This window comes from Garra rufa, chromosome 12, assembly GCF_049309525.1.
Source record: "Garra rufa chromosome 12, GarRuf1.0, whole genome shotgun sequence".
In the NCBI taxonomy this organism is placed as follows: domain Eukaryota; kingdom Metazoa; phylum Chordata; class Actinopteri; order Cypriniformes; family Cyprinidae; genus Garra; species Garra rufa.
This window is the reverse complement of record NC_133372.1, coordinates 39,345,799-39,417,887: the sequence shown is the minus strand read 5'-3', so window position 1 is coordinate 39,417,887 and position 72,089 is coordinate 39,345,799. Positions and strand designations below refer to the sequence as shown.

Below are 72,089 nucleotides of genomic sequence, written 5' to 3'. Positions count from 1 at the left end.
TGTCCCGGCCTTAATACGCAGATTTGCTCCTCAAGAAACAAATTTAGTTTTATTATCAGTGTTGAAAATAGTTATGCAGCTCAATATTTTTGTGGAAACTGTGATAAGTTTTAGGACTTTTTGATGAAGAAAAAGAAAAAGAGAAAAAAAAAAAAAAAAAGAATAGCATGTTTTTTATTTTATTTTAAACAAACATTTTGTGACATATAATATAAATGATATATAATATAAATAAATATAAATGCCTTTTGATAATCCTAATGCATCCTTGCTAAATAAAAGTATTATTTACTTACTGGCAAAGCTTTTAAACAGTAGTGCATTTAGTTTCATTTATTCACCCCTATGTCACCCGAGATCTTCATGTCTTCGCTGAAGAGAAATTAAAGGGGTCCTATTATGCTCCTTTACAAAGTCTTTATTCTGTTTTTGGGGTGTACTTGAACATGCTCTCATGCTTAGTTGTTCAAAAAACGCATTATTTTTCACATAATTTACATTATTACAATAGCTTTCTCCCCAGGCTGGCACAAACGGCTCGATTAGTTCCGGGTTCCGCCGTCCGAAAAACTAAATGTATTGTGATTGGCCAGCAGTCCCACTGCGTTGTGATTGGCAAACAGCATAGACCGCGTTCAGCACTGCTGCGCCCCTTCCCAAAGCAGCAAACTAGATTAAAGTGACTCTTACGTTTTAAATATGGATATTTTGAGGAAAACATTCCAGGATTTTTCTCCATATAGTGGACTTCAATTAGGAGCCAACGGGTTGAAGGTCCAAAATGCAGCTTCAAAGGGCTCTACAAGATCCTAACCGAGGAATAAGCGTCCTATCTAGTAAAATGATTGGTCATTTTCTAAAAAAAAAAATATAATAATTACAATTTGTATACTTCTTGACCACAAATGCTCATCTACATGCATTACATAGTCATGTTGGAAAGATTACACACGATGTAGGTTGAAGTGTTTACACCTAGTGTTTACAAAGCAAATGTGCAAAGAAAGTCAAACGCCCTTTTCACAAAAAGAAAAAAACAATGATGTTTGATGATTTTGAAAATGACATTTGACCTTTTTGAACCGAAGTACACAGACAAAAAAAACTAGTCACGTGTGATCTTTCCAACCTGATGATGTAACGCATGAAGTCACGGACATGTATAGCGAGACGAGCATTTGTGGAATCGTGTAAAGCCCTTTGAAGCTGCATTGAAACTGCAATTTGGACCTTCAACCCGTTGGCTCCCATTGAATCCCACTATATGGAGAAAAATCCAGGAATGTTTTCCTCAAAAACCTAAATGTCTTTTGACTGAAAAAGGAAAGACATGAACATCTTGGATGACATGGGGAAATTTTTATTCTGGAAGTGAACTAATCCTTTTAAACGGGATTAAAAATTGACTCTAGCTAACCAATCAATTCCTGATCAAATCAAGTGCCATCTGACACAGTCTTGCATGTTTCTTGTTCTGACAATAAATCAGTGCTCAAACATCTCTAATCAGCTAATCAGAACGAGCTGAAAGATCAAATCACTGATATGGCTGTTCAAGTCATGTTTTTCTCTGTTAAAGCAAACAAAAAAGTAATACAATTTTAGAAAAACAAATAAATTTAATAATACTATAAATACGTTTGTAGCAATGTTATAAATCCTAAAGTCCAAGGATAACACTGATTAATTTGTTTACCCATAGCTTAATCTAGAGAAATGAATAACATATGGTATGACTTTATTGAAAGTTTTGAATGGCAAATTATTTGGTTTCCCCTTCATGGTGCAGCGGTTTCTCTTCAAACAGGAAGAGCAGATAAAATCTCTGACCGTCAAAGATTAGTCACCCTGCCAAGATTGTGTCTCATTCACAAAGATTTCTCTTTCTTCTAATGTTTTAAAGTCAACATTAAACAGTGTAATTTGCAACATTTTTAATTCTGTGATGTGATTTCAATGTAAAACAGGATTTTAATTTTCTCTTTACATTTGATGATTGATTACAAAGGTAAACAATGAGATTGTGCCCAACGTAACCTCAAATATGTTTTTAGAAAGTAAATCGGGTAATTTCTGAATTCACGTCTACTTCAGTCTCAAACGTCCCTCAACCGTTGTGATGCAGCAGCGCCACACATCAAGTATGCAACACCTCATCTGGGTTGATTCTATTAAACCAGTTAAATTATTGAGAGGCTGTGACACTTGAAACCCACAGTGAGCCTTATGTCGTTTGAGCCTTTATGTTGTGTGTTACAGAGGAAAAGATGCAGATGAACTAAGCGACTTAGGCCTTTAAAACCTTTACAATGAGAAAAATTGCACAAGGCCTAACAATAGACTGACTGTCCTGGCCAAAAGCCTTACGCTCCATGTATTTCTATTCATACAGACCAGTAAGAAGAAACTGATACAATTAGGGAATAATTAATTGCAAAGCATGAGTCATGCAGAAAGGCATCATTCTCTGTTTTATTAATGTCGCCGATCAATACTAACCGCCTAAAAGAAACAAAACACTAAATTTATGAAAAACAACCCTATATAGTAGGGATGGACATTTTGTTTAATTTGTATTTAAAGGAGTAGTTCACTTTCAGAACAAAAATATACAGATAATTTACTCACCCCCTTGTCATCCAGGATGTTCATGTCTCTGTGTCTTCAGTCGATAAGAAATTGAGGAAAACATTTCAGGATTTCTTTCCATATAATGGACTTCAATAATACCCCCGAGTTTGAACTTCCAAAATGCAGTTTAAATGCCGCTTGAAAGGGCTCTAAATGATTCCAGCAAACTCACTATTTATGTACTTTCTAACCTCAAATGCTTGTCTTGTCTATGTCTGCGTGAACTCTGTTTTTTTCCGGTTGAAGACAGTTAGAGTATGTCGAAAAACTCCCATCTCGCTTTCTTCAGCAACTTCAAAATCGTCCTACAGTAGACAGAAGTACCGACCTAGTGTTTACAAATTGAACAAGCAACAAACAAAAGGGTAAACAAAAAGGTAAAACAAAGATGTAGGACGCTTTGAAGTTGAAGAAGAAAATGAGATGGAAGTTTTTTGACATACCCTAACTGTATTGACCTGGATTACACAGACTACACTTGCGCATCGCAGCCGAGACAAGATGAGCATTTCAGGTTAAAAAGTATATAAATTTTCAATTTGTTTTGAAAATGACCGATCATTTCACTAGATAAGACCCTTCTTCCTCGGCTGGGATCGTTTAGCACCATTTGAAGCTGCACTTAAACTGCATTTTGGAAGTTCAAACTCAGGGACACCATAGATGTGCACAATATGGTGATAATTCCTGAGAGGTTTTCCTTAAGAAACATAACTTCTTTATGACTGCAGAAAGAAAGACAAACATCTTGGATCACAAAGCAGTGAGTAAATTATCTGTAAATTTTTGTCCTGGAAGTGAACTAATCCTTTAAATATTCATAATAGGGGTCAGTTTTTTCATTTTATTTGCAAATGTTACTACACAAGTAACAGATTAAAAGCTTAAAAAAAACATGTTATTGAGTAATGCACGTATATAAATACTACTCGTGTTGTCTCACTTAATGCATTCATGTTTTTTCTTAAAGGAGAACTTCACTTCCAGAGCAAAAATTACAGATGATTTACTCACCCCCTTGTCATCCAAGATGTTCATGTCTTTCTTTCTTCAGTCGTAAAGAAATTATGTTTTTTTTTTTGAGGAAAACATTTCAGGATTTCTCTTCATATAGTGGACTTCTATGGTGTCCCCGAGTTTGAACTTCCAAAATGCAGTTTAAATGCAGCTTCAAAGGGCTCTAAACGATCCCAGCCGAGAAGGAAGGGTCTTATTTAGTGAAACGATTGGTTATTTTCTAAAAAAAAAAAATAAAAAAATTTATACACTTTTTCACTTCAAATGCTTGTCTTGTCTAGCTCTGCGTGTACTCTCTGTATTCATGTTAAAGACAGTTATGGTAGGTCAAAAAACATAATTTTCTCCTCCAACTACAAAATCGGCCTACATTGCTGCAAAGTACCAGTGTTTAAAGTGAACATGCAAAAAAGGTCAAGCACTCTACAAAAAAGGTAAAAAAGCAATGTAATGAAAATGAGATGGGAGTTTTTCGACATACCATAACTGTCCTGCACAGAGCATGCATGCGCATCGCAGAGCATTTGAAGTTAAAAAGTATATATATAGTTTTTTTTTTTTTAAATAAATGATCATTTTGCTAGATAAGAGCCTTCTTCCTCGGCTGGGATTGTTTAGAGCCCTTTGAAGCTGCACTGAAACTGCATTTTGGAAGTTCAAACTTGGGGCACCACAGAACTCCACTATATGGAGAGAAATCCTGAAATGTTTTCCTCAAAAAACAATTTCTTTACGACTGAAGAAAGAAAGACATGAACATCTTGGATGACAAGGGGGTGAGTAAATTATCTGTACATTTTCTTCTCCTTTAAGACGACCCTCAGTTTGACCTCCAGAGCTTCAAGAAAGTTCTGGGATATCCTGCAGACACAAAACACGCTTCTTTGAGAACCTTACAAAAAAAAATTCATTGTACACATCATTTACTGCTAAAGAAGCTTTTCTGCCAAACAAGGTACAGAGGCAGAAAAGCCTAGAGCGATTATGCACTCTTTTCACATGGCTCGGAAATACTCAACACATCTGTCTGCAGCAATGCAGCGTGCATCTGCGAGGAGAGATACTTGGCATCCGCACGTGAATCGCCTTTCCAAGTCGGCATTTCAACATCTGCCTCTCATTTGCACCCTGCTTTATAGCCCTAAACATATTTATTACAGCACCGTTTCATGATCATTATAATAATTCAGTTATCCAAGGTCTAAATCAATGAGCACTTATGTAATTTCGCCACATATGTCAAGGTATTAGTGATTCTGAATGGGCAAAAAAGGTGCAGCCCTGCTAAATCACACAGACATCACCGTATTTTAACAGCTTTGCCCAATTACTACTACAATTGGGTCACCTTAAAATCTCTGAGGGATTAAACCAACTTTTATATTTCCCAAAATCACATATAATTACTGGCTAGGGCTATTTTCTGAACTCCACAGATTGAAAGCTTCAGATGTTTTAAATATAAAGTGGCATGCCTGGACTGTTGAGCTATTGTTACCTGAAGTTACCTGCTACTTGAGAGCATCACTGATTTTTCAATGAAGTGTATTATAGGGAGCAGAGTCTGAGGAGGGAGGTGTGGCCTAACTGTAATGCGAATGAGAGCTGAAGTTGCTTTGGCTCCTTTATGGAGTATGACCCATTCTAGCAACCCAATCTGGGGGAAAGTCATGTCCAGTGCCGAGAAATAAATGCATTGTACCTCATTTATAAAACATAAGCCTGCAACTGTGCTTTGGACCACAGCTAACAATTACATAGTGGATGTGAGATCACCACAGCTTTGTTAGAATGCCTTAACGTAAAGTTGGCTAAATGAACTCTAGATTACAAAAAGGCTAAATACTATCCTCAGTTGTGCAGCTTTGATGCAGAATTTGTTTAAATTATGGTTATGAATCTAATGCGTATCTTATGATTATTTAAAAAAATAATTAATTAAGTGAGGTTTAAGCTTAAGAAGAACAAAAGAAAAAAGTCCAAAAATGAATAAAATAAAAAAATAAAATATGTTTAAGCTTATTTAAGAAGAAAAGGGGGGAAAAAATTAAAAACCAAATAAAAATATTTTTATTTTTAATTGATCTGAAGTCTTTTTTTTTCAGATCAATAAAAAAAAATTAAGAGAGGTTTAAGCTTATTTAAGAAGAATAAAAGGTAAGATTTAAAACAATCAAAAATAATTTATTTATTTAATAAAAATTAAATAAATATTAAATTAAAATTTTAATTGATCTGAAGTCTTTTTTCAGTTCAATAAAAAAAAAAATAAGAAGAAGAAAATGAAAAAAAGTTTTAAAAAATGCCAAAAAATTTTTTAATTGATTGCTTAAGTAAAATATCAAACATAAAAAAATAAAATAAGCTTTTGAATAAGTGTATTAATCATTGATTAAGAAGTCATTATTATTATTAATCTTTTTTTTGGATACATTTTTTAAATATTAAATCAGGTATAAGCTTATTTAAGAAGAAGAAAAGGGGGAAAAGGGAAAAAAGTAAATAAAATAAAAAAGAATAAAAATAAAATAGTTTTCTAAAGTGGTCCGAAAAATAAGCTTGCTCTCTTTTGAATAAGTTTATTGACCTTAACCTGAAATATATATTTTTCTTAAGGCATACACCTCTCAAAATTGCATATGATTTTTCTAAACACAAGACTTCGTATCTGTGTTTTTTTGATTTTCAAAGTAAGTTTATCTTCTTTTATGGATACTAAAAGTCAAGACAAATATACTGAAATGATTTTGGCAGCACAGCCCATATAACCTTACTTGCTCTTAATTTTTAAAATATTTTTATTATTCTAGTGCATCACATTCACTGCATGAAGAGAACACAAACAAAAAAATATTAAACACAGCAGATCTAAAAAGCTGTCGAAGCAAAAGAGCTGGACAATAACAATTTCACTGTAACTCTACTGCACTATTCGAATCAGGGAATTTGAATAGTGCAATCAATTTTAGAGAAGCATTTTAAAACTGATCATGTTCCACAGTGGAACAAACTTAATCTCTTCTTCCTTAATTTTAGTGTATGATTAAAAGCCAAAATGAAACCTAGAAGCGAATGATACTATTCCAGGCCTACACTTGAATTATTCAACATAAATAAGCATTCGCACTAAATGAGTAACACTTGAAACTGCTTTGCACTCACTTTCTAACATATTAACATTAACCGATAGCCCTCATGGCCTAGCTGACATCAGTCGAAACAGTTCTTTCAGAAGAATCACACACAAGAACATTATTGCTCAACAAGCAATATCGCCAAAGAAAAAACCAAGCAATAAAAAGGTTTAAAAATTAGCCTTGATTATGAAAGGCCTGGCTATTGATAAGCATAAGCATAAGACCAGTTTTAGACAGGAACCACTACTTTAAACAGTTGGTGATAAGTATTTTGAGCACAAACTAAATGCACTGGGGAGAGCAAATGGCATTGAGAGTTATCTGGCATCGATATAGGAGTCCTGCAGCCAAGAGCATGTCTAATGTCACCTCACAGGCTTCTGGTGTGAACAAGCACTAGGAGAACTGCTCTCATTTTTGAAACGCCTAAACAATGAACCAAAGGCTATGACGTCACAAACAACAATAACATTTACAACATTAGGTTTACAAAATGTCACGGTTAACCCAAGACGATTTACAAGGTGTGTCCTGACTAATGACTAAAAAAGGAAGAATCTACAGAGGAGGAAAACAGGTTCGCTGACACTGGAAGTCGATTTGGCAAAACTTTAAATTTAGAGTGTTTTTAGCAAATCAGCCAGTATGATACTTAATTTGAAAATAAATAGCAAAATGAACTATTCATTTTTAGGTTCCATTCTTTTGGACAACCTTTTATAGTAAGAGAAATAGCCCAGGGATGAGAAAGTAATCAACAGTATAACAATAAAATGAGAATGTTTTGAAATATGAGATTAATTAGTTTGTAACATACTTAGCTTTAGCATATAAAGTTTCAGAGGGAGGAAAAGCCACTTTTGTCTATTCCCAGCAATGCATGAACTAATGAAATCTATAGATTAAATGCAATACCAGTCTCAGTATAAAAGCTTTAGTCAAATTTAAAGTTGAGCTCACTGTAGTTGCACTGAGCTTCTTGAAAGAACAGTCCACCCAAAAATGACGTAAATAATGTCATCATTTACTCCAAAACTGTATAAATGTCTTTCTTCTGTAGAACACAAAACAAGATATTTTGAAGAATGGTGGGAACAAAACAATATTGGAGCCCACGGACTTCCAGTGTATGGACAAAAGAAACACGGGGAAATTAAGTGAGGTTTAAGCTTATTTAGGAAGAAGAAAAGGAAAGAAAAAAGTGCAAAATAATAAAAAATAAATAAATAAAATGAAAATTTTTAGTATTTAATTGAAGTCTAAAAATTAAGTGAGGTTTAAGCTTTTTTAAGAAGATGAAAAGGAAAAATAAAAAAAAGTAAAAAAATAATATATATTTTTTAATTGATCTGAAGTCTTTTTTCAGATCAATTTTTAGAAATTAAGTGAGGTTTAAGTGTATTTAAGAAAAAGAAAAAAGGATTTTTTTTATAAAAAATTAAATATATATTTTAACTAATAAATAAAATATTTTTTTAACTTTATATATTTTTTTAATTAAGTGAGGTTTAAGCTCATTTAAGAAGAAGAAAAGGGAAAAAAAGAGAAAAAAGTTATAAATGATCAAAAATTTAATTTAAAAAATGTAATTAAACAGTTTTTATAAAGTGGTCCAAAAAATAAGCTTGTTCTCTTGTGAATAAGCTTATTGATCTTAACCGAAATAATTTTATTTTTACAAACCCATTTGTAGAGGAGGTGGTTCAAGCAGGTTCACTTCCGTGCCTGAAACCACTGTTACACCTCAAGTGTTTACAGGTGACTATTAATAATAATAGTTCTTAAAACATGCAATTATTAATTTTTGTAGGAAAAAAAGGATTAAAGCATGCACAATTATTCCTGTCTTTTGATTTTAAAGTCTTATTTAGGGGACATATCTGTAATGAATTACAGAAAAATGAAAAATGTAGGGTGGGGACTTGGTTCAGTCATTGAATGTTGATTGGACTTCAGATGTGGGCGTTAGTTTATTAAACAGTAGACCTATGCTATAAACATGCATATGTAACCCTGGACCACAAAACCAGTCTTAAGCGGCATGGATATATTTGTAGCAATAGCCAAAAATACGTTGTATGGGTCAAAATGATTAATTTTTCTTTTTTGCCAAAAAATATATTATAATATTAAGTAAAGATCATGTTCCATGAAGATATTTTGCACATTTCCTACCAAAAATATACTAAAACTTAATTTTTGATTAGTACTATGCACTGCTAAGAATTTTATTTGGACAACTTTAAAGGCGATTTTCTCAATATTTAGTTTTTTTTGCACCCTCAGATTCCAGATTTTCAGCCAAATATTGTCCTATCCTAACAAACCATACATCAACAAAAAGCTTATTTATTCAACTTTCAGATGATAAATCTAAATTTCAAAAAATTGACCCTTATATAGTTTTGTAGTCCAGGGTTACATATAGCATTGTTCTTTAGTCGATAGTAATTCCAATTTGAATGAAACATTACTCGTTTGCACAGAATTGCCAACATAAGTTCTTTTACCACTAAATTAGAATAATTATATCCATGTCAAGTACAACTATAAACCATGGCAGTAAAATAATAGCACAAGTGTCAAATCTTTTTCACTGGTGCCAGAGACTTCCTGACTGGAAGCGACTTCAAGGTAGGAACCAGTGTTGCCAGATTTTGCAAGAAAAAATATGCTACCACTTCTGACAAAATAAGCCAGAAATAATCAAGTTGCCTCAGCAAGGAAGCCAAAATTCGGGGCCTAGTAAATTGTGCTTATGATAGGAACCATTTCTCATTCTGATCATCTAAACATGAAGAGAAATGAAGCTCGACTTTGACAGCTCACACACAGCGGTCATTCAAACATTGAAATAATGAATGCTAGTGTAACGACATACACACTTTGTATATAAGCTAAACACTAACATACAAAACACTCTGGAAATAACCTACAAAAACAGCCCATTTTATAAACGACTAAAAATTAAAAATGCAAGAAAACGTTGCTAATAAGCGGACATGGCAACACCGGTTGCACCGCTTCATACTAACCGAATTAACCAGCCCACAAATAGAGCCTGTATGTCAAGGCCTAAAACAGGCTAGCCCGAGCTAACATGCTTGTCAGCCTTCTGCTAAACCTAGTGGGCTCTTGATTTACCCACACATGAAGGACATTTCATGTCATTCAAATGACAGTCTGAGGTGTAAAACGATTCACCATTACGGCGCTGCGCCATATTATTATTATAGCAAGGACTGAGGCCTGTCAGAAACGCCATCTCACCGCCTCTTTCTAACCTAAACCCCTTAAAAAGACACATCGGCTGACCCTCCCTCTTTGTGCTGGGCGTTATAGCCGCTAGTTCACGGCGGTGTCAGTCTCTCAGCTCACCTCGGAACCTCAGTTCGTGCACCGGTTCTAGAAGCAGGACCTGCTCTGGCCTGGCCATCTCCCACTGCGCTTCAAACGCGTCGACTGCTGCGCTGACGTCCGCTCGAACTGACGGTGACGGGCTTGACGGTTGAGGCTGCCGATGAGGACTTCTGTTACATTTATTGAAATAAAAACTCCACAAGGCAGTGGAAATAGCTCAGTGTTACCCGATCCACTAGCGACTGTTGTGATGCAGCAGGAAGGGACTGTAGGAGAAAGAGAGAGAGGCTGGCCGTGACGTCACTGCCCCTGCAGTATGCACTGAGTAGTGGCGACTGATGTGAGGAGAAGGGTGTAGAATGAGGGTGGGGGTGGTCTTTATGGGTCATCTGTCTTCAAACATGTTATTGAAATGTTACGGTAACTTTGCAGTGGCGTATTCACATATGTGACCCTGGACCACAAAACCAGTCATAAGGTTAAATTTTACAAAACTGAGATGTATACATCATATAAAAGCTCAATAAATAAGCTTTCTATTGATGTATGGTTTTTTAGGATAGGACAATATTTGGCCGAGATACATCTATTTGAAAATCTGGAATCTGAGGGTGCAAAAAAATCTAAATACTGAGAAAATCACCTTTAAAGTTCTCCACATTAAGTTCTTAACAATGCATATTACTAATCAAAAATTACATTTTGATATATTTATAGTAGGAGTTTTACAAAAAATCTTCATGGAACATGATCTTTACTTAATTTCCTAATGATTTTTGGCATAAAAGAAAAATCAATCATTTTGACCCATGCAATGTATTTTTGGCTATTGCTACAAATATACCCCAGCGACTTAAGACTGGTTTTGTGGTCCAGGGTCACATATGTGCATGTGCTATATTAACATACAATGACCGTTAGGAAAAATGTTCCTATTTTGCAGTTTTATAATTAGTTTTTGTTAATTGTTATTATATTATATTAATATGATATTAGGTTATATATTAAAAACATAAACAATTCTATAGAATTATAATATAAAATAATTAGTGCTGTCAAATTTATGAATCGTATCCAAAATAAAAATTTGTTTACATAATATATATGCATGTGCTGTGTGTATTTATACATAAATATTATTTATATATGATTTATATTATATATAAATATATTACATTTGTCTCCTAGGGCTGTCAAACAATTAATCACGATTAATCACATCCAAAATTAGTTTGTTTAGCCTACATACTATATGTGTGTACTGTGTACACTTATTATGTAAATATAAATACACAAACATTCATATGTATATATTGTATACAATTTATATTATACATAAATGTAAAAATACAGCCCTAAAATATATACATGTATGTGTATATCTAAATGTACACAGCACACACGTTATTTAAACATAAACTTTTATTTTTAATGTGGTTAATCGCAATTAATCGATTTGATTAAAAAAGTGACATTTTTTTCTATAATATATATTTGCATTATATAATTATATAATTATAATTATATAAATAAAATTAAAACATATGTATAGTTATAGTTATAATTGTATTAGTAAAATATTTAAAACACATTAATAATAATAATAGACATGGAATATTTCTAAAAAAAAATAAATAAAAAATAAGCATGCACATATGTAAATGCAAACATTTATTTTGGATGCAATTAATCATGATTAATAGTTTTGAAAGCACTAAAAAAAAAAAAAAATTAAAATACATAATACAATGAAGACATAAGAAGACATTTTTTCAATGCCATAAATAGGAGGCATATTACAAATTAAATAAATATAAGAATTAAAAATCAAATAGAACAAAATAAAAAATAAAATAAATAAATAAATAATAATAAAATATAATTTGTGCACTTTTGCATAATTACTTAACTTTGATTGACCTTATATTTAGGATACATAGAATATTTGTACATAAACAAATAGGAAATATTTTTTTATCATATTATATTACATTACAGAATTATAAATAAATTAATAAAATAAACATTTCTAATTATAATTATATTAATAATTTAATTAAAACACAGTATTTGTAAAAAAAATAAATAATAATAATTGGCACACACATATGTATGATTTTGTGAAATACCCCCCAAAAATGCTGTATTTATGTAGCTGCATATGCTCTGATACATAAGACATGGATTTGTATTTGTATGATTTGAGAATGTCTTTCAATTTTGCTTAATCAAAAAAAAAAAAAAAAGATATTGTACCGGCTCTATGCATAAAACACACAAATAATAAAGTTAGAGGAGAAAATCCAACTTTGTTCCTCAAAAGCAGTGAATTAATTCAACTAAATATCTGGGAATCTAAGAATTAACATGAATTACTTAATCCTCAGCCAAGTGTTTGGCTCACATTGTACTTGCATCTGGTTGAATTAGGCGAGTTAATTTATGCTCAGCTTGGCAGCTGAACACAAGCTCTTTGAGGGTCGTTTTACTATCCTCAGCACAATTAAAAGATCAGCAGGGACCCCCTGCCAAAGGAGACACATACCACAAGTGTCATATTTATATATATAGCCCGTCAGCCAGTTCAGGAGGAACTATCACAGCTCCAAACAGATTCTCAATCCCTCTAAACCACCTAAAACTAGATTAGTTAGGAATAACTTGTCCCAGATCAGATCCAAACCAATAAATCTCAATGTATGTTGATTACAAAACAAAAAAAGTGAAAATTGATTTTGCATACTTTTATTACTAATAAAGAGCTGGACATTTCCCTTTTGCACATTCACAAATGAACAAATAAAATGTTATTTTCAAGCCTTTGCATGACAAAATAATAAACGAGAAAAGCTAAAAGGCAAAAACACTTAATGATTAGGTTAAATTACTGTGGTATATACTGGATTACAATGGTAAGTAGTGGTGAAGACATTGCCTAAAAGACTACATATAACAATTAATTTACACAATTCATCCATGTGTGGTATATACAAGGACGTAACGTACATAAGCAGAATTTCACAACTTTCTCAGGGCCAGCCCAAGACCGTTGGCATTGTTCTTCAACCTAAACACCACTGCAAACCACACCAGACAGCATATTATGCCATCTGACTCAAGTGTAGCATGTAGTTCCCTTCAAAAGCATTAATGCAAAGTCAGTGCTCCAGCAAGAGGACAAGAAAGTCCTTTTCAGTTGGCTAAGAAGTCAACCGGACTGAATAAGACATTTGGTCTCGCTGTGGATCACAAGCTTTGTACAAGACAAAAAACATTTAGACATACATTGTAAAGGCTCTTCAGTGAGTTTAATAACACAAGACATTAGTTAAGCTGATGGAAAGAAGATAAAAAAGATTCTGGTTTGAGTGAAAGATACTTTTACTTAGCAGTAAGGTATATTACAGTCACTGGACGAATCGATTTGAATGTTTTCTCTGTGTAAACATCAACAGAAACTGCTTAGGACTGCAATTTTTTCAAGTTGTTTCAACTATAGGGCAAGAGACACACAGCAATTTTGAAAAAGTGCAATTCCCCCCAAGTATTGTTTCCAAGTTATCCCTTTTTTTCCATTTAACAAGCACTGTCTTAAAGGAAAATATTGTTGTGCTAAAATTCATGGATTAACTACAATTACTGTAATAAGTCTATAAATCTCTCTGCTATTATAACTGACAGCACACATTTTGGAGGGGAGATGTATTATTATTGCACTTGTGAATTCCTGAAAACATCACGGCGCATTGGCATCACTGCATATAAAAATCACAGGATAAAGGATGGCAAATGAAACGCAGGACTTTGACGAAGCCCATAATATTCTTTCTGATTCAATAAACACATTTTGTGACTTCTATAATGTGTCCAAAGCATATGCGATAATATTCGTTACAGGGTACCATCGTAAGACAAACTACAGAAGCCACGTACTAACTTCTAAAAAACAACAGAGATGGTGTCACGTGTTATACTTAAACACATTTTAACCACAATTATGCTTAAAACTTTGTCATTGTGGGTACGCAGTTAAGAAATCGTAACATAGTTATTCTATATTCACATATATGACAAAATCGTAAAAGATAATGTTTAATTTTGGTTGAATAAACCTCAATGTAAATACTACATGATGTATAGAGACACTCAACCACATTATTTTAATGGTTCTGAATGAATAGTGTGTATACACCGCAAAAACTGCTTTGCTGACTTAGATTTTTTGTCTTGTTTCCAGCCAAAATATCTAAAAATTCTTAAATCAAGAAGGATTTTGTAGACGTGTAAAAATTATTTGACTGTTTTCAGAAAAAAAAACAAGTCAAACTTAAGTGAGTTTTCGCTCAGAACAAGCTAAATAATCTGTTTCAAGTAAAAACACACTTCACTTTGACTTGTTTTTTCTGAAAACAAGACAATAATTTTCACTTGTCTAGACAATCCTTCCTGATTTAGGACTTCTAAAAAAATCTAAGTAGGAAAAGCATTTTTTGCAGTGTATTAATGCAAGCATTTTTAAAAGTTTCTCAGGTTGTCAAAAATAAGGTGTTTTAGGGCAATTCTTAAGATTTAAGACTGTATTTCTATAACTAAACTAACAGTAGAGTTTTTAAGAAAACTTTTAGGCTCAAAAATTGAGTGACAGGAGAAAAAAGAAAAGTGGTTCTTTCTGAACCGAGACTAGTTTCCAGATACGCTCCTTTTTTATCCCTGTCCAGAGAGTAAAAGCATGTTGGATGTGCAGGCCGTGTAAAAATTATTTTACTGTTTTCAGAAAAAACAAGACAAACTTAAGTGAGTTTTCGCTTAGAACAAGCTAAATAATCTGCAAATGGGGTTAGCAAAAACAAATCTCAAACAGAAAACAAGATTATTTTGCTTGTTTCAAGTAAAACACACTTCATTTTGACTTGTTTTTTTGAAAACAAGACAATAATTTTCACTTGTCTAGAAAATCCTTCCTGATTTAAGAATTTGTAGATATTTTGGCTAAAAAAAGACAAAAAATCTAAGTAGGAAAAGCATTTTTTGCAGTGTATTAATGCAAGTATTTTTAAAAGGTTCTCAGATTGTCACAAATAAGGTGTTTTAGGGCAATTCTTAGGACTGTATTTCTATAACTAAACTAACAGTAGAGTTTTTAAGAAAACATTTAGGCTCAAAAATTGAGTGACAGGAGAAAAAAGAAAAGTGGTTCTTTCTGAACCGAGACTAGTTTCCAGATAAGCTGCTTTTTTATCCCTGTCCAGATAGTAAAAGCATGTTGGATGTGCAGGCCAAAAGTTATTGAGTGAAAGAATGAGAAAGATGAAAAATGTTTATGAGACAATTAGGGCATTTGGCAAGCGCTCATAAAATCACTCAATCCAGTAAAAAAAATGTCATAAAATGGAACAGCAAGGGATCTTGCAAGGGACGACCAACTGCCAACTAACACGAATGGTTAAAATGCAATTTCAGAAAGTATTCGGATATAATGCACACTTCACAAAGTCTGGACACAAGCCTAAACTGCAAGATTCTGGCATTTGGCTCCTAACGTTAAATTTCTGATATGGAAAACATGTGAACAGTTGGAAAAGTTATCACATCTAACACTTTCAAACTGCTATTCTTGTCAGCATTCTAGAAGACTGGCCAAGTTTATCTTAAAGCGTGAGGGTTGAACTTTTCTAATGCCACGATTACGTACTGCAAGTGGTACCAACGGTCAGATATTTACCGGCCAACATAAAAGTCCATTCTAACTGCTTGTTAAGGCTGGATGTGTAGCTAAATATCTGGCAACCCAGAACGCAGCTAACTGGAGCACAGAATGTGTTACTACTGTTATCTCGACTGCAGAAGGTTTTGTTGAACTCACATAAGCTGACCTATTGATCTGCTACTGCAAGATTCCACTCCTACTAAGCCACAAAAAAGTTTTGGCACATTCTTCACATATAACTTCAAATGTAACTTCATAAATTCATCTCAAAATAGGGCTGCTGGCCAAGACTCAGACTCTTGCTAATGCTTGAGACTATTGACCAAAAAAATCCCAGAGGTATCTTTATCTATATTTTTAGTACTACCACTGATTTTAGATTTATTTATTCATATACAAAACACATGAAAGACAGAAGTGCACACAGCCTCATGTCTGGTCCTGCTCAACAAAAATACAAAAGGTATCTTGAAATTTGTGTTTGAGTAAATCTCACGAAAACATGTCCGTGTCATTTTCCCCTCAAAATCACAAGGATAAAAAATTGTGTCTACAGTTGAGGTCAAAAGTTTACATCCCCATTTCAGAATCTGCAAAATGTCAATTATGTTACCAAAGTAAGAGGTATCATACAAAATGCATGTTATTGTTTATTTAGTACTGACCTAAATAAGATTACAGTTAAACTGCCCGTGTTCTTCAGAAAAATCTTTCAGGTGCCACAAATTCTTTGGTTTTTCTGCATTTTTGTGTAATGGATCTCAAAATCATACATTGTTGGAAAGGGTTCAAATACACAAAAATGATGGAAAACCACTGGAAAAGCATTTTTCTGAAGAACAGCAGAAAGTTTAACTGTTAAGGACAAACAAGGGACTATCACTAAACAAAAAACACATTTGTGGATCATTCAGGTAACAACACAGTGTTAAGAATCAAGTGTATGCAAACTTTTGAACGGGGTCATTTTTATAAATTCATCTATTATTTTCTTGTGTGGATTAACATCTTTAAAGTGAAATATCTCATTCAGGTCAGTACTAAATAAACAATAACATGCATTTTGTATGTTCCCTCTTATTTTGCAGATTCTGAAAGGGGGTGTAAACTTTTGACCTCAACGGTACATTTAGGAGAATTCATATTTTTGCATTGTTACATTATTTTCGGGACAATTAAGCACTTTTGCATACTGTATATTTGTATTTATCATTAATGTATCATTAACACAGCTGTGTTTGTTACTGCTTTACAGTACAAATTCATTTTAAACTGTTACGCAATAAAAAACATCTTAATGGTCCTAAGAATGGACCTTCACTTTATGCAAAATATAATTTCTTTTTTTCTTTACCACTTGATTTCTGTGAAATATGACCTGTATATGACAGCTTTCTTGAGATTCACCCATTTATATTTTTTATCAATCTTTTTTTTATCATATACATCAAAAATGTGCAAAAATAGTGAGACAAGATCACTGTGCTGCTTGCATTTGCAATGCTGAAGCGCTTAAAATATACAGACGGACAGACAATAGCTTTACATGGAAACTTTGCAGAGGTTGTTGCACAGAGATTAGAATGAATGAGAAAGAGAGAGAGAGAGAGAGAGAGAGAGAGAGAGAGAGAGAGAGAGAGAGAGAGAGAGAGAGAGAGAGAGAGCAAGACAGGACAGTATCTGATCTGTTAAGCAGGTGTTTTCACTGCTGTCTGATTCTGGGCAGTGATCTAGAACAGAAATGGATCCCCGAAGACATTTGAACGGGGGCTGAAGAAGAGGCAAGATAACGTACAATGACTGTATGAGGGCATTTTCATCTTTTCTCAACGAAGTGCATCGGGATTCAGACTATATATCTCGTTCCGTTCTTAACTGAAATTCTTTTTTGGCTCCAAAAGGAAGTTTCACAACTTCCCCTATGACATCACATTCTTCATCTGCTATTATCCCCGTTTACTAATCGAAAATAAAACAAGAGGCTGGAGAGGATCTGGCCAAGTTGTTTACGTCTGCGTCAACAGCAAGAGCGTTCCCTGGTTGACTCTGACGGTTGGCGACGAAGCTTGAAGCCCTTGACTGCACAACTGCCATCCGTGTCTAAAACTGGGATCCTTTGACCTATACAGCAATAAAATGAACAATAAAAAACATACATGAGAAATAATAGCGCAAAAAAGATTTGCTGTTATAGTGCTTGCACAAACGTCACAAGCATGGAGTCATGCACCCGCCTGTTCCTCAATGGGGCAACTGCCAAGCTCCATGGTAAAAGATCTGTATCCACTGTAACCCATCCATTGCCCTGGGTCCAAGTGGCAAGAACAAGTATCCACCGAAGCACTATTCTCTCCACCATCAGGATCAATTATAGATCATGCATTCGTTATCAATTTAATAATAGATGGTGGTTGAAATAAACAGCATTTTTTTAAAGGAGAAGTTCACTTCCAAAACAAAAATTTACAGATAATGTAATTTTTCATGTCTTTCTTTCTTCAGTCGTAAAGAAATTATGTTTTGTTGAGGAAAACATTTCAGGATTTTTCTCTATATAGTGGAGCTCTATGGTGCCCCCGAGTTTGAACTTGCAAAATGCAGTTCAAATGCAACTTCAAAGGACTCTAAACGATCCCAGCCGAGGAAGAAGGATCTTATCTAGCGGAACGATCAGTTTTTTTTATTTTATTTTTTTTTATTACAATTTATATACTTTTTAACCTCAAACGCTCACCTTGGCTTGCTTTGCCTGAGCTCAGTTTTTTTCTGGTTAAAGACAGTTAGGGCATTTGTTAAGGGTGTTTCATCTTCAGGCAGAACAAGACAAGATGAGCATTTGAGGTTAAAAAGTATATAAATTGTAATTAAAAAAAAAAAAAAAAGATTGTTTCGCTAGATAAGACCCTTCTTCTGCTGGGATCATTTACAACCACATTTGGGATCGTTTGAAGCCACATTTAAACTGCATTTTGGAAGTTCAAACTCAGGGCACCATAGAAGTCCACTATATGGAAAAAATCTTTAAATGTTTTCCTCAAAAAACATCATTTCTTTACGACTGAAGAAAGAAAGACATGAACATCTCGGATGACAAGGGGGTGAGTACATTATCTGTAAATCTTTGTTCTGGAAGTGAACTTCTTTAAAACTAAACCTGCTTGATTAAGAAGCACAATCAAGGGAGTGATTCTGAATTTCTACAGTGTTGTTAAAGGAGTAGTTCACTTTCAGAACAAAAATTTACAGATAATGTACTCACTCCCTTGTCATTCAAGATGTTCATGTCTTTCTTTCTTCAGTCGTAAAGAAATGGTATTTTCTGAGGAAAACATTTCAGGATTTCTCTCCATATAGTGGACTTCTATGGTGCCCCCGAGTTTGGACTTCCAAAATGCAGTTTCAACGCAGCTTCAAAGGGCTCTGAATGATCCCAGCTGAGGAAAAAGGGTTTTATCTAACGAAACGATCGGCTGTGATCGTTTAGAGCCCTTTGAAGCTGCATTTTGGAAGTTCAAACTCAGGGGCACCATAGAAGTCCATTATATGGAGAGAAATCCTGAAATGTTTTACACAAAAAACACAATTTCCTTACGACTGAAGAAAGAAAGACATGAACATCTTGGATGACAAGGGGGTGAGTACATTATCTGTAAATTTTAGTTCTGAAAGTGAACTACTCCTTTAATGACAATGCACAACTGACTAGTTAAGAATTTTACTCACTTATCTGAATGAAGATCTCATTGATGTTAATGGCATTTTTGGCACTGGTTTCAACAAATATGGCATGAATGGAGTCAGCATAGTCCTTGGCGTCCTTCTCTGTCACCTCTCTGGAAAACAAAAAGCAGATGAAAATGGGTGAAATAAGAAGATGGAGTATAAACAATTGAGTACTGGCTAAGTAACACTAATAAGTAATCAGATTCATACATCAACAATTCTGACACATTCAAAACTCAAATAGAGTGGCATGTTAGTGCTGTTCTGGGTTATACAAGGATTTTAACTGACACCATGTGTGGGAGATTATCTGAGTGGGCTGAAGCTTGTAAAACTCGTGTATTTTTTTGTGACGGTGGTGTATGATTAGCACACGGCAGCATGCTGGAGGTAAACCATTGTGTGCTGGTTCTCTGTGCACCTGTCACCTGATCACAGGTGCTGATCGGATTGCACCCGTGCTACACGTATCAGGCCAGTCACACAACGGATCAATTTTCCATTGACGCTTCGTGCTCTCTTAGATCAAGCACCCAGTTGGTGATGTTTTCTTTAAACATTTCGATTAACTCGATTTTTGTTGGTTGTTTGTGTAAAAGTCGCTGCCACCTTCCTAGGGTGTCATGGGTGGTTGCCAGGGCAAGATTTTTGGGTAGTAGCTAGGATACTGCTATGAGGTTGCTAGGGTGTTCTGATTGGTTGTCTACACTTCTATTCATCAAAGAAACCTGAAAAAATTCTACTCAGCTGTTTTTAACATAATAATTATACAAAATGCTTTTGAGCAGAAAATCAGAATATTAGAATGATTTCTGAAATATGCTAAAAAATCAGCTCTGAAATCACAGAAATAAATTACATTTAAAAATATACTCAAATAGAAAACAGTCATTTTAAATAGTAAAAGTATTTCAACATTTGACTGTTTTTGAAGTCCTTTGGATCAATGCAGAATGCAGGCTTGGTAAGCAGAAGGGACCTCTTTAAAAAATCTAAATATTTGAGTCCTTTAAAGGAATAGTTCACCCAAAATTGAAAATTTTGTCATAATTAACTCACCCTCATGTCATTCCAAACCTGTATGAGTTTCTTTCTTATGACGAACATTAAAAAAAAGATATTTTGAAGAATGCTGGTAATCAAACAGTTGATGGTTCCCACTGACTTCCATAGTACTTCTTTCCGTTCTTCAAAATATTTTATTTTGTGTTAAACATAAGAAAGAAACTTAAACAGGTTTGGAACAACATGAGGGTGAGTAAATGATGACAAAATGTTAATTTTTGGGTGAACTATTCCTTTAATGCAAGTTTATGGGATTTGTGCCCACTTTCTCCACCAAGCAAAAATAAATAAATAAATCACACACCCAATAAAATACCTAACACTCAGTCTAAGCAAAAGTAATGTTTTTTAAATTTAAGCTTTATCTTTCAGTGTTTGATAACTTTATTAAATTAGGCTATATTTTCTTGCTGAAGGCCCAGTTAGCTATATGACATTTATTAATGGGTTTATGTGAAGATCGTTTTAAGTTCACTTAAATTTTAAGCCATTTTTTTAACAAATAAATGTTAAACTGATAGCTCTCAATTATACTGTAATGTTGAATTGTTATAGTCAGGTTAAACATTTGGAAAAAACATCAGTTGGTATCAGTGATACTTGCCTTTAGTCATAAAAAAAGAAAAACAAATATTAAAATATACTTCCTTTATGTTGTTTCTACATTAATTGAAGACTGAATGTGAAATTATTGCAATATAAAAGTATGTTAGGCAGGATTAATCACAATTAATTTTAGAAAAAATGTGGCATTATTTGGTTAATTATTTTTTATCGATTGGCAGCAGTAATAATTTTTAATAATATTAAGATTTATAAATATCATCAGTAGTGTTTGACATCCACAGGTTTTTTTTATATTTGGAGCAAACCTCTTAAACTTGGAGTACAAAAATGTAAAGAAATAATAAAATCAATGTTTAAAAGTGAAATAAATGACGGCTGTGGATCACTGAGAACAGGATCGGCCGTGCCAGAAAACGAAATATCTCAGCTTTATGTGCCAGACAGAACAATTGCAAGAATTTTCCCTGATATTTATTGCCTGAACGCTTGCGGTGCGATCGCTATTTCTCAGATTCGATGTCTCGGTCTTTATGGTTTTGAAAAGTAAAATACAACCGCACTGACAGCCGACTAACACTGCCAAAGAAAGCAATGGTGAACCAAGACATATCATTGGACCTGTGGGAAGAGTGAAGCAATTTAAAGTGGAAAGATAAATTACAGACCACTGAAGAGTGGATTTCTTTTTCATCACAAGTTATGCTTATGGTAACGGTACGTGTGCGAGCTTGTTTTCAATGAGTCGAGACAAGTTGACAGCAAATATGCGGCGGGTCTTTTCCCGATGCCGAATTGAGTTGACAGCCACTGCGGGTGCATCCCTTCAAAGCTGAATAGAGATGACAGGATGCAGACTCTTTTGTGGTGAGGAACGGTGGAATTCACCTGGCATCGGAGAGATCACATTTGTTGCCAGCGATAGCCACCACTATGTTGGGTGGTCCGTGCTGGCGAAGCTCCTTCACCCAGTTCTTCAACGTCTGGAATGATTCCTGAGTGAAAGATGACGAGATCTTTAAGACAAGCATAAGGTCATTATCTACCGACCATCATGTTGCACATTTCTTCCGTTGAACACTAAAGGAGTTACCCAGAAGAGTGCTCTTTTCTGTTAATTGAACATGAATGCTAACACCATAAAAGTAGTCCGTATGACTTATATCAAGCCATATGATAGCTTTGTGTGGGAAACAGGCTGACATTTAACCTGCTTTTCACTGAAAGTCTTACCTCAGCCCATAATTCCTTTAGTGTTCCACGGAAAAAAAAGATCTGGTGTAGTTCGAGCGACATGAAGTTGAGTAGACGATGACGGAACTCTCATTTTTGGTCGAACTATCCCTTTAATAGCTTTACCAGCAGAAAGATTTGTGTAGTAATAATGAAGAAATGTTTCAGTACCTCTTTAGTGATGTCATACACAATGATAGCTGCAGCAGATCCTCTGTAGTACATGGGAGCCAGGGCACGAAACTAAGATCGAAACAGATAACATGCAGATGTGAGAGAAAAATGATGGTCTGTATAAAAAAGTACTTAATCATCACTGATAACACTGGTGAGCTCAACCTGCGTATGCTTATTATCAGAGCTTTGAAAGAATTTGTTCGCTTTGGCGGAGGTCTCCTTCAAGTTTCATGCCGAATTAAACGGACAACTGAAACACAAACAAACGCGTGTTATTCCAACTTGTTCCGTTCAAACAGAACTCGAGGCGGCGGTTAGGGAAAACCACGGTGAAAATCTCTAGACGTGAGCCACCGTTAAAACCTAAAGGAGAATTGTGTTTCAGACAGTCATGCCAAGGGGGCTCGAGTTGAGGAGCTGCACGGAAAGGCGTATCAACACATGTGGGAGCCATCAGGAGAAAGATGAGCGCGACCTGTCAGAAGAAGTTAGCGTTTAATCATTATAAAACAGCATAGTTGGGTTGCTCGACCCGGGTCATCAAAAATAGACAAAAAAGGCTCTGATTAATAAAAACAAGCTGGATCCAGTATGCCATTTCACTGAAAAAAAGAGCTAAAAGAGGGGAAAAGTGCATTAGAAAGTGAATGATTAAGAGAGAGAGAGGGCAACGAAAGTAGACGTGGCAAGAAACCCTTTCAGGTTTGTTTTTTTTACATACTTTATTAAATGTAAGCGTAATGCTAGCCTGTGAAATAGTCTTAAAATCACAACAGTTTAGAAATGTATTTTCTTCGCCAAATTTACAATTTTGGCAAATTATTGAGATCTTACAAATCAACAGTAATGAGCTGCAAATTGGTGCACAGTTAAATATTTGTTCTCATTAACAGACTGTTTATGAACTGCTATGCATAATTGCACATTATTTATAAATAATATCCAAAAACACTTGGAACCTAAAGCCTGTAGTTATTAACTGATTTTGCTGATCAATGCATCAATGTTATTACTAGCTATTCTACAGATTCATTTGACACTGTACAAAGTTTATTATTTAATTTATGAAAACGCTGTATAAACCCAATATAAATGGATTTAAGTTAAGAAAACAGACCAGAGCTCTGCTTAATCCATCTTTTTTCTTTTTCTGATTAAGCATTATGCTAGCCTGTGAAATAGTCTTAAAATCAAACACACAGTTTAGAAATGTATTTTCTTAGCCAAAAGTAAAAATTTGGACACAATATTGAAATCTTACAAATTAACAGTAATGAGCTGCAAATTGGTGCACAGTAATATATTTGTGCTCATTAACAGGATGCTTTATGAACTGCTATGCATAATTGTACATAATTTATAAATAACATCCAAAAACACTTAGAACCTAAAGCATGCAGTTCTTAACTGGTTTTGCTGATCAATGCATCAGTATTATTACTAACTATTCTACAGATTCATTTGACACCGTACATATTATTTAATTTATGAAAACACTGTATAAATCCAGTATAAATTGGATTTAAGTTAAGAAATTCATAATTTAGAAATAATATCCAAAAACACTTGGAACCTAAAGCATGTAGTTCTCAACTGGTTTTGCTGATCAATGCATCAGTATTATTACTAACTATTCTACAGATTCATTTGACACCGTACATATTATTTAATTTATGAAAACACTGTATAAATCCAATATAAATTGGATTTAAGTTAAGAAAACAGGTCAGAGCTCCGCTTAATCTATCTTTTTCGCCAATAAAGTAAGTAAATCAAGTTTGACTGACATGGTTTCTCACATTTATAGCTGTTTTTGGCAAAGCTCGCTGCACAAGGAAAAGGAAATGCTTCAGTTTGGCTTTTGACTAAAATTGCAGGATGTCTCCTCAGACATATCCCAGGATTCCAGACTGTGTGGTCCCTCTCCAACTCTATTCCTGCATATTCTCTCATCCAACTTCCTTTAGTCATTACCTCTTCAAATTTCTCCTGCCATCAAGATGATTTGTAAGTTTTAACGATCTACTGAAATCGCTTTACTAGCGATACGCAATTTTTCTTTCTGCCTATTCTAAAGGAAATAAGTTTTTGAAAAATATTTTTAAAGAAGTCTCCTATGCTCACCAAGGGTGCATTTATTTGATCAAAATACAGTAAAAACAGAAATATTGTCACAACTAAACTTTTTTCTATTTGAATATTTTGTCAAATGTAATTCATTCTTGTGATGCATTATTTTTCCTGTCTTTAGTGTCACATGATTCTTCGGAAATCATTCTAATATGCTGATTTGCAGATTTATTGTTTTGTGCAAACTAATGTACTTTGTAACGTACATGTCTTGTAACAATGTAAACTCTTTTCTTTTGATCAATTTAATGCACCAACAAAACCACTAAAGCTAAAATCAAAGCGTCCAAAACAAGCGTTTCTAAAAAGCAATGTACCGGATAATTATCTAATCAAGAGCTTGACAGCCAGTGAAAAGCCTGATCACAGCTCCCACTGGAGTACAGGAATCTGTGGACAAAACTGTCTTCTTCACAAAATCACAATAGACCTTGAAGTACGAAAAGAAAAAAGAAAGACAGTAAGAGGGACGAAGGGAGAGCGAGAGAGAGATTCTGGCTTTGATTGCTTTTCTGAAACTGCTATCTCTGACACGGCCCAACATTTCATCCCATCAGGCACAAAGCAAAGCAGAAAAAACTTGACCTCTTTAACCACTCAAAGGCCATGATGAAGAACTTGCACCACATTTACCAGTGGGAATACATCAAAGCGCTAAACAGGTCCAGATGAGGGTAAAGAGGCTAGATATGTCAGATTTTTCCATAAGCTCATTCTTTCATATGGAGTGCGATCCAAACATTCAAGAACATTACTTCTGTTTTGCATTTTTCTAATCGAATACAATTTTTATAGATACACTACCAGTCAAAAGTTTTTGAACAGTAAGATTTTTGATGTTTTTGTTCTGCTCATCAAAGCTTGCATTTATTTGATCCAAAGTCAAATTTGAAATTATTTTTAATATTTAAAATAACTGCTTTCTATTTGAATATATTTTAAAATATAATTTATTTCTGTGATCAAAGCTAAATTTTCAGCATCATTACTCCAGTCTTCAGTGTCACGTGATTTTTCAGAAATCATTCTGATACGCTGATTTGCTGTTCAATAAGTTATGAATATTATCAATATTTAAAACAGTTGAGTATATTTTTTCAGGATTCTTTGATGAATAGACAGATTCAAAGATCAGCGTTTATCTGAAATAAAAGGCTTTTGTAACATTATACACTATACCATTAAAAATCCTGGAACCAGTATATTTTTTTTATAGAAATTAATACTTTTATTTAGCGAGGATGCTTTAAATCTATCAAAAGTGATGATAAAGATATTAATAATGTTACAAAAGATTTCTATTTCAGATAAATGCTGTTCTTCTGAACTTTTGAAGCTGTTTTAACATAATAATAATAATAATAAAAAATGTTTTTATTAGAGTATTAGAATAATTTGATGCAAGAAACAAGTTTCAAATCAGCTTTGAAATCACAGGAATAAATTACATTTTAAAATATATTTAAATAGAAAACAGTTATTTCAAATGTGACCCTGGACCACAAAACCAGTCTTAAGTCGCTGGGGTATATTTGTAGCAATAGCCAAAAATACATTGTATGGGTCAAAATTCTAGATTTTTCTTTTATGCCAAAAATCATTAGGATATTAAGTAAAGATCATGTTCCATGAAGATTTTTTGTAAAATTCCTACTGTAAATATATCAAAATGTAATTTTTGATTAGTAATATGCATTGTTAAGAACTTAATTTGGACAACTTTAAAGGTGATTTTCTCAGTATTTTGATTTTTTTGCACCCTTAGATTCCAGATTTTCAAATAGATGTATCTCGGCCAAATATTGTCCTATCCTAACAAACCATATATCAATAGAAAGCTTATTTATTGAGCTTTCATGTGTTGTATACATCTCAGTTTTGTAAAATTTAACCTTATGAATGGTTTTGTGGTCCAGGGTCACAAATTGTAAAAATATTTCCATTTTTACTGATTTTGCTGTACTTTGAATCAAATAAATGCAGGCCTGGTGAGCAGAAAAAAACTGTAAAAAAAAAAAAAAAACCATTAAAAATGCAACAGTCTGAGTGAATATTCTGAATACAAGTCCATGTCTATTTTTTAGACAAATGATTTAACATGTCAAACCCCACAAATTTATTATATTTGACCCAGAAAATATTGCAAAATATTTATTTTCTAGTCAAATTCTGAACTGCTTCTGTTTTAAATTCATCACAATCCAAAAACTTTTTCTTTTCCTGCTTTACATGTTAAAAAAAGTCCTAGATCGTCCATATAGTTGCATAAAACGAGAAAAGCAATTCCTTAACACTTAGTATGATACTATTTTTTTCTAGCAGCTTGTGTGGGCCGCTTGGCATTCCACATTTAGCATCACATAACATCACAGACAAACTCAAGAGGAGATCATATTCCAAACAGCCTCAAGACTGCCGTCAAATCATAAGCGGCGATCAAAGTGTCAAACTGTGCGATGTCACCCATGCGCTTCAGCTGTCTTGCCTTAAAGAAGAGCATAAAGATATAGAGCGTATAGAGATACATGAAAACGACCAGCCCCTTCTAATAACATGAACCCCTCTCTCCCTCAAATGCTTGCGTGCATGCAACAAAAGTGCATGCAATACTGCCCCCTGTCTGAATTATAACGACACTGCAAAAACAGAAGTGAAACAGCGTAAACATTGTATTTAATGGCTGTCAGCTTGTGTATGTCACTGCAGTGTGTGTAGCAATTGTTACTGTTTACCCTTTCTTGTCCTGCTGTGTCCCAGATGAGGAATTTGTGAAGCTCGTTGTGGTACTGCACGGTCTTTGTCATAAACGATGCTCTAAAAATAAAACAGGCACAATCAATAATCACAATAGGCATACAAATACAAATAGATCTGCATGGAATCTTGATTTTGAAATATTAGGCAATTTTTACAATGCAAGCTGCCAAGTCTCTCAGCTTTGTTTAATGCGTTTTACCATATTTAAACCAGATTGCCCCCCCCCCCTGCAATCTAAAAAGTAAATGAGGAAAATGTGTAGATGTCATGTGGACCTACTTATAGATGGTTTTACAAGTGTCTTGCCAGGTGCAAATACACACAAAACAAAAGCAAGACATGTAGAGCTCCATAAGGATTGCCTGTTTTTTGTTTCTGTCTTCTGTAGTTTACATTTGTTGTTTTGCCCCTGCAAGCTCAAAAACCAGGTTTTCTGTAATGTATTTAACGTTGTTGTGAATAACTGTGAGAATGAATTTGTCTTGCAAGATTCGAACCACATGCCACCATTTTTTTTCCTTGCAAAAGTGTGTTCATGTAGTCACAGTTGAATTGTAGATGCATAATTTACAGCTTTTATTGCAAATTGAAACCTGATGAATTAATAGTGATATTTCTAAATGAAAAATATAAAACATTCTTGTTTTATTTTAAATGATTTAAAATTGTAGTTATTTTAAAATGCATTACAAAAATAAAATAGCTATATTAACATCTTTGGTTGGTCAGCAGGGCACAAATCTGGGCACAAGCTCAAACGCCAAGTTTTCTGTAACGTATTTAATGTTGTTGTGAATTATTGTGAGAATTAATTCATCTTGCAGGACTCGAACCACATGCCACCATTTTTGTTCCTTGCAAAAGTGTGTTCATGGAGTCATAGTTGAATTGTAGATGCATAATTTACAGCTTTTATTGCAAATTAAAAACCTGATGAATTAATTCTGATATTTCTAAATGAAAAATATAAATCATACTTGTTTTAAATTATTTAAAATTGCAGTTATTTTAAAATGCATTACAAAAATAAAATAGCTATATTAACATCTTTTGTTGGTCAGCAGGGCACAAATCTGGGCACAAGCTCAAAAACCAAGTTTTCTGTAACGTATTTAATGTTGTTGTGAATTATTGTGAGAATTAATTTGTCTTGCAAGATTCGAACCACATGCCACCATTTTTGTCCTTGCAAAAGTGTGTTCAAGTAGTCATAGTTGAATTGGAGATGCATCATTAACAGCTTTTATTGCAAATTAAAAATCAGATGAATTAATAGTGATATTTCTAAATGAAAAATATAAAACATACTTGTTTTATATTAAATTATTTAAAATTGTAGTTATTTTAAATGCATTACACAAATAAAAAAGTTATATTATCATATTTTGTTGGTCAGCAGGGCACAAATCTGGCCACAAGCTCAAAAACTAAGTTTTCTCTAATTTTTTTAAATGTTGTTGTGAATTACTGTGAGAACGAATTCGTCTTGCAAGATTTAAACCACATGCCACCACTTTTTTTCCTTCCAAAGGTGTGTTCATAGAAGTCATAGTTAAATTGTAGATGCATTATTTACAGCTTTTATTGCAAATTAAAAATCTGATGAATTAATAGTGATATTTCTAAATGAAAATTATAAAACATTCTTGTTTTATTTAAAATTAATTAAAATTGTAGTTATTTTATAAAGCATTACAAAAATAAAATAGCTATATTATCATCTTTTGTTGGCCAGCAGGGCACACATCTGGGCACAAGCTTAAAAAACAAGTTTTCTGTAATGTATTTAACGTTGTTGTGAATTATTGTGAGAATGGATTCGTCTTGCAAGATAGAAAAGCACATGCCACCATTTTTTTCCCTTGCAAGTGTAGTTAAATTGTAGATGCATAATTTACAGCTTTTACTACAAATTAAAAACCTAATGGATAAATTCTGATATTTCTAAATGAAAAATATAAAACATACTTGTTTAATTTTAAATTATTTAAAATTGTAGTCATTTTAAAATGCATGTCAAAAATAAAATAGCTATATTATCAACTTTTGTTGGCCAGCAGGGCACTAATCTGAATGGATGGCTTGACTGGGAAAGCAGAAAAATCTTTACTGTTGAGCTCTGAAATGTGTGTCAATTGAATCCACACTTATGGAACTCAATTAAAAGGGGTCACAGTTTAAATCTTTAACACAATGTGACGCAACTTGTATTATATAATCAATGCTGTATATTAAATCACTTAAAGCAATGTGAATCTCTATGTTCAGACTTAACAGTGTAACTAGTGCCAGATGCTGATTTACAAAATGTGTTGTCTTAAGATACTGAATTTTTATTAGTATTATTTGTCAAAACTAATATTTCATCAAGTGTTTTTTTTTTTTTTTTGCAACAATGACTTCTGACAATAATCCTTTCGAAATTTCAACACACTAAGTATCAATTTTGTTTGCTTGAAACAGCTTCCATTTCAGTGCATGTCACCACTTGCTGTGTTTGCTATGTGCCAATCCTTTAAAACGTGCACGTAGAAATAAGAAGAACCTGCATCACAGTCTGTTTGACCTCACTGTGAGAGTGTTTTGCAGTAGACTTACCCAATTGTGGGATTAATGTTGGGATCAAAACTATCCTCCACAAACCTCCACACGATACTTGACTTTCCAACCCCTGTATCCTAGAACACAAGGCCAAAATCAGTAATATATATTTATGTGTGTGTGTGTGTGTGTGTGTGTGTGTGTGTGTGTGTGTGTGTGTGTGTGTGTGTGTGTGTATATATATATATATATATATATATATATAAATATAATATATATACAACCAGTCAAATGTTTTTGAACAGTAAGATTTTTTATGTTTTTCTGTTGAAGACGTTTCTTCTGCTGACCAAGCCTGCATTTATTTAATCCAAAGAAATATTTGTACTAAAAGAACTGTTTTCTATTTGAATATATTTTTAAAATGTTATTTATTCCTGTGATTTCAAAACTGAATTTTTTGCATCATTACTCCAATCTCATGATCCTTCAGAAATCATTCTAATATTCTGATTTGCTGCTCAAACAACATTTATTTTTATTATTATTATGAAAAAAGGTTGATAGAATTTGTTCAGGTTACAAATAGAAATTATTTAAATAGAAATATTTTGTAACATTATAAACATCTTTAACATCACTTTTGGTCAATTTAAAGCATCTTTGCTAAATAAAATTATTAATTGCTATAATTTTTTTTCCAAAAAAAATTAGAAAAATACTTATAATGACTCCAAACTTCCTGAAAAAAAAACAAGAATCCTGAAAAAAATGTATGCAACTGTTTCAAATATTGAATATATATATATATATATATATATATATATATATATATATATATATATATATATAATAATTTACATTTCAAAACATATTCAAATAGTTATTTTAAAAAGTAAAAATATGTCACAATATTTCTGTTTTTGCTGTATTTTGGATCAAATAAATGCAGGCCTGGTGAGCAGCAGAGATTTTAAAAAACATTAAACATCTTACTGTTCGAAAACTTTTAAATTATAGTGTAAGCAATATAGTTTGTGTCTTATTAAACACTTTCTTGATGTGTTTTTTCCAACTTCAGTGTTAGTTTAAAATATATATATATGTGTGTGTGTGTGTGTGTGTGTGTTTTCGTACAACATTTTGGAATATAAGATAATTCAGCTAGAATATAAGTATAATAAAACGATATAATTACAAAAAAAAGGTTTTAGATTAAGTATAAAAGTCATACTACAGGACCACATATCAACTACCCATTGACAGACTAGAAAGCTAAAAGCACATATCATCAACACATGAGTAAATACAGATAATAGTGAAAAATTGTGCCAACACTAATTAAAAACACTAACTGACCTATATAAACAAATCCAATGTATCTACACAACAAAATGTAACTTCTCAAACACTTTAGATATTTGTCATCCACTTCTGCATGGGTGGTTAAATACGTCATCAGCCCAGAAATATTACTGTAACACTTCATCAAAGCTTGCACAATATTTAAAACCACTGGCACACTTTATTGCAAGTTATAGCTTGCAATAAGACTTATGACAGAGCATAAACACAGAGATAAAAAATTAATAAGCACCAAAACTGTAATCCAGTTCAAGTCATTAAAAGAGAACAGAAATCTTACCCCAAGAAGGCATACTTTCAACTCTCTTAGCGACATGTTGACCTCCAAACTAATGGAAACTTCCCAATCATTCCAAACAGTTTCATAAAGCTGATCAGCAACTATTTCTATTTGACGTAAGCTAAAAAACAACAACACAGTTTTTCTCTACAGACTAATGTCGGATAGCCGCTGCTTTAGGACGGTATAAGAAGCTGATTTGAAATACTGACATAACGCGTATAGCTTATTACAGTATGAGGACTTAGATGTTATATTAATGATCGATTAGTTGCGATATTAGCAGCTCGCAGATCGCCATCTTGAACTCCGGAGGACGAGTCTAGTTATGGTAAGTCCATCCCGCGAATCGGTTCTTTCGAACGATTCATTTCATCGAACCGATTCAGCAAAGTAATTACGTCATCTCGTGGCTCATAACACATAACACGATAAAAATAAAGTTTTGTATTTTTTAATGTTGTATTTTTGTTGTTGTCTTTCAAGTAGCACTACTGTTGATATTTTGTATTTTGTACTGATTTGTATGTGCTTGTTTTTAGCAATAAAATAAATAAATAAATACATACATAAATAAATAAATAAAAATAAAGTATACATAAATGCAAGTACTGCGATTATAAACCATTTCTAATTTTGAAATCAGAAGTTAAGCATTACCTTTTTACAATCTGATAAACAAGAAAGCTGTTAAGTGCGTTTATGTATGTAAACATTTCCATTTCCATTTCCATTTATTTATTTAATTGTAATTTTACATCTTTTTTCCTTGTCTTCACCTCCTGGCTACTGTAAAATGTTAAATGTGAGTGATTCAATAAAAAAATAAAAATAAAGCCCTATTTGCCATACAAAGGCACATACAGGTTGTTTATGCACTTTTTAAATTATGTTTTGTTGTTATCAATAGTGTTTATTGTAATTTAAATGTATTTATTCCAGTTTATGATAATGGATGAGTTTCCAGGACACTTTATAAATAAAAATATGCCCATTATTGAGGCAGGGTGAATATGATACATATAGCAAAAATAATTAATTATATACATATACTACCAGTCAAACGTTTTTGAGCAGTAAGGTTTTTAATGTTTTTTAAAGAAGTCTCTTCTGCTCACCAAGCAGTAATATTGTGAAATATTTTTACTATTTAAAATAACTGCATTCTATTTGAATATATTTTAAAACGTAATTTATTCCTGTGATCAAAGCTACATTTTCAGCATTGTTACTATAGTCTTAATTGTTTAGAATTAATTCTAATGTGATTGCTGTTCAAGAAACATTTTTTATTATTATTATCTATATTTTAAACTTTTGAGTAATTTTTTCAGGATTCTCTGATGAATAGAAAGACCCAAAGATCAGCGTTTATCTGAAATAAAAAAGCTTATGTAACATTATACACAATACCATTCAAAAGCTTGGAGTCAATATATATATTAAGAAATTAATACTTTTATTTAGCAAGGATGCTTTAAATCGATCAAAAGTGATGATGAAGACATTTATAACATTACAAACGATTTCTATTGAAGATAAATGCTGTTCTTCTTAACTTTCTATTCATCAAAGAAACCTGAAAAAAATTCTACTCAGTTGTTTTTAATATAATAATAACAATATAAAATGTTTATAAGCAGCAAATCAGAATATTATAATAATTTCTGAAGGATCATGTGACTGGAGTAATGATGCTAAAAATTCAGCTTAGAAATCACAGGAATAAATTACATTTTAAAATACATTCAGATAGAAGACCACTATTTTAAATAATAAAAATATTTCAGATTTTTACTGTTTTTGCTGTACTTTGAATTAAATAAATGCAGGGTTGTGAGCAGAATAAACTTCTTTGAAATATTAAAAATCTTACAGTTCAAAAACTTTTGACTTTTGTGTATATATATAGTAGCCTAAGAATAATAAATAGCCTATTATGATTTTTTTAATGAAAAAAAAAACACACACAATCATGATTTAGCTCATAAAAGCAGTTCATAACCAACTATCAAAGAGAGGCTCGAGAACCGCCCGGATCTCAGTCCGAATCGCGAAAGAATGATTCAGTCTGGTTTTGTGAACCGGTTCAACTGATTCACTGAAAAGATTCGACTCTATATGAACAGTTCATTCACGAATCGGACGTCGCTAGACTAGTCACGTGATCGACATTGTCTTATTTTTTTTCTCATCGAGCGTTCGGTTGAGCGATACGAATATTTGCGCTATTTTCACGCGTAAAAGTGTTTTGTTTCGATGAGTTTATGTTTGTTTTTTAAGTACTTGATATTCATCTAGATGCCGGGATTGAAATAAGAGCAGGAAATCTTTTGAGGAAGTGGAGTGACAGCCCCGCTGTAAATCAAGATGGCAGGTAACGTGCTTTAGTACATTTATTTAAAGCTTTATGAGGCGGTTTAAAGAGAATCGTCTCCGTTATCGATGTTGACTTTAATGGTCCGTAATGGCTTTTACATTTTTCCGATGTATTTTGAAACAAAGGTCATGAGCCTGGTGAAATTTTAAGTGGATTAACACTAGTTGCGAGTTGTGTGAAGCTAGCAGGACAGACTGGGATATTATAAAAGTGCTGGGATAAAGAACTACTTCGGGCCAACAAGACAATTTATGTTGTATTAAATACTTTATGATGGAAATTACATGGTATATTTAAGTAAATAATAAAGATAACATAGCTGAGCTGACAGCAGCTTGACTGTCAGTTTGTTAGCCAACCTGACCGGGGTCGATTCCGGATAACACGTTTGGTTAACTAGTCACCTTTTGAAATGCATTTCTAATGTGTCATAACTTAAAAACTGTTGGTATGTTGTTGCACAATACGATAGAAAAGGTTTTTAACAGATATCGTCGCCTGGTAAGCGGGTTATTTGATGTAGTCAAACCTAAAATGACATTTTAGTGAGATAAAAGCTAACACTAGGATACATGCCAAGGCTGTATGTCAAAACCTAGTGAGCACTCTACCTAAGCAGCTCTTGCACTGAAAAGACCAAAAAGCTGTCTAGTGAGGTATCTTACTAGTAGGTTGTGAATCACAGCCTAACTTCATGACTTAATGTGTCACAACAGCGTGGCTTGAAACTGTCAGCTTGTCTACTATACACTTGTCAGTCTTTAATCTTAAGTTTATGGTTTGTGTTTCCCCAGGTCTGTCTTTGTATTTTGAAGATGGTCATGATGATTTGGATGACTGTGAGTATGCAGAACTCTTCAGCAACTTTACAAATCAATATCTCTCTGTCATTTCTGACTGGGTGAATCTTATAAAACCTCTCAAGAACCTGTTCAGGCTATGTTTCGTTCAAAAACCTTTATATATTAAGAATAATTTGAATTACAAAAACATTAATTGTTTAATTAAAAAATAGCTTAATTGTAGAGATAACGTCACAACCCAAAATATCTTTTAAATATTTTAAAATATCAAAATATCTCTATTAATATGGACCTGGCCATGCTTTTAAGATTTTTTTTTTAATCTGTATGTGTGATACCGTCTGAAAGCTGAATAAATAAGCTTTCTATTGATGTATGGATTAGGACAATTTTGGCCAAGATACACATATTTGAAAATCTGGAATCTGAGGGTGCAAAAAAAATCAAAATATTGAGAAAATCCCCTTAAAAGTTGTCCAAATGAAGTTCTTAGCCATGCATATTACTAATCAAAAATTTAGTTTTGATATATTTATGGTAGGAATTTTACAAAATATCTTAATGGAACATGATCTTTACTTAAAGGATTACTCCATATCCAAAATAAAAAATCCCTGATAATTTACTCACCCTTATGTCATCAAAGATGTTCATGGCTTTCTTTCTTCAGTCGCAAAGAAATTACGTTTTTTTTAAGGAAAACATTTCAGGATTTTTCTCCATATGGTGGACTTCAATAGAGCTCAATGGATTGAAGGTTAAAAATGCAGCTTCAAAGGGCACTACACAATCCCAGCCGAGGAATAAGGATCATATCGAGCGAAACGATTGGTTATTTTCTAAAAAAGAAAAAAAATTACAATTTATATACTTTTTAAACTCAAATGCTCATCTTGTCTAGCTCTGTGATGTGCATGCATAGTCTGTGCAGGCTGGCTCAATACAGTTAATGTATGTCGAAAAATCCCATCTTATTTTCTTGTCCAACTTCAAAACTGCCCTACATCGCTGCAGAAGTATGACCCAGTGTTTACAAAGTGCAAGGAGGGTCAAACACCCTTTACAAAAAAGGTAAAACAGCAATGTATGTTTTTTGAGGTTTAAAGTGGTTAAAAAGTGTATAAATATAATTTGTTTTAAGAAAACGACCGATCGTTTCACTAGATAAGACCCTTGTTCCTCGGCTGGGATCGTTTTGAGCCCTTTGAAGCTGCATTGAAACTACATTTTTGACCTTCAATTTGTTGAGCACCATTTAAGTCCACTATATGGAGAAAAATCCTGGAATGTTTTCTTCAAAAAAAATTATTTTTTTGCAACTTAAGAAAGAAAGACATTAATATCTTGGATGGCATGGGGGTGAGTAAATTATCAGGAAATTTTTATTTTGGAAGTGGAGTAATCCTGAAATATCCTAGGTATGTTTGGCGTAAAGAAAAAATTTATCATTTTAACCCATAAAATGTATTGTTTCCTATTGCTGCAAATATACCTATACTTCTTAAGACTGCTTTTGTGATCCAGAGTCACATATTTGAAGTCAGTGTTTTGCATGTAATGGAATCCCTTTAACTGTTCTTGCTGTAAAGTAAATAATTTTTCATTACACAAATTCCCTCTACTCTTGTCATTCTGAATTTCTCTTCATCTTTTAAAGACATTCCTAGTTTAAGTGTAAAAGATCTCACATTTGATACCACCAGGCTGTACTAACAAACTCGACATTAAATTATACTCAGTTATTAAATGTCCATATGAATCGATGTTGCAGTTGGATTCGATGACTATGGTTCAGAGTGCGATGGGATTCGGATAACAGCATTCCTGGATGCAGGCCAGGATAATCTCACCCCTCTGGGCCGGCTGGAGAAATATGCTTTCAGTGAAAACGTCTTCAACAGGTGAGATGTAAAGCGTGTGGTCTGCAGTATAAAACGAGTAACTATGAGACATGTTATGTGATATGTATTTTAGACATTTTTTTTCCTGTAATGCAATACTCAATGTTTTTTCTAATGTCCATCTTATAACTATCACTCCAATGTAAGTGAGATTTGATATAGAAAATATGAGGACTTTTTACGGCACAATGGTGGAACATAATTTTTAAGTTTTAAGAGCTTAAAGTGAACCTGATATGAAATTGGAGTAGAAATACTTGGACTAGTGAGGAGCCAAACTTGTCATCGTAGAAGAACTTGGCTTAGACTGAACATTTCTTGTGTTACTTCTAATATTTTGTCCTGGAGAAGGTATAAACATTACTCCAGATAAATTGTTAAAAAATTAAGTAGTTGCAACTTTAAAAAAAATAGTTTTGTGCTTATACATTGAAAATGCTTGTGTGGTCTGTTATGGTGTGCTTAATATGTTTGATGTTTATTTTCAGGCAAATTGTGGCTCGTGGATTGCTGGATGTGCTCCGGGAGTTTAGTGATAATGAAAATGACTTCATCAGCGTTATGGAAACAGTTGCCAGGATGTCTGAGGATGGAGGTTTGTATGACTTTTGCCTGTATTTACCTTGTTTAGAATGGTCAAACTCAATGTAATAATGTAAATGTAATATGATGTTACAGAACCGACAGTCCGAGCAGAGCTGATGGAACAGGTACCAAACATTGCCATGTTCCTCCATGAAAATCGACCCAATTTCCCAGAAGCCTTCTCACGGTATCTGGTACCCATTGTGGTCCGGTATCTCACAGACCCTAATAACCAGGTGAGCTTTACTGGAATCGTTCTTCTGAATAGGAGTAATGATGACAATATCATTGCTTTTGAGTAGGGATGGGTTAAAGATGTTCAACTTAGCCAATTAGTGAGCACCAGTGTTGGGTGTAACTAGTTGCTAAGTAATTAGTTACTCTAATTTAATGACTTTTTCCTTGAAAATGTAAAATAAGGGATTACTCTTTTTTTTCTGTCATTTAATTAGTTATTACTTATGTAATTGATCTTAATACTGTGTATAGTCTTTAGAACATTTTTGTACAATACAATAGTGGATTTAACATCAAAAGTCTAACCCTAAAATGAACACTTTTTTATGTACCTTTCTCACTGGAAATACTTTAAGTTAATAAGAATATTGATAACACTTCAGTGTCCAATTCTCATTAACTAGTTGCAAATTTGCATGAATATTACAGGGATATTAGCTATTTATTGTTCCTTAAAAAGTACATATCAATTTCTTATTCTGCAAGACCTTATTTTAAATGCTCAATCCTACCCAATTCTTAAACTGAACAACTACTTTAAGGATTAATAAGCAGTAATTATGAGTATATTGATGCAAAGTCATAGTTAATAGTTAGTAAATAGTGAGAATTGGACCCTAATCTAAAGTGTGACCAGAATAATTTATGTAGTTATCTATTATTTGAAAAAATAAAAGAACTGTTTCATGTCCATCCTTATATCATTAACTTGTCAAGGCTGATACAGGATTTAGAAAGTAATTAGTAATTAATTAAATACTTTTTGGAGAGAGTAATTTATACAGTTATCTAATTACACACACTGTTGAAGTTGTAATTAGTAACTAGTAATTATTACTTTTTTAGAGCAACTTACCCAACACTGGTGAGCACTAATAAAAGTATAACAAAATTTAAATTGACTTTTTTAATATTTATTTTTTTATATTTTAAATTATTACAAATATTTAACATTTTATTTTAATTATTTAATTTTTTTTTTTTAATAATAGAGAGTAAGAGAGAATAAGAGATCAAATATTTTTATTGTAACTGCTTGGGGGAAATTTCTTTTTAAATTTGCCATAGAAGGTTTTGGTTGCTGACTGCATTCTGTTCTTTAACTTTTAATTTCAGATGCATCTCTGAATTAATTACATGTTATGTTTCATTCTGTAATACAGTGCCACATAAAAAGCTCTTTTGTAATAGTCACAGTAAGTTTCACAAGTATCATTGCTTAATCGGTAATCGGTAGGCTTCCGTTTTTCAGTGAAAAATATGATCATTTTGTGTGCACTCTAAAAATTAAAAACATTCTTTTCTGGATTGAAACAATCTTTTCTATTTTGAAATCAAATTTGAAATCTATTTTATATAGGGCAAGACCAGTAAACAGTATGTAATTTTTTTATTCAATGTCAGGTCAGTCTTTTACAATCATAAAATCTTTAAAAACATTCAGTAAAGTCAAGAGCAGCCAATGGGAATCTGTGGGAAGAAACGTGTTATTTGCTTTGAGTGTGGATCCAATGAATGCTGTGTTTGTAAAGAGCTAGCATTCTAAGCAGACATAAGCTGGAAGAATGTGAGACTACATAGTCCTATTTTTACAGTAATAATTTGATAGGACTACAGTGTAATACAAACCTTAATTTCATTTAGGAAGTGTTCGGTCAGTCAGGTTATTTCTCAGAGCGTAACACCTCCGTTGACAAATGTAACCAGTTTTAACCAGTTTGGCACAGACTGCCCAACATTGGCTTACACTGAGCCAGCACTGGGTAGGTATGTTAGGGGTTCATCATTTGTATTTACAGTATAAAAGCACCTGGGTAAAATTTTTTTAAAAATAGTGATGCACCGAATGTTCAGCAACTGAAATTAACATTCATAAATGTTAGTATTGTAATTTTACTGTAATTGCTCTGTAAAATAAAAATAAAATTAAAAAGTAACACAAAAATAATCATAACAATCATTACAACAGCTCTATTAATACATGTATTATAACATTCTCCTTTGCGCAGCAAGGCTGCATTTATTTGTACATTAAAAACACATTCAAGAAGGGGGTCTTAAAAATGGCCAAAGAATATTATTTTACTAACTTATTAATTTTAAGTTAAATTGTGCTTTGTTGGTAGGCTATAATGTCTACTAGAATGTTTAAAATGTTCAGTTTTAAATAAATATTGTAAATTGTTGTATTGTAATTGACTTTTGTCTTTTTTTCAGTTTTGAAAAGCAATACAAAACTGTAAAAAGCAAATATTGGCTATTTAATTACACGTGGGGAAAATACATGTTCGGTAATCACCCTTCTGCCCAGTTTGTAATTTTGTTCAGCTTCAGCCAAGAATTTTCATTTTGCTGCATCCTTAATTAAAAAATTACACAAATAAAGTGACCCAACATCGGAGGCCAGCATCTGGGTTACAAAAACCCCCAGCTTTTTTTGAGTGTAGTATTTGTTATTTAGCCTGTTGCTTCCATTTTTGATGTTTGTATATCCTTAAAAAACATCTTGTAGCCATTAAAGAAAGCATTTAATTTCATGTTTGTCTATAAATATTACCCACTTAAACTTTAATTGAATCTACGTCATAGGAGGCGGGGAATGAATGGACCGCATTAGGTCGGGAGATAATTCATTAAGTTTGTTGTATAGAAAGCTTTCCTTTTAAGTGCATTTAATTTTGCATTAATTATATTTGGATTTCAATCAGTGTTTCATCAACTAACTGTTTGGATTCATGGAGCCATTCAAGTGTAGATTAAAGTGCATACCAAACAAACCCACAACCATGCTTCTGTGGCTAAAGAGACTGAAACACATCTGATCAGTATTATTATTTTCAAGGTTTCCTTAACACAAAATAATCGATTAGTCATTGAGACAACCCACTGAGTCAGTTTTGTCTGTGCTTTTTCCTGTAGGTGCGAAAGACGAGCCAGGCTGCTCTACTGGTGCTACTTGAACAGGGTCTGATGAGTAAGGCAGATATGGAGGGAAAGGTCTGCCCTGTGCTTCTGGAGCTCACTGAACCCAGCAGTGATGACGACTACAAGATCGAAGCAGTCGCGGTGAGTCTTTGTGTTTAAGAGAATGACTGCTGATTACTGGAAGTGGAAAATACTCGTCATAAAAATATGTAAACCATGAGCTTGCATAGGACTGAAAAGATAACAACTTGTTATATTTCCTGTCGTAACTTCATTCCATCTAAGATGGAATGCTAATGTGTTTAGTGTCTGCACTGATACTGTGTAAAATCTGTTTAGTGTCTGGATGATACCGTGTTAATTGTTTTGTGGGGTTGGGTTGAACTTTCATGTGTTGATCTTTGTGTTGATGGTGAATAATGTTTTGTCACAGATTATGTGCAAGCTGGTGACCATGTTGACTAAAGACACAGTCGAACACCTTTTATTGCTGCGCTTTTGTGAACTCTGCAGTGACGTCAGACTATTTCAAGTCCGCAAGGTAATGATACTCTTAAAATGTTTTATAACTTTGGGAAGAGCTTACACTGATTTATCCCCAGTCATCTATTTTTTTTTGCAGATGCCATTTGTTAATTTGTTCGACATTAAACCTTTAAGACCTTTAAAACCTTTTAAGTGACTCTGACCCTGCATAGACCACAAGGGTCCTTCCACATTCAAGGCCCAGAAAGGTACCAAGAACATCAACAAAATAGTCCATGTAACATCAGTGGTTCAATTACTAGGGGTGTGAACCTACAGTGGTTACGGTTCGGTTCGGTTACGATTATCATGTCATCGATTTGGTTCAATACAATATCTCGATGCATCACGATGCATTGACGATGCACTGCATACTCATTTTTTCAATTTTACTTCAAATATTTACAATTGTGTTAATAAATACAATCAGTCACATATATGAACTCAATCTTACCTTCTCAAAGAAAACACACTTCTTGAATGTACCAAACAAAACTAAAGTCTGGGCACAGAAGACAACAGCAACATTTAGAACAAATACACAAAAGTAAATGCCTGGGCTTTGGTTTCGTTGTAGAGTTCTGGCCTAATCTTTTTTTTTCAAAAGTGTATGCATGAGGGAAGCTTATATCGCGGCTGTATTTTTAACAGGTGGCGAAACCCGGGGTTTTTCACCACAGAAAAGGGCTGTATATCTTTTGCTATAAAAGCTGCCGCTATAGTCATTTGAAACGCAAAAAATTAAACCGAATACAATTTCAACCGAGAGGTACTGCTCAGATCTTATTTAATTGAAACGAGGGAACGAATAGAGTCCTGCACGAGCCCAGCCTGAGACTCTCTGACCCGAGCCCGTCCTTGTCTGACAACTTATCAGAACAGAGTTCCTGTTGCAGCCATTAAAATAGTTCAGTTTTGGATTCTAATGGCAAAGTTTAAGTTAATTTAGAAATATATTTGGAACATTTTATGTTTGTTGAATTCAAGCTTTTGTTTTTTAAAGTAATGACCTAACGACCAAGCGGCCAGCGGCAGTGAGTTGAGCATGTTTGATAAATTTAGCCTTCTCAAATCAACACGACTTGCATTAAATAAAATCTACAGACATAAAACACTTGATGCATTTCAGAATATTAATTTTAAACATTTAGCTTAGATAAATGTGCACGGTTAGAAGCATATCCAGTCGTTTGTGTGGAGAGTCAAAGTGAAAGTGAAAGCGAAAGCGAAAGCGGGCTTTGCGGCTGACATGGAAGTGCAAGCCCCATCACTTGCATTTTTTCTTAATAACAGTGGAAACCTAAAATACACCATTGTTGTTGATAAAGGTAAGAGTAATACATCATTCAAAACTGCAAAAGGTCTGCTATTATTATTTATGTGCACTCACAATATCAACAAAACGTTATATTTGCGTAAAATAGCTAAAGAAAACTGTGCTGAGCCAGATAGATGCGCTCAGTGCTTTTAGTCAGTCTTTTCAACCAAATAAAAATAATGTTTCAGTCTTTTAAATGAATTGCTAACAAAAAAAGACATTTGTTAAATACACACTGATGTTTGTTAGTTCGTTAAATGTACCGGTGTGTAAAGAAATTGGCAATAGTCCTTTCAGTTCAAATCTGAAGACTTATTTTATTCATATAAGAGTACTCCCCTCATTAGCCCAAACCCCTTCCCGGAAAATCATACAAGCCCCATGGGTTGCGTGTCCTGGCACTGGGACTGAGTCCGTTAGTATCGGTTATGGTCTATTACTGAACCGATACCGAATCATCCTTGTCTGCATCGTGATGCATCGTAAAAACGATTAATTTTGACACCCCTATCAATTACGATTGAACCACTGATGTTACATGGACTATTTTGTCGATGTTCTTGGTACCTTTCTGGGCCTTAAATGTGAAAAAGGACCCTTGCTGTCTATGGAGGGTCAGAGAGCTCTCAGATTTATCAAAAATATTTTAATTTGTGGTCTGAAGATGAACAAAGTTCTTATGGGTTTGGAATATCATAAGCAGGGTTCCCACAGGTCATGGAATTTCTGGAATATCATGTCTATTCCAGACATTGAAAGTTATGGAATTTTATATTTATTTTGTCCAAGTCATTGAACATCAGGGATTTTTGTTTGTTGCTTAACATTTTTTATTTTCATTTATCAAAATGTAATTTTTCTATACCATATTTAGTTTTATCACATTGTAATATATAGTATAAATAAATACATTTCTGTAGAAATAGTACAGAAAAATATCAAAGTGCATTTAACGGGTAAAAGCAAAAAAATAAAAGTGTATGTGTTTTTTGTACTAAAACGTCTGTTAACAAGTAAGTAAAGCTTGCAAATGTATGGATCTGTTCATTATAGTAGCGTTTTTAGTCAATGAAAGTCAGGAAATTTGACATTTGGCTTAGAGTGGGAACCCTGCAAAATGCTAAGTAATTAGTGACAGAATTTTTATTTTTAGGTTAACTGAACTATTTTTAGGTTAACTGAACCCTTTAAAATATGCACTACTGTTTAAAAAGTTTGTGTTTGGTAAGTTTTTTTTATTATTGTTATTTTTTTGGCAAAAAAACCCCCACTTTTGCTAATGGAAGCTGCATGTATTTGTTTAAAAATACAGTAAATAAGATGACAATTTAAAATAACTGCTTTCTATTTTAATATATTTTAAATGTCATTTATTCCTGTGATCACAAAGCTGAATTTTCAGCAGTCCTCATTGTCACATGATTCTTCAGAAATCATTCCAATATGCTGATCCTTCAGAAATCATCATAACTTGCTGACCCAAACCTTTGAACGGTGGTGTATTTCCCTTTTTACTAAAGTGTGGAAATGCCAAGCCCACGCATGCATTATTATATTATATCAGTATCATGAGATAAATAAGTAACAATCCGAAGAACAAAATGGATATAAATGGCTTCCAAAAACAAGAAACCTTGACTCACTGAAGTTGAATTCTGGTACATGTTTGTGACTGTTTTGTCATTCAAATAACAGCAGTAATAAAGCTCAGGCGTACACTGTGTAGAAGTTGTTGTGAAGAATGTTAATCTACTTTTGCAACTCGTGCTGGGTTGGCAAGAAGCAGAGTTGCTTAAGTTGCAACAGGCCTCTGTTTGCAACATAACAGAAGACTGAATTTGACCTCATTGCAGATGTCTAAACCCTGTATTACACTGTTTTTTTTTTTCTCACTATCAGGTTTGTGCTGCAAACTTTGGCGAGTTCTGTTCTATTGTCGGCCAGGAAGCCACAGAGAAACTTCTGGTGAGACCTGCTGCGTTATTCTTGTGCAGTCACAGTGGGCCAAAATGAATGCATTTTATTATATCTGACTGCTAGCCAAAAAAATACCTTTAATCTTATGAAGCCTCAAAGTCTGTTTGAGCAGATTTTTGTTGACACGACATGCAAATGTGTTAACCAGCATGCTCTCCTTGTCCTCACCTCAGATGGCGAAGTTTTTCGACCTGTGCTCAGACAGTCTGTGGGGTATTCGGAAAGCCTGTGCTGAATGCTTCATGGTTGTTTCAAACTGCACTTCTCCGGAGGTGCGGCGTACCAAATTGTCCCCCTTGTTCATCAACCTCATTAGTGATCAGTCACGCTGGGTAAGAGCAAAGGCACACACACACTAACACTGTGTTCTAACATGCTGTGACTCAGCATGTAATTTCTGTTCTCACTGAAAGTGAATGTGGTTATTTGATGTTTAGTATGCGGATGTACAATTGTGGATCCTTTCTGACTGTGTTTTAGGAAATATCTTTACTATTTTTATTTTTTTAAAGGGAAGGGAACATTTTTCTCTCATTTTTCCTTTTCAGGTACGCCAGGCTGCGTTCCAGTCTCTTGGTCGTTTCATCTCCACATTCGCCAACCCTTCAATCACAGGAGTGCATTTCTGTGAGGATGGAACCCTCTGCGAAATACAGAAGATCTCCTTAGATAGGTAAATGCATGTGGTTTCTATTATTGTTTGTAGTTAACTGGTCATTTCAGTTGGTTATCGATTTTTATCCTTCAGGTCCCACAAATTCTTTGTTTTTGTTTTTGTTTTTTAGCAATTTTGTGTATGTGAACCCTTTCCAACAATGACTATATGATTTTCAGATCCATCTTTTCACACTGAGGACAACTGACAGATTAATATGCAACTATTACAGAAGGTTCAAATGCCCACTGATGCTTCCAAATGAAAAACGATGCATTAAGAGCCGGGGTGTAAAAAAAGTTATTTTTAAAGTTAAATTGCTCTTAATGCATTGTGTTTCCTTCTGGAGCATCAGTGAGATTTTGGACCTTCTGTAATAGTTGCATGAATCCCTCAGTGTGAGAAGATGGATCTTAAAATCATACAGTCATTGTGGAAAATCAAAGAACTTGTGGGGCCTAAATGATTTTTCTAAATAACAGCAGGCAGTTTAATTGTCCAGAACAAACAAGGGATTAATGAACAACTATCACTTAATTAAAAAAAAAAAACAAAAAAAAAACAGCTGTGGATCATTCAGGTAACAATACAATTTTAAGACTCAAGGGTACGTAAACTTTTGATCAGGGTTGTTCTTATAAATTCAACTATTATTTTCTCCTGTGGACTATATGTAAATGTCTTTTATGTGAAATCTTATTCAGGTCAGTACTAAATAAAATATAACATGCATTTTGTATGATCCCTCTTATTTTGGTAAAATAATTAACATTTTGCAGATTCTGCAAGGTGTGTGTAAAGTTTTGACGTCAACTGTACTACTTTAGATTGAATACATTTCTGAAAAATACATTTTAAACGCACCTCTTCTGTTTAGTCATGGACGGGAAGTGACCACCAGCAATTCCAGTAACATCCGCAATGCCTCCAGTGATGGTTCTTCAAATAGTCTCATTCAGCCCCGATCAGAACAACTACAGTCTACTTCAAATCTGACGGGTCCACCACCACGTCCTCCAGATGGCAATTCCTCTACCCAGCCCCAAAAAGATAGCCGCAGCCAGGGCCAACATGAACACTCTGCCCCTTGGTCCCACCAGCAACAGGACGAGTGCACAATGTTCAACTCCTTCAACTTCTGGAGAGCCCCTCTACCTGACATCACTCAAGACCTACAGCTTCTACAAGAAGACAAAAGTGATGAGGTGATAGAGGAACAAGATGACACCATGAGAGAGACAGAAGGTAAGGGGAAGGAAGACATGCCAAGTTTAGATGCACAAGGCCCAGCCACCAGCTCCCAAATCCAGAAGGTTTTGGACTGTCTTCAGCCCCACCTGGATGATCCTGATGTGCAAGGTGATTGCAAAAAGAGCCCATGTTCTTTTGCTCTTTTCCACATAAGGACATAGTTACTTATTTCCTTGTGTGCTTTCCACTCGCAGCTCAAGTAAAGGTGTTGTCTGCTGCGCTGAAAGCTGCCCAACTAGAGAGTCAGACAGAAGACGCGGATGAGTCCGTGTCGGAGAGTAACGGTTCCACAGGCTCACCAACGTCTGATGAGCTCAGCGCCATGAGCGAACTCTCACTGACAGATGCACAGATCTCAGACTCACCCTCCAGTTCACCGGTGTTGGTAGATGACTCTGAACACAGCAGTGAGGTGAGAGGATGATATTGTAGTTACTAAATGTCTTAATGTCACCACTTAAAGTCCCCATGAAATCAAAATGAAAGTTTTTTGACTTTTAGTATGAATATATTAGCCTTAATGTTATCTATAAGTTAGCGTGCCTCAAAACAACGACAAAATTTGCGTTTACAAGATATGGGCATTTAAAACTTACAGTCTCGTCACTTCCGCCAATATGAATCAACGATTTTGATGATATCACCGTGCACTTCAGCTTCTCATCAAACGTTCTGTCCAATCAAATGCTCTCTAGAGTCCGTAGCGTCCCGCCCACAACACTATAAATAAACGCTGAATCAGCGGCTAAGATCGGTCACCTGTTCACAGTGTTAGTGTTTTCTGTTTGGTGAATGGCATGTAGTGCGCAATGTAGGCGATAGAGAACGATTCAGACAGTGTAAATGTGCTTTCCATTGGGGCAAATGAGGTCTGGTTTCATGTTGTGTCACACGAACCGCGGCAGCGCGCACAGTCTACTCCGGACTTGGCTCCGGTCCAGAGACGCGATAGCACAGAACAGATCATATGCGCTGTCGGCATGTATTAAACTACACAGCCTCAGCATGATTATGATCACTGTTTTGTTTTAGCAAGAATTTCATATTGAATCTGTGGGGTAATTTATTAGACTGTGGCTGTTATAAACTTACAAATGCGGCTTTACCGAGCTCAACGGCTCTGACCCGATCAGATATAAATGGAACGCTATTGGCTATTCAAAAGAAGTGGGCAGGGCTTAGCGATATGTTTTTGTTTCAGTTAAAATCACGTAACCACATAGAATAACGCTGCGTGTTTCAGAGCTCTTCAAATGGACCTTTAACTTCATTTAAAAATTTCACTAATTTAAGAATATTAGATCTTTACCCCTGGTTTCAAAGACAAGGCTTAAGCCTATTTCTACACTAAAATGTAAGCCTGAGCTGTTTCAACTATAAAAGAAACTTGCACTGACTGATCTTAAAATATATCAGTGCCTTCTGTTTTGTCTCAAAATTCACATTAGTAATGTTTTTCCTAAGGCACGTTTATAAAAATTACCCTGATGTCTTTTTTAACTTACGTCTTATTTAACTATGGACTAATCTTGGATTTGGCTAGGCCCATCTATAAAACCATGCTTTTAAAAATTTTAATTTAAATGTGAAATTACATTGAATGTTTAAAATGTTATTGTTATTATATACACTATCAGTACATTTGATTCAATTAAAAGATTTAAATAAATGTATTCACAGCCCTAATAATAATAAAATTATATACTACTAATATTTTTAATATTTTATCAAATATTTTACATTCAATATTTTTCATTCAATTTAATAATTGCATTTTTTTAAAAGATGTATTGGATCATTAAATTATATTAATATAATATTCCATTGTTGTTGTTACCTTTAGTAATAGATGTTTAGTCAAATTAGTTCCATAGCAGTATTGACTTGATGAATCTACATTATTATGGAAAAATGCCAATATTCTTTGTCAGTTAATAGGTTTTAACAACAGTAAAGTTGTTAAGTGTTTTTTCCACTGCTGCCATTGTTTATGTCTTGGCAACTCCCCATCTGCATTTTTATGTAAATCTGTTCATGCAAATGTCATTAGAAGGAAGTGCTGGCACAGTAAATCTACAGTCGAGAGTTGATTATACATGCATTTGTGTGTGCACACAGGAGTCAGACCTAATAGAAAATGTGCAGGAGGACAAAGATGCAGACACGGCTAAAATATGTGAAGAGGAGAAGTGTAAAGTACAGGTAATTTATGTAGAATACAAGCAACTTGAAAAACAGAATCTAAAAACAAGAAATAATTCTTACTTATTTCACCATATAAAAATCTGCTGGTTTTCACTGGCCTTGGTTTTCAGGTAATTGTGCAAACCACAAACTTGTCAAAGTGTCATTGTACCAGCTGTTTATTTGCAATTGTTAAAGTAGAAGTTCAATGTATTCATGTCTGTCTTTCTTTCTTCAGTCATAAAGAAATTGTTTTTTGAGGATTATAGTGGACTTCTATGGTGCCCAAAATGCAGTTATAATACAGCTTTAAATGATCTCAAACGATCCCAGGTAAGGAAGAATGGTCTTGTCTAGGGAAATGATTATTTGGTTATTTATTTATTTTTTAATTACAATTTATATACTTTTTAACCTCAAATGCTCATCTTGTCTTGTTCTGCCTGAACTGTTTAAGAGAGTTAGGGTGTGTTGAAAAACTCCCATCTCATTTTCTCCTCCTACTTCAAAAATCATTTCAAAATCATCCTACATCGCTGCAGAAGTACTGACCCAGTGTTTGCAAAGTGAACATGCAAAGAAGACCAAACACTCTTAACAAAAAAGGTAAAACAGTGATGTAGGGTGATTTTTAAGTTGAGGGAGAAAATGAGATGGGAGTTTTTTGACATACCCTAACTCTCTTGAACCAGAAAAAATAGAGTTCAAGCAGAGCAAGGCAAGACGAGTGTTTGAGGTTTAAAAGTATTTAAATTGTATTTAAGTAAATAACTGATACTAGATAAGACCCTTCTTTCGAGCCCCTTAAAGCTGCATTTACACTGCATTTTGGAAGTTAAAACTTGGCACCATAGAAGTCCACTATTTGGAGAAAAAAACCCTAAAAATGTTTCCCTCAAAAAACACAATATCTATATGACTGAAGAAAGAAAGACATCTTGAATGACAAGGGGGTGAGTGCATTATTTGTAAGATTTTGTTCTGGAAGTGAATTTCTCCTTTAATGACATATTCATGACATATCCAATATACATATGTCCTCTTTTCTTTCTTTCTTTTTTTTACCTAATAAACAGACTAAATCTGATCACATTAGTTCCCTAACATTTATTCTTTCTGTCATCTCAGAATGTAATTCCACAGCAGTTGCTGGATCAGTATCTGTCCATGACAGACCCTGCTCGAGCTCAGACCGTAGACACTGAGATCGCCAAACACTGTGCATTCAGCTTACCAGGCGTCGCTCTAACACTGGGCAGACAGAACTGGCATTGCCTCAAAGACACGTATGAGACCCTTGCTACAGACGTACAGGTAAAACATCCTTGTAATCTTTATTACTCATGGTATTTGTTGGAAAACCAAGGATTATCAAAACTCTCTCACATGTTAGTACTGTACTGTAACACATTATATAATGTTTTTTGAGCAGCAAATCTGAATGTTAGAATGATTTCTGAAGAACCATGCTGAAAATGAAGCTTCGATGACAGGAATAAATTGTATTTCAAAACTTATTCAAATAGAAAACTTTATTTTTCTCCAAATTTTACTGTTTTCACTGTGCTTTCAATCAAATAAATGCAGGCTTGGTTCTTTGAAAAAAAAAAAAAAAAACACATTAAAAGCCTTACTGTTCAAAAACTTTTGACTGGTAGTTTAGGTAATATGACTTTAAGTGTATATATTTTCTCCATACCATATTATTATAGATGGTCTATTTTGTAAATATGTAAAGAATGAGAAATAGACACATTAGCATCAGTATTTGTCAAATGGAATAATACTGAATGTGTTACAGTGGAAGGTGCGGCGGACGCTGGCGTTCTCTATCCACGAGTTGGCAGTGATTCTGGGGGATCAGCTGACTGCGGCTGACCTAGTGCCCATATTTAACGGCTTCCTCAAAGATCTCGATGAGGTGCGGATAGGAGTCCTCAAACATCTGTATGATTTCTTGAAGGTGAGAATATAAAATTCCCCCAACTGAGAAGACCGAATGTATGTGCATTTTATATTAAGAGCTTTAAAATTTATTGATGTGCCTATATAAAAACAATGCTTATTTGACAGTTTGTATTTCTTTTTTTTTCTACCATGTTTTGAAAGATTTGTTATAATATGGTTGCTAACTTGCTAAAAAAAAAAGTGAAGTATACATTTTATGAGCATGTCAACCTATTTTAGGAGTTTTTCTTTTTCTATACAGTTTTAGTTTTATATTTATTTTATTATTATTTATTTTTAATTTTTCAAATTTTAGTATAAGTTGTAGTTTTTTTATGTGCTTCTGTTAATTTTTTTATTCATTTAATAGTAAACACTGCTGTTCAAAAGTTTGGAATGAGTACGATTTTTTTTTTTTGTTTGTTTTTCAATTGAGTCTCTTATGCTCATCAAGGATGTATTTATTTGATCTGCTTACTCATTTTTTTTTAAACCTGTGAAGCTTTTCTTTGAATGAAAGATTAAAAAGAACATCATTTATTTAAAATATAAATATTTTCCAACAATGCAAGTCCTTACTCTCACTTTTATTATCCATTTAACACATCCTTGCTAAATTAAAAGTATTACTTTCTTTAAAAAAAAATAAATAAATGTACTGACCCCAAACTTTTTAATAGTAGTACATTGTACATTTCTATTTTGATTAAACACTGTTCTTTTTAACTTTTTATCAAAGAATCCTGAAAAAAGTATTACAGGTCCCAAAAAGTATTAAGCAACACAACTACTATAAATCAGCATATTAGAATGATTTCTGAAGGATCCTGTGACACTGAAGCATGGAGTAACGATGCTGAAAATTCAGCTTTGCTTGACAGGAATAAATCTTATTTTAAAGTATGTTAAAATAGAAAACTGTTATTTTAAATTGCAATGATACTTCATAAAATTTGTTTTGTTTTTTTCCTGATTTTTAGATCAAATAGATCGAGCCTTTATGAGCATAAGAAAAGCATTAAAAATCTTACTGATCCCAAACTTTTGAACGGCAGTGTATATACCTTTTTATTTTTCAGTTTGAGTAATTTTAGCACTTTTATCTTAAGCTTATTTATTTCAAGTTGCTAATGCAACATTTCTAATTTTTGTTTTTCATCTAAAATGTATATTTTATTTTATTTCTGCTCTATTTTAGGTAACAAAAACTGTTTTTAGTCTTTGTTGGCAATAGCCCCAAGAACACTGGCCCTAACTGATCTTTCTATGTCTTCTTTTGTAGCTTCTTCATGCCGATAAGCGTCGGGAGTATCTGTATCAGCTGCAGGAGTTCATGGTGACGGACAACAGCCGAAATTGGAGATTCCGCTATGAGCTAGCTGAGTATGTGCTACTTTTTTACACTTCATTGACAAAGTACTTTTTGTTGCTCTCAAGTGTGATCTCACTCTTGTGGCATTTGTATGTGTCTGTGTATTTAGGCAGCTCATCCTGATCATAGAGTTGTACAGCCACAGCGATGTCTATGACTACCTCAGACAGATCGCACTTAACCTTTGCTCTGACAAAGTGTCTGAAGTGCGGTGGATCTCCTATAAACTGGTGAGTCATGTGTTGTCAAAAATAGCAACAACATTACAATGCCATACACTAGCTGTATTGTTTAAGTTTGTGTTCTACTTTTAGTAACTACATTGGACTGTTTTCAGCCTTGGTTTATAGACATGACACCTGGTGTTACTTTCCGACCTGTATTTAGTGCTGACGTTTCGTCTTGTGAATGTGCGTAGGTGGTGGAGATCCTGCAGAAGTTGTATGCCTGTGAAGCTCATGATCTGGGTCTGAATTTCATTAATGAGCTCATTATGAGATTCTGCCACTGTCCCAAATGGGTCGGACGTCAGGCATTTGCATTCATTTGCCAGGTACAATTTTCATTAGATTTTTACAGTATTATCTAGGGTTTACTGTCACAATGTTTTAACAATATTTCATCTTCCACAGTAGGTTTTTTTTTTACTTCTCTCATTCATAATCTCATATTTTTTATGCAGTTAATTTCAAGTTTTAATAAATATTTTGCACAGAGTAGTACAGCTGTTTTTAATATATTGATAATTCTGCAATTGATGATACCACAGTAATAGACTGGTGTGCAAATAACCAATTTCTTTACGTTTTCATTTCAATTACTTATTACATTTTTATTTATTCATTTATTTGTTCTTTTTTTTTGTGCAATATGCTAAATTTTCAAAAAACCCACTAGCTAAGCAACCAAAGTCACTGAGGGCTCTTGGATGTTAGAGGGATAGTTCACCCAAAAATCAAAATTACCTTACGATTTACTCACAGTCAAACCATCCTGTGTCTAATGCTTTCATCTTTCAGATGAATACAATCTGAGTTATATTAAAAAATGTCTTGACTCTGTCAAGCTTTTTAATAGCAGTGAATGTGTGTTGATATTCAATAGTCCAATAGACTGCATCCATCCATCATAAAAAGTACTCCACGTGGCTCCGGAGGATTAATAAAGCCCCTAAGTTTAAAAAATTGATTTTTTTTTTTTACACAAATGCTGACTGTTGATTCACTTCAGAAGGCCTTTATTAACCTGCAAGGTTTATATAACATTTTATAATGAATAAATGCACTTTATTGGACTTCAAAAGCTCAACACCCATTTACTGCCATTTTAAAGCTTGGAATAGCCAGGACATTTATAATATAACTCCGATTGTATTTGTCTGAAAGAAGAAAGTCATACACGTCTAGGATGGCTTGAGGGTGAATAAATCATGGGGTAAATTTCATTTTTGGATGAAGTATACCTTTAAATATGTCATGTTATATCTAACAATGTGTGAGAGTGAGTAATTAATTTCTTATGTTTCCATGTAGGCCGTTGTGGAGGAGGACTGTATGCCCATGGACCAGTTTGCACAGCATCTTCTACCCAGTCTGCTCAGCCTCTCATCAGATCCTGTACCCAACGTACGTGTGCTGGTGGCCAAGGCGTTACGGCAGAGCGTGTTGGAAAAACGTAAGTCGCACTAACGCACTGTAAAGACAAGGGGGGGGGGGGAGTGTTCCTTTAAGGGTGAGTAAATAATGGGCAAATTTTCATTTTTGGGTGAACTGACCCTTTAATTGCTAGTGACCATTTAACTTAATTTTAAACAAACTGACTATTAGTAGCACAAAAAATAAAAAGCTTTTCTAAAGTATTTAGTGTAAGTGTCACTGCTTAGAAATCGCTTCTGATCACTCATATCTGTGCTTTGATTTCAGCGTACTTCAAGGACCCAGGCAGCGCTTACTCGGATGAGCTGGAAGAGGCTCTGTCTGAGCTGAGGATGGACAAGGACAGGGACGTGCGGTTTTTCGCCACACTAGATCCCAACAGAAACGTCATGGACACGTCTGCGCTGATTTAGCACCACGTACTACCCGCACACATGAGCAAGCACCAGCAGGAACAACACTAAACGGATTCACAGACAAGTGTTTACAAATAGGAACTACTGACCAAGACCTTCAGGACACAATGTATCCTTATCCTCTGCTAATACGCTCCACATTTGACAGTGCATGCATATATTATGCATTTACACACAAAACGGCCTCATTTGTAAAAAAAAACATTCTAAAATTGGATCCTTTAAAATATGCAAATGTATGCGTATGGTAATACGGCTAACGCAGCCTCGCAAATTAATTTTCCACAGTGGTTTTCACCATTTAGATGAGATTGGCTTGTCAAGCAATTTAAAATGAATGCAAAACAATAGGACCACTCAAACCTCTCACATTAACCCCACACACGTACACATACACACACACACACACTCAAACACAAAACAACCATCTCACCTCTCTGAATGGTGCAAGATTTTATTTGCACCTTTGCGGCAGCAGAAAGTATTTGGAGACACAAGACGCACCGTAACGGCGGATTGTGTCGTTTCTCCGCATCAGACCGTTTAGATGCTACCAGCTGCCCCTCCAAAGCTAATTGTACATTTGTAAGACTTCTTCTTTATTTTTTTCCATTTCCTTTTCTTGTGGATTTCTTAAAGCAAAAAGGACTAAGAAGACATAAGCAGACTGACACGATGAAGTGCTACTAACTCAGGGAGACCTGATATTCCGAATTTTTTTAAAGCTGCAATGCCGCAAAAAACGGTATCGAGATGAGCCCAAGTGATGCTGCAGAACTTTTGCTGCATTTACCAACCTCCTGTTTACCTGTCCCTCAGGATCCACCCAGATTGTTGTGGGAAACGGTGTTTAGAAACAGCAAAATGAGCGAATTTGCAGCTCAGGAGCCGAAAACCTCCCTCTCTTTTTGCTCAACCCTTTTGTAGCTCTCAAGAATTTGCTATTGTCTTTCAATACTGACATTTTAATGTACATGTTTTTTCTGCGTGTTTCGAGTGTGATCCAGTCGTACGTAACCTCTTCGTCTTCCCTGCTTGGTGGAGAGCGGTTTTATTCCTCGCCGTTTTATAATTTAAAGGGGCCAGTATTTTAGAGAGGTGTGGGGAGTTGCTTTCCAAGCGATTTTTACAGCCACTAGACGACGGAAATTACATTAAGACATAAAATCTGGATTTGCTTTAAGGAGTAGTTCACTTTCAGAACAAAAATGTACAGATAATGTACTCACTCCCTTGTCATCCAAGATGTTCATGTCTTTCTTTCTTCAGTTGTAAGGAAATTTTGTTTCAGGGTTTCTCTCCATATAATGGACTTCTATGGTGCCCCCGAGTTTGAACTTCCAAAATGCAGCTTCAAAGGGCTCTAAACAATCACAGCCGAGGAAAGAAGGGTCTTATCTAGCACAATGAAGGGTTATTTTCTAAAAAAAAAAAAAAAAAAAAAAAATACAATTTATATACTTTTTAACCTCAAATGCTCATTTTGTCTAGCTTGGCAAGATGAGCATTTGAGATTAAAAAGCATATAAGTTGTAAAGGTTTTTAGAAAATAACAGATCGTTTCGCTAGATAAGACCTTCGGCTGGGATCATTTAGAGCCCTTTGAAGCTGCATTTAAACAGCATTTTAAAAGTTCAAACTCAGGGGCACCATAGAAGTCCACTATATGGAGAGAAATCCTGAAATGTTTTCCTTAAAAAACACCATTTCTTTTCGACTGAGGAAAGAAAGACTTGAACATCTTGGATGACACGGGGGTGAGTACATTATCTGTAAATTGTTGTTCTTAATGTGAACTACTCCTTTAATTCTGAGCTGAGAGGGCTTGACCTACAGAGGGCGCTGCTTGAAAACACAGAAGCAAGCACACTGTTTATTGGGATTTGCACTAGTTAATCTAAGCATGCCATGATTCCTCTCATTCTGACGATTCCCAAATTTGCTTTAAAGTAAATAAGCTATTTTGTGCTTGAGGTTGACATGACGGACCATCCGTTTTTGTAAAGCATGGCCGTGCTGCTCTTGGCATCGGTTAACTCTTGTCTAGCTGCTGATCGGTTATCAGTATGCCTTTTTATGGTTTATATATTTAAATTAGGAGGGTCGGACCCACATCAGCACGTAAGGGCAAACTTTGCCAAGAGCACTTTACTGTTCTCTAAGGGTTCAATGGAAAGGTCCTTTTTAATACAGTATGTATAATAATAATAAATCTGGATGAATCATGATAAATCAGCAGTTCAGATTTTTGAAAAAGGCAACTTTGTTGGCCAAACTCAAGTGGTGCTTGGATCCGGTGCATTTATTCTCGCAGATGTGTATATGGATTGTGTATATGGAATTGTTTAAAAAAAAAGGTTTAGTCTAGTTCTGAAATACAGCCTGTGATCAAATTGAGAATATGATTTTATTAATGATATCTACAGGAGTCAAGGCCAGTCTTTTTTTTTTTTTTTAATACCTGTGGCGATGTTTGGAATTGTGTAAAGGGGGAAGTTGTTTTCCTTGTGTTTCCATGTGTGTCTGCATGCATCTGTGTGTGGCTGTGTGTCCTTTTTGTTTCTTTTTTCCCATTATGGACCATGTTGAGAGTAGATTTATATTTTGTTAGATTGTTATATTTTCCCCAATAAATTCTCCTGTGGGATTTTTCACTGATACGTCAACTAAACCACTTCATCTGTCTGCATATGTACTGATCCCCTAGTTCTCGTAATGTTACAATATTAAGATACAAACATCTGGTTTTGATTCTTTTGCCCCCTTTTATTCTTCTCAGTGTATCATGTTCAAAGATTTTATATCCTAACCTTTCAGGTTACAACCTTTGTAATTTTCTGTGCATCTCTTTTAAATACATTGTATGTATTGTTATTTTTAGTATTCATTAATTAAAATAATATAAATTTGATTTCTCAGTTGTGCCTTTTATTCTAAAGACAATTTAGCCAGAATTTAAACATTTAATAAAGAGCATTCATGCATTGTTGTATTAGTGTAAGTGCAGTCAACATTTGCTATACATTTTGAGTTGTGAAAATATAGGCAAAAGTTTGAGATTTTTACTATTACATAGAAATACATAGAAATTAATTTTGGTTTTATACATTTAAGGAGACCAAAGATCTGACCTAGTTTCTCATATATTTGATATACTAAGATTCCTGAAATATTTTAAAGAAAATCCACACATTTAGATGTTTTCCTTGTGTATGATTGTTTGACTTTCATCATAATGTCTCTAATGTCATTTACAGTCTTTTAAAAGGTTTTTAATTATTTATTTATTTATTATTATTTTTTACTTTTTTGTAACTAATTTATTATATTTAACTTTAATTTGTTATATTTAAAACAATAAATACAAATTTAAGACCAAAGAAAATAACTCTCCCTAACCGACCCTAATTAATGACAACTAATTAATAATAATAATAATAATAATACATTTTACTTTTTTTTTTTAAACATACATAAAGATAAATACACACATTTACAGCTCAAAACTGATAACAACAAAAAAATTATATAAACAATATACAAAGATCCTGAAAAATAACTAAAAAATAAAACATTAAGCCACGAGTATTATATAAATTAATACATTTTTATTTTGTACATAGGATGTTAAATCTGTGTCCTGAGACTTTTACGCTGCCTTCGCCACTAACAGCTATCCTTCCGCAGTAAACTAGTTCCATATTATGAATAAATTAGCCCGAGTCGTATAGTGATATTATACACTTAAACTGTAAATATAACATACCTCCAATAAACATTTATGTATACAGTCGTGGCCAAAAGTTTCGAGAATTACATAAATATTGGAAATTGGAAAAGTTGCTGCTTAAGTTTTTATAATAGCAATTTGCATATACTCCAGAATGTTATTAAGAGTGATCAGATGAATTGCATAGTCCTTCTTTGCCATGAAAATTAACTTAATCCCAAAAAAACTTTCCACTGCATTGTTAAGAAGGCTTCAGGGCGTCCAAGAAAGTCCAGCAAGTGCCAGGATTGTCTCCTAAAGAGGATTCAGCTGCGGGATCGGAGTGCCACCAGTGCAGAGCTTGCTCAGGAATGGCAGCAGGCAGGTGTGAGCGCATCTGAACGCACAGTGAGGCCAAGACTTTTGGAAGATGGCCTGGTGTCAAGAAGGGCAGCAAAGAAGCCACTTCTCTCCAAAAAAAAAACATCAGGGACAGATTGATCTTCTGCAAAAAGTATGGTGAATGGACTGCTGAGGACTGGGGCAAAGTCATATTCTCCGATGAAGCCTCTTTCCGGTTGTTTGGGGCATCTGGAAAAAGGCTTGTCCGGAGAAGAAAAGGTGAGCGCTACCATCAGTCCTGTGTCATGCCAATTGTGGGGTTGCTTCTCATCCAAGGGAGTGGGCTCACTCACAATTTAGCCCAAAAACACAGCCATGAATAAAGAATGGTCCCTGCAAACATGCCCCTGCGGGGCCCATGCTGGCTTTTTGCGGGCACAGTGGGCTAGTGGCAGCCCACACCAAAACTAAAAAGGGCCCAGTGCGGGCTTGCCCAGGCGAGGCCCACAGCTTTGGGCTCACCACAGGCTGTCTGTGAGCAGCCCACACTAGCGGGCTGCCCACATTAAGCCCATGATGACCCATTGTGGGCCAGCCCGTTCGGGCCCATTCAGCTTTTGTACCTTTGGGCCCATGCAGGTTTTGTTTAGGTAGCCCACTTTCATTAAGTTTTGGCTGATTTTAAAATTGAATGTGAAATTCAATAAAACCTTCCATTAATAACTCTGCTTAGAAGGAATAAAAAGAAAAAATCTGTTATTTGCATTGGATTGTGTCTACAAGACAACACATGATCCTTTTAATTTATTTGAGAAGGTCAAAATGTAAAGTTATTGATGGTACAGAGATATGAAGAAGTTATAACTAGTTTTTATGATATCCATCACTCAGAGTTAGTTTAGAAACTTCTCTCTTCTTTTTGTCTGTTTTATACAATTTCCCATAGACGTATAGGCCTAATGCCATTTATATCATTCTAATATAGCTAAACATTTTCAACAATAAGAATTACATTAAACTGAAAGTAAAGACAAGTTCACATGACTAATAACACCTCAGTCAAGTCAAATAAATGTTTATCCGTTATAGTTGCTTTTCACACCATTGTCTACAGCACTCAAAACAACATCGGAGATTATAAATTTAACTTTAGGCTATACATTCATTTTAAAAATATTTACAAGGAAAATTCATAACACATTTTGTGTTACTACAGACAAATATTATGCTTAACTGGTTGTGTTAAATACATTCAAGCAGTAGGCTACACATTGAAATAAAATGTATATTTATTTTGCTTAAAGTCAAAGGGCGATGTATTTATGTAGTTTATCATGTGGCCAATATAAAATAAGCGAGGGGGGAAAATACTGGAATTTCGGCAATACGTGCTGCGAGAGCTTCGGCGCGCACGGCCGCACGCACGGCGAGCCTGCGCAGTGACGTTCTTTTTCAACTGTCGCTCAGTCAATCATGTCAGATAATGCGACCGTCTGCCTCAGGTAAGTGAACATAATTAAAACACTTATATAGTAGTAATTTTCCCCCACCTTGCTAACGATTGTTTTGTGTTAGTAGTCCAAGAAGTTGTTGTTGTATTTTTTATTATGTTGTCTCCATGTTTCGTGCCGCAAATACACGGCTGGCCTGTTAACTAAGTGTCCTCTTAGTTCTATAGCCCGCATTTGGCACGGTTTTTGTAAAGCTGTGTTGGCAGAATTGATAATACATATTAAGCGAAAGATACTTATATTGAACGTTAAGTATGAACTCATAACCTCCCCGTCCCTTTACAATTAACTGTACAATGAAATGTTTCATAAACAACGTAATGAACCTTGCGCGCCATTTTGTGCTAACGTTAGCTGACGAGTCACTGACTATTTAAAATGTACATTTTTGTTATGCACTGTTATTTGTTTTCTCATTGTCTGGTCTATAAATGTTTTTATTTTATTTTTTTATTTAGATGATGGATGTCGAGGAACAAATTTTAGTTAATCTAACAATTTTGGACAGGGTGCTTGCAACTGTCTTCAGATACTACTACAACTAGATTGCTTACACTGCTTGAAGAAAACGCCCCTACAATAATGAGAGAACACGAAGAGACAAAGACACTGTCTATTTCCTCAAGAAAGTTTCTTGTCAAGGTTGCTGTCAGTGACCTTGTTGAGAAACATGGATTGTGAGTATATGTGGTTGTTCATAAGATGTAAGGTGTATTTGTTTGCAAATTTAATTACATTGTATTTAAATAAATTAAACATGTACTAAAACAGTTAACGTTATACATAGTAAATAAGGTTAATTTAATAAATAACTTTAACAGTCTAAAGTACCAGTGTTATATATATGTATGTATATATATATATGTATGTATGTTATATTTTTGTGTTTGTTAATGTTTGTGTTAGAGCCATTTTTGCAACATTTTTTATCGAACTTTTTTTTTCAGCTATCCATCTGGTACAGAAAAGCTAGCACTAGCAAAGGAGATTGTGTCATTGTTCCCCTTGTTAAGGATTCAAGTGTTTGGTGAAAATGAGGGACAGGTAAGGATGTTTTTACATTATAAAATGAATTACTTAGCAATGTGAATGTAAACTGCTCAAGTATATTTGAATCCAGATTAAATCTTTTTTTGCATTACTCATGTCAGGAGCATTTTTTTGATGGGCCATCACACAGTGGCTTCATAGAAATGAGACTGCGGAACATCAGACGGAAGCTTCAACAGAACCAGCGGATGTACAGTTTGAAACGTCGCCATTGTACACTGCAACCTTCTTTGCCAAGTCCAGAAGAAACAGTGCCAAGTGAGTGGTTGACCCTGATAAAGAGGATGCGACCGTAACCAGACAATTCATCATCAATAAAGACTGCAATTGACCAAACCTTCAGTTACCGAAGGAGATGGATAGCGACAAAATCCCCAACGTTTGCTGAAATCTTCAAGAAATATCCCAGATTTCTTGACATGCCTGCCTTGGTAATAGACATGCTCAACTAAAAGAGAACTTTACACAAACTTGTAATTCATAATTGTAATACTGATATTTATTTGTTTCTGTTGTTTTTTTTTGCATTGAAGATGGACGTTGAATTTTCCAAGCTCACGACATAGATGGGAAAGAAGACATGTTTATCCGGAAATTGGAAGGGACCATAATTCCAAAGCTCAAGGAAATAGTATCCTTGGAGAAGAAAAATGACATCAGACACTTGCTGGAGGAAGCCAACAATCAGCAAGATGGTATGATTTTCTGCCTCAATGTCTGTTGCACGTGCACACATTTCTAAACCTAGTTTAAATTAGAAAACTTATTGTAAATTTTAATGTTCAATTCATGATAAAATAAATTTTGCATGTGATCTGCATCTTCACTTCATCAAGATGAGCTGTGCTACACCTTGTTGAAGATCCTCATTCATCTTCTTCCACCCACAGCATCTGGGAGAAGTGTTGCTGGCAGTAAATGCTGTATGAACTCTGCAGTCTCGGACCTGTTGGAGCAAGTGCCGGTATGCTTTTTTTTTTTTTTTTACTGTGTTAGCTTGTGATAAACAACATTGTCTCTCATGCAGCAACATTTTCTGATGCTTTTCTTTGTTTCATTTCTGTAGGCTGGTACCAATGTGACGACCTTGCTCAGTGAATCCATGAAAGGGTCCCTGAAGTCAGCCCAGTCGCAGTTGGTTTCCATCGGTTCTCTAGGACATGGAGCCCAGTATGTAATTGTGACAAAGAATGATTCTTTTGCCCTTCCACTTGATCTTGAAAGCCTGACCTGTGCTGTAGACAGACTTTTCAAATTCTTCTGGCTGTGCAATCTTCAGTATTCAAGCCAACTTTACTCTGATTTTTCCATTTTTGAGTATATATATGATTATTGTGATGGTGTTCATTATTCTTAACATCCTATTCACCGAAACCATGCCAATGCATTACAAATTCAGTTATACTTTGATGATTTGGAAACAACAAATCCTCTTGGATCAAAAACTAAGATTCATAAAATGGGGGCTGTTTACTTTGCGTTACGAAATGTGCCTTCAGAGTACAATTCTGTACTTTCCAATATTCATTTATGTGATATGTTCATTATTTTATGTATGTTTTTTCGATTTAGTTATTTCATATACAGTACATTTGATTAGTTAATGATTACTAATAATTTACAAAACATGACTGCGTTTCATAAATGTTTAATAAATTGGTACATTATTGTGTATGTTTTGCTCACATCAGGTGCACAGTGGTTAAAGAGTACAGTGTTCAACGCCTGTTATAGACGATGTGTAAACGCATGAATAAATCATTTACAACACTTTCTGCATCCCCTAAATCTAAAGTGTTAACTGTTCATCACTTGTAAATGTGTTACACATCATTCATGGGTATGATTCGTTGATCTTATGCCTTATTGATTCTTGAAGTGGTAATCTACGAATGATGTGTAACATATTTACAAGTGATGAATAGTTTACACTAGATTAGGGGATGCAGAAAGTGTTGAAAGTGCTTTATACATGCTTTACACATCATTGTGTTGATAACTGTTACTTACAAATGATCTGTAAGTGTATTTAAGGCATTTACAACACTTTCTGCTCCCTCTAATTGCTACATACATACAAAAAAATAACAATTTATTAAACATTTATGAAACGCATATTCATGCTTTGATTAGCTAATCATTAATCAAATGTAAATGACTTAACTTGAATCTACAAAACATACATACAATAATTAACATATCACTTTTTAATCATTTATGAATGCATAGTCATGTTTCATAAATAATTACTTAATCATTTACTAATCACTAGTAAATGACTTGTAATGGAATTTACAAAGCATACGAAAGTGTTAGTATATCACTTGCTAATCATTTATGAATCTTTTGTAAATGATTAGTTCATCATAAACTAACCACTTACATGACTTGCAACTGAACGTTATTATAAAGTGTTACCAGTATTTTTATTTTTGTTTATTTATTATTTTATATTTGTATAGAGAATTTTTAGTCCCTTTCAGAGTGTTAAACTAGCTTTATTAACCTGTATTAACCTGAATTAAATGTTTTATATTTTGTAATTAATAAATACATTGATTTGAATTATTTTATATATATGTATAGAGCATTTATGTATTAGTGCCTTTCAGAGTGTTAACTTAGCTTTAATTGACCTGAATTGAATGTTTTATATTTTGTAATTAATAAATACATTGATTTGAAATCCCTTTGACTACTGTACATTTTTTGACAATTCAGACATTAGTTATGTGGTGACCGCATCCATTTCAGATGTATAGAATAAGTTATGGTAGCTGAAAAGTAGTGAAACAGATTTATTGTTGTAGATTAATAGTGCGGGCCCTGTGTGGGCTTAGTGAGGGCTTCCTGGGGGCTAAATGAGGGCTGCCCGTGCAGGGCCAGTGCTCAGGGGCCAACGTTTTGCCAATGAGCAAATTCTCATGGGCCCTGCGCTGGCAGCCCGCTGGGGGCCCTTAGGCTAGCCCTAAGTGGGCCCGTAAAGGGCCAGTGCTGGCTTGTTTGCAGGGGTACCAAAACACCCTCCAACAGCAACTTCTTCCAACAATCCAACAACAGTTTGGTGAAGAACAATGCATTTTCCAGCGCGATGGAGCACCGTGCCATAAGGCAAAAGTGATAACTAAGTGGCTCGGGGACCAAAACGTTGATATTTTGGGTCCATGGCCTGGAAACTCCCCAAATCTTAAAACTTGTGGTCAATCCTCAAGAGGCGGGTGGACAAACAAAAACCCACTAATTCTGACAAACTCCAAGAAGTGATTATGAAAGAATGGGTTGCTATCAGTCAGGATTTGGCCCAGAAGTTGATTGAGAGCATGCCCAGTCGAATTGCAGAGGTCCTGAAAAAGAATAGCCAACACTGCAAATACTGACTCTTTGCATAAATGTCATGTAATTGTCGATAAAAGCCTTTGAAACGTATGAAGTGCTTGTAATTATATTTCAGTACATCACAGAAACAAAGATCTAAAAGTAGTTGAGCAGCAAACTTTGTGAAAACTAATATTTGTGTCATTCTCAAAACTTTTAGCCACGACTGTACGTTTGCATCACACCAGAGCAGTATTTCCCCGTTCGATTGACTTTTGTTGTGTAGCGGAGAAAGATTTCACTTCCGGTTCTCTTTTTCCGGTCCTCTTTCCTGCCTCCCGTTCAAGATGGTGAGTCTCGAGGATTCGCGATTGATCCGTTAATGTCGTTTAGTATATAAAATCTCCTTTATACACTAAAGAAAATTGTCTGATCACTAAGTATAGTTAGTAACGTATTTGATTGTATTAAATGCGGGCCACTATATCGGATGTTTAGACGAGTTTAGTAAGAAGTTGGCTAGCATGTGCTGACCCTGCTATAGCACGAGGCATGGTCTGGCCTCCTGCTCTGTGTATACTGTCATTTAATGTTTATTATTGCCGTTCTTCGATTTGCTGATGCTGGTTGTGTTATAGTCGTTATGTTGTGTGTATATCAAGACGCTGCAGTCTGTCTTAGTGCTCGAGTGTAAACTGAGCTGACATGAAGATCGATGCTGCATCTAACTTGGCTTTGTAATATCGTATACAATTAATAACTGATTTAAGCAATGATAGTTTAGGTGCTTTTGCCAATCTTTTATTTTTATTGGTGGAAAAAAATATACATTTGTATATGTCTGTACTTATACAATAATAAATAACAGGAAATAATAATAAAGATCTGTATTTGGGTTCTATATAGTAATGGAAAACATTGAAATATCAGGAAATCCCCATTTTTACATTTCCAAAAAAAAAAATATATATATTTTTGTAAGTGGTTCCCATCCTAAAAAATCGTAACGTCCTTATTACTATTATCATTATTATTATTATTATTTAAAGTTTCCAAAAACTATTTGGTAAAGTAAAGTGAAAATATAAATTGAGATTTGAAAGTGGTTCCCATAATAATGTAAATTTAGAATGTAATAATATAATTTTCGGAAATGAATAATTCTAATTACTGTAGGAACCAAGAATCTGATTTTTAATTTATTATTTTGGAAAATCTGATGTGATTTCCCTATATTTCCAGATTTTCCATTGCTATGCAAATTGCATACAGAGCTTAAAAAAAATTCATTTAATTTTTTTTTTCCTAATTCTTTTTATAACGATATTTATTAATGGAACACCTCAAAATATCAGGAATTCCCAATTTTTAAATTTCCAAAAATCTACCAAATAAAAATTAAATATGATTTCTGTAAGTGGTTCCCATCTTGAAAATCCTGTCCCTATTTTTGGACATTAAAAAAATACTCATTTATTATTATTTCAAGTTTCCAGAAACTACTTGGAAAAGTAAAATAAAAATATAAATAGATTTTTGAAAGTGGTTCCCATAGTAATGTAAAACCTGGGAATGTAATTTTTGGAAAATTTTCACAATATACAGAATTTAAATGCTATAATGTTTGGAAATTTGAAAATTGCAATGTCTTAATACTGCCCGAATTTCCATTACTGTGCGAACTTCATCCCCCCCCCCCAACATTTATCTATTTTTTTATTTATTTGATTGTTGCAAAAAACAATCACACATTTTATGTGTCTGTTCTTTAGAAATAATAAAGATCAGTACATGGGTCCCATAGAAATGGAAATCCCAATTTTAACATTTCCAGAAATAATCTACAAAAAAAAAAGTAAAATAAAAATTAAATATGATTCGTCTATTATTATAAATATATAATATACTTATAATTATTATAAATGAAAATATAAACTGAGATTTGAAGTGATTCCCAAAGTAATACAATTCTGGAAGTGTAATTATTTGGAAATGTATTTTTTTTAATTTGATAATTTTTGGAAATTTGAAAATTATGATTTCCTCATATTTCCAGAATTTTCATTACAATGCAAAGAGCATACAACATTAATTCAATATTTAATTATTTAAAAAAAATGTATATTTCCCAAAAAATTAAAAATAATAATAATCTTGATTCAGTTTTGATTCTCTTTAGAAATGCTTCTTCTTGAGTAGAGTTTGTATAAAAATGTAAGTTACTTATAAGCAACTGGAAAATTAATGGAAAAAGATTGGTGAGAAGATGAAGGGTGTTCATTGAATTATGATCTATACTTTTAACCAAAGTATTTCTATTTTTAATTGACAGACTAAGAAGAGAAGGAACAACGGACGTGCGAAGAAGGGCCGTGGTCATGTCCAGCCCATCCGCTGCACCAACTGTGCCCGCTGTGTTCCTAAGGACAAGGCCATCAAGAAGTTTGTCATCAGGAACATTGTGGAGGCCGCCGCTGTGAGAGACATCTCAGAAGCTAGTGTGTTTGACTGTAAGTGACTGCTTTAACCACCAAAACATTGTCAAAGTCTTAAAAACTATGTGCTATTTCATATCATTTTTTCCTTTTCCCTCTTCCTATGTAGCATACGTATTGCCCAAGCTGTACGTGAAGCTGCATTACTGTGTCAGCTGTGCCATCCACAGCAAGGTGGTGAGAAACAGATCCCGGGAGGCTCGCAAGGACCGAACTCCACCTCCCCGCTTCAGGCCTAGTGTAAGTACACACAAATTCAGTTGCAGGATAATCAGTAATAATTAGTAGGGTTACACTGCATGTATTGTGTTATTTTGTACCTTGGGGTTTATCTGCATCTCAGCATTTTTTATTGTTGCTTTTTCTTGCAGGGTGCCGCACCCAAACCTCCAGCAAAGCCCATGTGAAGCAAATCATCTGTGCATTTTTATGCAGAAAAATAAAAAAATATCTAAAAAGGTCTTTGTGTTTCATCGTTTTGATTGTTGCCACATTTTTAAAGGGGTAGTTTGCCCAAAAAGGAAAATTTTATGTTTATCTGCTTACCCCCAGGGCATCCAAGATGTAGGTGACTTTGTTTTTTCAGTAGAACACAAACAAAGAGTTTTAACTCAAACCGTTGCAGTCTGTTAGTCATATAATGGCAGTCAATGGGACCTATGGCTTTGAGAGTCAAAAAAACATACACATACAAAGCCAAATTAAACCCTGAGGCCTGTGACGATACATTGAGGTGTAAAGAGGCGAAACAATCGATCTGTGCAAGAAACTGAACAGTATTCAGTTTTTTACCTCTGATCCACCGCAATGTCCTGCCGCCCTAAGCGCGTTCATAACAGTCGACGTGGGGGTAAGCAGATAAACATCAAATTTTAATTTTTGGGTGAACTATCCCTTCAGTGCAAAAGTTTAATTCAAAAACCTTCACTTTTTAAATCTAATAATTGTATTGTGTGTATGTATGTGTGTATATATATATATATATATATATATATATATATATATATATATATAGACACATACACACACACACACATTATAATTAGATATGTTACAATATACCAGTCAAAAGTTTACATACATCTTGTAGAATCTGCAAAATGTTTAGAGGGATCATACGAAATGCATGTTTTTTTTAATTTTATTTAGGACTGACCTGAATAAGATATTTCACATAAAAGACATTTACATGTAGTACACAAGAGAAAATAATAGTTTTATAAAAAATGACCCCGTTCAAAAGCTTACACTCTGTTGATTCTTAGTACTGTGTCTGTTTTTTTGTTTAGTGATAGTTGTTCATGAGTCCCTTGTTTGTCCTGAACAGTTAAACTGGCCGCTGTTCTTCAGAAAAAAACACTAAGGGTCCACGAATTCTTTGTTTTTTTCAGGATTTTTGTGTATTTGAACTTTTCCCAATAGTTGTATGATTCTGAGATCCGTCTTTTCCCACTGAGGACAACTGAGGGACTCGTATGCAACTATTAGAGAAGGTTCAAACGCTCACTGATGCTTTAGAAGGAAATACGATGCAATAAAAGCCAGGGGTGTAAACTTTTGAACAGAATGATTTTGTTTACATTTTACTTATTTTGCTGAAATATCATACTTTTTAATTAAATAAAAAAATAATTTGAATTTTAAGATCAGATCATCGTTTTTCTTTCTGAAGCATCAGTGAGCATTTGAAGCTTCTGTAATAGTTGCATATGAGTCCCTCAGTTGTTCTCAGTGTGAAAAGATGGATCTCAAAATCATACAGTCATTGTTGGAAAGGGTTCAAATACACAAAAATGTTAAAAAACTAAAGAATTTGTGGGACCTGAAGGATTTTTCTAAATGACCTTATATTCATAAATATAGTCTTTTATGTGAAATATCATATTGAGGTCAGTACTAAATAAAGAATAACATTTTGTAAGATCCCTCTTATTTGGGTCAAATTAACATTTTGCAGATTCTGTAAAGTGTATGTAAACTTTTGACTTCAACTGTATATTGTATAAATATTTGCATACTCACATTTAAACAGCTATGGCCACTCTTAGACAGAAAGGTAACAGTTAGGAAAGTCCAGTATCTATAAATGGGTTCATCAAATCAATTCAATTAAAGAAATGACAGAATAAATTATGTTAAAGCAACATTTTTGTCAGCAACGTGTAGCACTATTGTACTTATTTGCCATCTGTTACTGTAGGATTTTGAAAAGTGCTGAGTGTCACTAAGTCCCAGTGATCTCCTTAGCGAGGTGCGAGTTCATAATCAGCCTGCCGTATTCAGTCAGACACGCACAGCAGCCTTGACGGGGACAATGGAAATTAACCAACTCAATTAAAATGGCTACAGTTTATTAATTAGTTTCATTCAAATCATTTAAACATTGCATCCTTTGTATTTTCTCAAACATAAGGTATTAAAAAGCCTGAAAACTAATTAAGCTCCAGCCAATTCAATTACTTCAGGCTTTATTCTTCGCCTGCACCCAGGGAAGACCAACAAAAGAGGACGCACCGGGAAGAGGCCTGTCTCCACAAGTTGGAAACTTCATTACAAAAGCAATTTTCCAAAGGCCTGACTTTTGGAGAGCATTAAGCAGGATGGCAGAAGGTGACGGAGCTGTGGAGGAGCGGGAGATGGAGACACAGGAGATAAACAGTGATGAGGAAGCTCTTCTCCATTTTGGCAAATACAGCGAGGCTCGGGCCGCAGTGCCGTGGGAGCAACGTACGTTCAAAGAGAAGGTGCTCTACCACGTTGATCGGATCTTTCTGATCTTTCTTGCACTGTTTTTGCTGGTACTCCTTGGAGATTTTCTGTATAAGATATGGTACGTGAGCAGCGGGAGGAAAATCTGGGAGTTTATTCTTGAAACTGTGTCATACCTCTTTATACAAGAGAAGGATGAAGAGCTCATAGAACTGTAGACGTTTTCTACATGAAGATGGAACTGGAACTGAATACAATTCAAGAGCTCTTTCAATAAACTATAGAAATGACCTGTACAAACATGTATCAGTAAACAATAATCTGAGTCAGTGTTTGTGATTGCTGTGCTTGCCTTTTTGAGTTTTTGTTCCTGCCAATAAAAAGCTTCTATGTCAATTCATTTTGTATTCTTTTAATGTGGTTATGTCAAGACCTATTTGTTTTTCTTTAAATAGGTGCTATTCTAATATTTGGTTATGATGTAATGTCATGAGTTACCTTTACATGATCATTTCTTTTGCCACGTACACAAAAAAGGGTTCTTTTCATCAGCATGTGGAGAAACGTTATGTCTAATTAGGGACCGAGCACCGAAGGTTCATTTGGCGTTCTTCTTCTTCCGTTTTTTCTGCCATTGAGTCTATGGCAGCCCATAGAACCGCTTGCGGGAAAGTTGTGAAATTTGGCACACTAATAGAGAACAGTCCCAACATTAACCATAGCAAGTTTGGAGTCTCTAACTCAAACCCTCTAGCGCCACCACTTGTCCAAAATTTCACTCATGTTTGCTAATACCAAAATTCAATAATCGTAAGGTTTATTTTTTTTCGCTATTTTTAATTGTTCATAAAACCTACTTTTTCAAACTCGTCCTAGACTGTTTGTCTGATTTTCACCAAAATTGGCTGAGATCATCTTCAGACCATGCTGGTAAAAAGTTGTGAATTTAAGTTGATTTGTCATGTGAACAAATTCAAACAAACGCACATAAAATGCATGAGGCTATATCTCTGCAGCGGTTTGGCGCATTGAGACTAAACTTGGTGTGTGTTTTAACAAGCATGACCTGAGGCAACCTGCAGTGTTTCGGCACAGTGCCACCAAGTGGTCAGGAGTTATGAAAAATGGCTATTTTTGCTTAGAACTTGTGAATGCTTTGGCCAAAAATCACTGATCTCTTTAGATTATGTGCATCATGCTGAGTTGAAACAAAACTTAATTTTCCCATGTCAGCCATTTTGGGTGTCGGCCATTTTGAATTTTGTTAAAAAAGGCTATTCTACGAACACATTGACGTGTCCTTACAAAACTTGGTATGTGTCTTTGGCACCATGCCCTGACAGTACTCAAAAAGTTTGGAGGCCTTGTGGTTCTAAGTTATAAGTGATCTTAATATATTCCTTGGGTCACGCCGAGAACATTGATACCAATTATGCCAAAATTGGCCAAACTTCCTGTCCGCCATTTTGATTAATGTTGAAGACCTACTTTTTCGAACTTCTCCTAGAGCGTTGGTCCGATTTTTACCAAATTTGACTTGGATCATCTTCAGACCATGCTGACAAAAAATACAAAACGGTTTTCATTTAACGCATCAAAGAATTTGCTGGAAAGATGCCAAACTGCATCTGAGGCTGTATCTCTGCAAAGCTTTGACATAATTGCACAAAATTTTGTATGTGCCATTGTCACCTCACACTGATCACACCACATCAATTTGGTAACAGAGCCACCTATTGGTCAAGACTAATTATACCATAGTTGGCTGAACTTTCTGTCCGCCATTTTGATTTATGTTGAAAACCTACTTTTTTTGACTCCTTCACCAACGTTCATCCGATTTTCACCAAAATCGTGTCAGATCATCGTCAGACTGTGCTGACAAAAAGTTATGGATGTCGTGTTGATAGATGAAACCGTTTTCATACAGCGCTGCTACAAATTTTAGGCTTCATGCCAAAGTGACTCTGAGGCTTTTACTCTGAAAAGCTTTGACATATTGACACCAAACTTTGTGTGTCATTGTCACCTTGCACAGACATCGATTTGATAACAGCGCCACCTGTTGGTCAAAAGTGATAAGCCATTAAATCATATTACTAGGAGTTCTACATGGTTTTTTCTGCCATTTTGACTAAAATCATCTTAAAACGGCTTCCTTTACTCGTTGCAGGTCTGATGATCCATGCAGTGCTTAGCTCCTCATTTTACCTTTGGTGTGCTTGGCCCTGTAATTGCTGCTTGCAGCTATTTTTTCTTTTATTCTTGTCTTAAAAAAAACATTAGAAAGTTGTTGTGTATCAAGGTCAGAACTTATTGGCTGTTAAGGCCATTAAATGTCACCAAAAATGACAATTAGCAGAAATTTATTATTTTGTGGACCACAAAACTAGTCTTAAGTAGCAGAGGTATATTTGTAGCAATAGCCAAAAATACATATGAGTCAAAATATCCATTTTTCTTTTATGCCAAAAATCATTAGGATATTAAGTCGATCATGTTCCATTAAGATATTTTGTAAATTTCCTACCATAAATATACCAAAACCCAATTTTTGATTAGTAATATTCATTACAAATAACTTATTTTGGACAACTTTAATGGCGATTTTCTGAAGATTTTGATTATTTGTACCCTCAGATTCCAGATTTTAAAATTGAAAGTTGAAATCTCAACCAAATAGGCTACTGTCCTCTCCTAACAAACCACGTCAATGGAAAGCTTAATGGCTCAGCTTTCAGATGATATATAAATCTCAGTTTTCAAAAAATTTACCCTTTTGACTGATTTTGTGGTCCAGGGACACATTTGAGGTGTTGTTTAATGCGTGTAGTAGCCTTTAGCTAAATTGGAGGAAGTTTAAAACAGAGATGTGGTTAACTACAGACATACATGGCGTTTTGTGTTTTAATCTATTAATATTTTAAGGGAAAACACCTTCATAGAGGCAAAAAAGTCTAAAACCAACAAATACTGCCTATAATTAAGAGTCTAATCGCCGATACTGAATTACTACCATAGCTGTCACATTCACTGACACTGACATGACACCATAAAGGAAAAAATAGCAGCGAATCAACATTCGCCATTTTGACAGCGCGAAACATGCAGCCAATCAGATCGTCGCATACTGCGACATT

General features: G+C 34.3%; 5 protein-coding genes across 6 annotated transcripts in view; 3 read left to right on the top strand and 2 right to left on the bottom strand.

Annotated features, from left to right (window-relative positions):
- The window catches only part of vapb (VAMP (vesicle-associated membrane protein)-associated protein B and C), a 33,919-nt gene extending 23,474 nt beyond the window's left edge, over window positions 1-10,445 (bottom strand). The window contains exon 1 of one of the 2 annotated variants that reach the window (XM_073851753.1): window positions 10,164-10,445. In XM_073851753.1, coding sequence (XP_073707854.1) covers window positions 10,164-10,221 — 58 coding nt within the window. In that variant the 5' untranslated portion in view covers window positions 10,222-10,445. The remainder of the gene's footprint in view (window positions 1-10,163) is intronic. The other variant, XM_073851752.1, reaches the window with a different exon arrangement.
- Window positions 10,446-12,874: 2,429 nt separating this feature from the next.
- rab22a (RAB22A, member RAS oncogene family) lies at window positions 12,875-31,989 on the bottom strand. Its single transcript, XM_073851451.1, has 7 exons — window positions 31,688-31,989; window positions 30,100-30,179; window positions 27,477-27,558; window positions 22,609-22,680; window positions 22,093-22,199; window positions 19,576-19,685; window positions 12,875-17,973 (listed from the first exon to the last, which is right to left on the bottom strand). Exons 1-7 carry the CDS (start codon window positions 31,721-31,723, stop codon window positions 17,870-17,872), a joined length of 591 nt encoding a protein of 196 aa, XP_073707552.1. The 5' UTR covers window positions 31,724-31,989; the 3' UTR covers window positions 12,875-17,869.
- Window positions 31,990-33,861: 1,872 nt separating this feature from the next.
- Window positions 33,862-56,729, top strand: ppp4r1l (protein phosphatase 4, regulatory subunit 1-like). Its single transcript, XM_073852176.1, has 20 exons — window positions 33,862-34,064; window positions 34,862-34,906; window positions 36,642-36,771; window positions 37,260-37,366; window positions 37,450-37,592; window positions 40,513-40,659; window positions 40,952-41,059; window positions 44,261-44,326; window positions 44,512-44,670; window positions 44,887-45,011; window positions 45,871-46,352; window positions 46,439-46,656; window positions 48,363-48,446; window positions 49,557-49,742; window positions 50,230-50,391; window positions 51,658-51,758; window positions 51,857-51,977; window positions 52,166-52,300; window positions 53,280-53,421; window positions 53,670-56,729. Exons 1-20 carry the CDS (start codon window positions 34,058-34,060, stop codon window positions 53,813-53,815), a joined length of 2,814 nt encoding a protein of 937 aa, XP_073708277.1. The 5' UTR covers window positions 33,862-34,057; the 3' UTR covers window positions 53,816-56,729.
- Window positions 56,730-64,047: 7,318 nt separating this feature from the next.
- rps26l (ribosomal protein S26, like) lies at window positions 64,048-66,700 on the top strand. Its single transcript, XM_073852188.1, has 4 exons — window positions 64,048-64,095; window positions 66,078-66,255; window positions 66,350-66,480; window positions 66,612-66,700. Exons 1-4 carry the CDS (start codon window positions 64,093-64,095, stop codon window positions 66,645-66,647), a joined length of 348 nt encoding a protein of 115 aa, XP_073708289.1. The 5' UTR covers window positions 64,048-64,092; the 3' UTR covers window positions 66,648-66,700.
- Window positions 66,701-72,051: 5,351 nt separating this feature from the next.
- The window catches only part of rplp2 (ribosomal protein, large P2), a 3,757-nt gene continuing 3,719 nt past the window's right edge, over window positions 72,052-72,089 (top strand). The window contains exon 1 of the mRNA XM_073851957.1: window positions 72,052-72,089. This exon is cut by the window's right edge and continues 81 nt beyond it. Coding sequence (XP_073708058.1) covers window positions 72,055-72,089 — 35 coding nt within the window. The 5' untranslated portion in view covers window positions 72,052-72,054.

Coding starts and splice junctions, on each gene's coding strand:
- rab22a (XM_073851451.1), bottom strand. CDS start 31,723: ATGTCGCTAAGAGAGTTGAAAGTATGCCTTCTTGGG. Junction 22,681..27,476: donor ACACAGCAGGACAAGAAAGG/GTAAACAGTAAC, acceptor TTTCGATCTTAG/TTTCGTGCCCTGGCTCCCAT. Junction 17,974..19,575: donor TGAGATCTTCATTCAGATAA/GTGAGTAAAATT, acceptor ATTGCTGTATAG/GTCAAAGGATCCCAGTTTTA.
- ppp4r1l (XM_073852176.1), top strand. Junction 41,060..44,260: donor GACTATTTCAAGTCCGCAAG/GTAATGATACTC, acceptor TCTCACTATCAG/GTTTGTGCTGCAAACTTTGG. Junction 49,743..50,229: donor CCCTTGCTACAGACGTACAG/GTAAAACATCCT, acceptor AATGTGTTACAG/TGGAAGGTGCGGCGGACGCT.
- rps26l (XM_073852188.1), top strand. Junction 66,256..66,349: donor AGAAGCTAGTGTGTTTGACT/GTAAGTGACTGC, acceptor CTTCCTATGTAG/CATACGTATTGCCCAAGCTG. Junction 66,481..66,611: donor CTCCCCGCTTCAGGCCTAGT/GTAAGTACACAC, acceptor TTTTTCTTGCAG/GGTGCCGCACCCAAACCTCC.